We start from the raw sequence: 69,885 nt of genomic DNA, 5'->3' as shown, positions 1-69,885 counted from the left end.
AAATATAAACAAGGAAAACTTTCTTTTTCTGTCTGTGTGTATGTGCAACTCAATATCATAAAGAACTCTCTCAACTCAATTCTATGCATACTTGTATGGGTAAAAGAAATATTATGTGTTAAAAAAATTCTAAACTAAAAGGAAGCATTTTTAAGGAAAACTTATCTGTGAATACACATACACATAACTTACTTTATGCATAATTCCACTAAAAGCTAAAATAATTTAAAAAAAAACAAAAAAGAACAAAAAATTAATGAAAAAGTAAAATAATGCATATACCTATGTATGTATTGTCTAATGAAATAACGCAAATGTGTGTGTAGAGAATTGTTTGTTATTTATCTTGTATTTGTATTTGTATGTAGATATTTAATATAACAAAAATCATCAATAACAACAACAAAAACAAAATACATTTGGTTTATTTATAAAAATTATAAACTATACTGAAAAGTGTCTCTAAAATTATTTTATTAAAATCAAGGGAATTACATTAAACAAAAAAAAAAAAATAAAAAAAACGCTTGGCTGTCTTTCTTTTAAAGCAAAAGAGAGGATTTCTTAAGCATTCGTCGTTTAGCAAAATGCAAGTGCATTTTGGAAAGGTTAACAATAACTGACACTTAAGCGCGCTTGAGACGAGCCAACCGTTTGACTGAAAGGCTACGGGCAATTGGACCCCTTCTTTCTATATAAAATCTTACTTTGACTATGATAAGCGTTCTTTTGGGGCATTGGGTGATTCGAAAAGACGGTTCGAATTTTTGGCCAAAAGAAAACTCGATTTCTTTATAGTGCATTAATAACTTGTCAAGAACAGTGGATATCAATAGATTTAGACTCTCAGTGATTTCACTGGAGGCCTTTAGGCGACTTATTTCAACTAATACCTTCATTTCATCTTTATCAGCTCCTACTGACCTTTCAGAACGTGATGCAAAAGGGCCGAACATCTTACTTGAACATCATTTTTACTTTTTCGCTAGTAACGGAAGTAAAGTACGTCAAAAACGCTGCTTTCGACTTTCCATATCCTGTAAGTCATTAACAGAACACTTTTATGCCATCCAACATGAATCCAACAAAGGTGTTACGATATCGGCTATCAAACATATAAAGACAGTGCACCATATATGTGGATGAAAAATACAATTAAATCCCCCACTGGCACAAAATGAAATGATTTTTTATATAACACAATAGTTCTCAAAACGGAATAATTAAACGCCTTGCGAAAAAATTCGATTCAATGTTTACGTTGCGTGCAATCTTTTTGTGCTAGTAAGAGGCAGAATTATACGTAAGAATATCGCTGATAAAAACAATCGTTACTTCCGAGGAATTAACACTAGAACTACCGAGTACGTCATTTTTGTTCTTTTTAATATTAGGTCTTCAGATTTGCGTCTTACTTATACCGTCGGTAATGTTCCAAGTTTTCTGCTGACTTTTACTTATTATATCAGAAGACATCCAAATATCTATAATCATTTCTTGTGTACCTGATCTAGTTTTCGAGATATAAATGACATATGTCATGTTTTGCCAAAATCGATCGTTTCATTTCGATCCTATTTTTTTGTCGAATTGTCACAATCGTAAAAATTAGGGCAGAAAGCTGAAATTCGGCACAAGCATTCCTTGATCGATTAAGAATCTAATCTTAAAAATCTGGTTGCGATCTCCATACATGCACACCCATCATAATTTTAAAAAACAAATTACATCTATAACTTTCAACTCTGCGAGGATACTTCGGAAAACTTGCTAACCAAACGTCCATCCATCTGTGTATTTGATCCAAAAGTAATTTCGATCATTACGTCCACGGTTCATCATAAAATCTTAATTCAAATTCATTTCAAATTTATTTATAATTGGATGCGCCCGCTAATGTGCGTTAGAGATAAATTGGAAATAAATTTGAATTAAGCTTTTATCGTTCATTTTGGGGATATTAGTGAGCCAACTGGAACCATTTTTGGGCTAAATGTGTAGTTAGTCCTAAAGAACATGTGAATCGCAGATTTTTGGGAATCTATTCACGGTGTTGGTCGGTTTCAGTTTCTGTTACATGCACGCAGACAGATCACAACCCAAGGATGAGTGGTATATTTATTTTGTCACACCGCTTGCAACACCCGGGAGGAAACTTCAGATATATATATACTCTATCAGCATCAGATTGCGAATCGATTTAAACATGTCAGTCTGTCAGTCTGCATAATGTCTGTTGTAAACATTCTCCTGGCGGGAACAATAAAGCTATCGATTTCAAATTTGGATTTCAAGGATTGGAAGTCCTTGGCGTTAAAAATAGGCCAGATTGGTCGAAGGACACGCCTACAGTACAACGGAATGTGAGAACATCTCTGTTTTTCAAAAAGTATAAAAAATTGGTTTTTTGCTCACTACGCAGATAAATGTATAAAAATTTGAACGTATATTCTATGGACGATATTGTAGCACCAATGGAAAAGTAACAAAAATGGGAAAAATTAACCGTGCCCGCCCAATATTATAGCACATTAAATTTAAATTTTTTTCTCAATACCTTTATAACAAGCAAAAACGTACATAAAAATTCAAAAGTATATAAATTCTTGCTTCTTGATTCTTCACTATTGGATTCGCCATATTGCAAAAATGCTTCAAACCACTAAAATCACTAAAGCCTATAATGAAAGATGACATTTTTTCTCTCAAAATCCAATAATCAAGAGCTTTGTTGCTTGGTAGAGCAAAATTGATCAGGCGATCGAGCATGGCATGAAAAGCAATTATGTCAGGTTTTCTCTTTACCAAGCAATGGGAGACCAGTGATGTTATATAATAGGTTAACTATTTAGAATTTGAAATAAATTTCAATCATCTGACGCTTATCGCAAGTCATGTCAAGACGTCAACCCAACATGTTTGATAAACATAGTCATTGAAAAGCAGATTTAATAAAAAGCTCTCTTAATGAGAAACACTTACGTATATTTGTTGTAAAAAACTTTAACTCATTTGCGAATCGAAGGACTTCAATTTTTGATAAAAAAGATTAATGAGAGTGAAAGATACCGATGCTGAACTCCATCAAATAAATACTGCAAAGAAGTTTCATATCACTATCTGTGAATTTTGCACACATTTGTATGTTTTCTCTTTTTTTTTTTTTCATCCGCTATAGGGCAAAGGAGTTTTACTTTGTAATATTCACAAATACGCGTCAGATATATAGTGTATATGTTTTTGGTTAGAACAGGTTCCTGAATCGTCCCTTTCGGAAAGCTTACAATCGCACAAATTTAGATAGGGAAATGAAATGTAAAATATGCATCTTCAGTCGTTGGCAACCAATTAAGCTTTAAAATAGATGTGTTCCGACAGAAATAAAAGTAAGAGGCTTTAATGTGTGATCTATTATAGATGTAGATATAAAAAAGTGACAAATATTTTTAAGCCGCGCAGCAAGCTTTCAATAAATAAGAAACTGTAACTTGCAAGACCTTGATGTAAACCTATGCGTAAGTATTAGATCCTTACATGCATTTTGATTACTTTTTCACTTGAAAAAGGCATTTATGGAACAAAACTGGTACAATATATATTAATCGATATATTAGTTTGGGGAAAAAGAAATCCATTTTTTTATATGAACTTCAGGACTTTATTTAACATGCTTCGGATTGTTCGATTTGGGTCAAATATGCACCGTTTTGTTGTACGATTTCTTGCTATTTTAAGGGTAACTTCAAAATGTCTCTCTCATAGAAGTCCTGGTCTCTATTTGCAAAAAACTCTAGTAGTCGATTTTCAAAATCCTCCCTAGATTTCAATTTTCTATCATTAAAGAAATTTTGCAATGCAAGAAAAAGATGATAATCGCTTGGTGCCAAGTCCGGACTGTATGGCGGATGCATTAAAACTTCCCAACCAAGCTCCCGAAGTTTCTGGCGAGTCACTGTAGATGTGTGTGGCCTAGCGTTGTCCTGGTGGAACACGACACCTCTCCTGTTGGCCAATTCTGGCCGTTTCTGGTCAGTCGCTATCTTCAAACGGTCCAGTTGTTGACAGTAGAGATCAGAATTTAGCGTTTGGCCATATGGAAGCAACTCATAATAAATAATCCCCTTCCAGTCCCACCAAATGCATAGCAAAACCTTCCTGGCCGTTTGAGGTGCTTCACCGCTCTTTGACCACGATCGTTTTCGCACAGGGTTATCGTATGTGATGCATTTCTCATCTCCAGTCACCATCCGTTTAAGAAATGGATCTATCTCATTCCGTTTGGCCAAGGCTTCGCAGATGGAAATTCGATCCATCATGTTTTTTTCTGTTAATTGGTGTGGCACTCAAACATCGAGCTTCTTTTTGAATCCAGCTTTGTGTAAATGGTTTAAAACTGTTTTATGGTCGATTTTTAGCTCCTGGGCGATGTTACGACTGCTAACATGCCGGTCAACTTCGATCATTTCTCCGATTTTATCGACATTTTCGACGACCGGCCTACCTGTGCGAGGTGCATCTTTAACATCAAAAATTCCTGAACGGAATCTACGAAACCAAAATCGCACATAATTGGCTGTTACAGTATCGGAACCATAAACACCATTCACAATTTTAGCCGCCTGGCTTGCATTTTCGCCTTTGTCAAAGAAAAGCTCTAAAATTTACCGAATTTTCTCTTTGTTCACTTCCATTTTTAACACGCTGTAACTCACAACTGAATGCACCAAACAAAAAACAGCAAAAGAATTTTTTTACTGCGAAATGTCACCTTTCCAACGAGCATAAATATGAAATTGTTTGATCGATACTTTACGAGAAATCTATCAGTGCAGCCATCTACCGAAAAAATAATGGATTTCTTTTTCCCCAAACTAATATTTTCCATAATTATCTTCAACGTTTTCCCATCTTTTTGGAAACATGGCGATGACGTGTCGAAAGAGCGATATTGGTTTCGCAACGATCCGACTGTTGACCCATTTTCGCACTTCTTCATCATTTCGAAACGGCGTGCCAGCCAATCGTGCCATGTTGCATCGGTCTTAACAAGTGGTAACCAGAAGGTGCTACGTCAGATGAGTACGCTGAGCATGGCAGAACTTCCAACTCGAGCTGCAACAGGGTATGCTTGACGACTCTTGTAGCGTGGGGCCAAGCGTTGTCGTGCAAGAAGTGTATGTTGCGTCCACTATTGCTTGTCCCTTTTGCAACCTTACATCGTCCAATTCGTTCAATTGACGTCGATAGACGTCTGCAGTAACAGTTTCGTCGCCAGTCGCAATACGCCATAGCAAACTCTGCTCTTGTTGCTTAGAAAACTGTGAAATCGCGCTATTGGAGCGGTTCGAAACGGCATTTTCCATCAATGGGTGTGGTAGTCATTTTCTCTCCTCTTAGATATTTCCCATCATATGTAAATGACTAGAAGCAGTTGACTCATCAATTGCCAAACCATTCGAAAATTCTTTGAGAGTTTGAGCTTGATTTTCGTCCAATACGTCTTAAAATTCATTATCTTGGAACTTTTTTGGTCCTTCAGGCTGTTCTCCGTCATTGATATCAAAATCACTGCTTTTAAATCGTTCAAAACAAAACCGACAATTGGGATATGACAGTGCAGCATTATCAAAAGCTTCTAGAAATGTTTAATGGAGTTCGGCAGTAGATTTCTTCAAATCAAACAACAAAAGCAATGAATGTCAAAAATGAAATTTTGAGCGTTCCATGATCAGCGTCTGGATACACTAAATGGAAAACCGTTATTTTATGTAGAGAAACGTCAAAGTCGTCGAATTAAAGGATGTGTACATTGGCACTTGACAGTTCGCGTTACTTTATCATTTTCGCCAATAGATATTTCTGATCAAAATATATGCAACCGCCTATAATTTCACAGTTTGAACATGAATAGTTATGATCAGCTTGCCAGTACGCCCACAATTACCAAACCATTTTACAATTTTATGCATTGATTTTGGGTGATTCGTATTCACCGCCCGCGGTGAATATAGTTCTCCTACTTACTTGAAATTGTAATTATTTTCAGTTATTGTCAGCACAGATGCAAGCAGATAGTGACCAATTAAGTATATATTCGCAAAATTTTTGTCTTCTATCCCTTTTTCGCAACCCTTCAACAGTTCCTACAACCGACCAATACATTTGAATTAGATACCATGTTACTTAAAAATATGAACTGTTTACGAAAATTATGATGCCTATTCATTTGAAATACAGAAAAAGTAAAAAAACATTACGGTCGGTCAGCTATTATGCCCTGCAATAATACCCTGCACTAATGCAATTATTTTCTTTTATATCAATTTTAAAAATATAAAATGCCATAAATTATGCAGAAGTGTGATGTCATGTGACCGAAATTTAGCAAATTGAACTGTTTTCCTCAACGGTCCTCTTAATTTTCACCTTTCTCCTTCACAAACTAGTAGCTGAATTTAAAAAAAATAGACCTATGTGATTAAATTTCACTTTAATTAGCTTTTAAGCCTTCAATTACGTGATTATGAAAGAATTTTCGTCGTAAAAATAAAAAAATTAGAACGGGTTCAAAAGGTGGGTGGGTGGGCCTTTGGGCCAGAACAGGTCAGTGTACTAAAAATTGTGACCTAAAGGTTGAACGCAAAAGTACATTGGTCGCCATCATCAGACGTACAGATAAGATGAAATCGATTCAGGAACTGATTGTAAATGGATCGGTACAGTAAAAGCTGTACCGACCCTAATCCCTTCCGGATGTTATACATACATCCACGCAAATCTAATACATAATGTATATTATAACATTTCTATATAACAACTCTAGCGCTCTTAATAATTCGAACAGCAAATTGATGGAAGAATAGAGTTCACTATGTACATTGCGATATAAATACAAATAAACAAGTCAATTTTCCGAACATAATCGTAGAGCTGTGTTGCAAGCATTTTTAAAGCGCTAGACAAGTCAGCAAGCGTAGGCAGCGATTGGCGATGAAAAAAATTTTTAAGCACAATCCGATCATACACACAAAAGTGGTCGATGCCATGGAACCAAAATATGGCATGACGCAGCACAGAGGATTAGGAGTGAAGTTAATGTCCTAGTTTTCTTCGAAATTACAATTTTTGACCTTGTCGTACCGGTTTCTCATTTTTCATCCAATTTGCTCGTGATATTAGTTACAGCTTTAAAATAAGATTCCAGTTTTTTTTCGTTCACAAAAAAACTGAAATCATTTCTTAAATTCAATTTTTCCGAAAAAACTCCTTCGACGCTCGCTAAAATTTAACTCTCCAAGTGGTAAGTAAATTGTAACCCGTATCGGTACAAGCGATTGATTGAGCTGTCACGCCTTCATTTTGTTCTTAAAAATATTGGCATAAGTTGACAGATGAACAATTACTGTGGTATCTAAATAGCTGTTCTTACGATCGACAAAGATTTTTTTTTCTTTAACTACCTAATAATAAGATGTTGTAGCTGAAGATCCCCTCAAAGAAAAAAAGAAAATAGTAGCAAACATTAATGATCGGACGCTAAACTCTTTACTCATGTTTTATATTTTCATAATAAAAACGAGTTTATTTGTTTCGAGGCAATGTGTAGACCTTGGCTTATCACTTTGCAAATATAAAAATTGGAAAGAGCCAAATGACAGATGAAGTGTCACTGGCCCACCTCTAAATGATATAGAAACACTATATAAAAACGTATTGTTCTATGTATGTATGTATGTATGTATGTATGTACATCCTTAAATACAAATATTAACCATTTATGCAAATAATATATAGTTAAAAGTATTGAATTGATTCACAACGATTAACTCCCCTTTGATTTCTCCTCGCACGCAACAAATATCACTTCTGCAGTGATATCCATCGCAAACATACAAGAGCTTAGCAACCGACACGATGAACAACACCAACTAATTTTCAAATCATAATGAGATGTCAAGATTAAAAGTTAGTTTAACTACGACGTAGGCAAATTGCGCGTATTAAGCAAAGTTGCTTTGGTAGACTTTAAAGAATGCGATAGCAAGATTAGGTGATAGGTGTAAGAGTTCATAATTATATTTACCTATAAATGCAAATATTTTATAATGTATTTATTTATTTATTTATTTATTTTCTTCTTCTTTTTTTTTTCTCTTTCTCCCCCATTTATTCCCATTAGGACTGAGACAATGAATGTTCGTTAAAAGGCGGTCACTTAAGCTCACTTTAAAGCAACGTTCGCTACACTTTTCATACATTTTCTCATAAAAGATCCTAATGTTCTTGCAGTCCCCCCAGTGAAGCCCAGTGTGTTGCTTGCCTTTACTTTTTACGAGTTCGCATCAAATTTTTAAGGACATCTTCAGCTTATTTTTACTAAAAGCTCTGCTTTGCTCTGCAGGAAACGTATTGTTCTTATAAAGCCAAAAGTTGGATTTTCTCTCTCTTAAGACTGACCTAAGCCAATTCAGGCTTCGTGCTTACTATATTTGCAAAAAAAAAAACCGCGTATTACCGCCAGTAACAAATCGATTTAAGACGGGCGGAACTCCTGAGATCTGCTAATGCTCAGAAAAAACTGCCGAAGCCGAAAAGCATAAAGATGCCTCAGTAATATACAAACCTGAGCTATTTGGCCTTGCCAGTTTGGCCGTTCATCTGACCTTATGTCCACTTATTCGTACCCCTTGTAACGTTTCGGAAATTCAACCTATGCACGGATGTTATTGTTTATTTTTTCTCTTTTTTTTTGTTCGCATGTTTTCCGGCCTGGCTCGTCGGATGGGGTGGGTCCAAACAAAATGTATTCAGATACGTGATAGGTTCTTGCTTCGCTACAATATTTCATTATTTTAAATAAAACATGCTTACTAAAAATTTCGAAACTTTTGACTAATATAAATCTATGACCTAACCATACTACTTTTCCCTCGCCCCTCCGTCATCCTCAGGAAGTCTTACCAGTATTTTAACATTTAATAATAATACTTTTCTGTTTTTTTTTATTTTTCCAAAGAGAGTGTTAGTTATATTGAATTAATTCACTATTACAAAACAAAATTTTCAAAATTAACAATGGTTATTAATCAATTTTCCAAAAAAGAAAACTTATTAAAACTAACAACCACGTCGATGCCCATCGCCGTAGCGAAAACAATTATTAACAAATTTCGACACCAGCGTCGTACCGGATATAAAACATAACCGGTAAATAGTACCTTTTAAATAATTCACATATCTTCTCCTTGTAATGTATGATGTATTAATAGTTAACGCAACTTGCGTATGGGTTTGTTAATATTATATTTGACAATTTTGTACAATTTTTGGAAATTTTATTTTGCTGTCGATAACTCAATATTAAAAAGGAGAATAAACAAAGACTTACATTTTATTTAAAATTATATCCGCCTCAGTAGCTGAAGGCGAGGAATCTCGACTAGCAAGTCATTGGTCGTGGATTCGAATCTCAAGTGCGGTAGAGTTTTTAATAAAAGCCGATAGCCTTAGATGCTAGTGCTTTTAAGAGTTTAGTTTTAGAATTTATTTCCCTGGCGAAATTAATAATAATAATAATAATAAGATTAAGATAAACGATTGCATTAAAAAATTTTTATTTCGTATTATTTTGGTGTTTAAGTCGGTTTTTTTTTTTTGTAATAGATTTAAGCTTAGTTACAATTCGGCGGCAAACGGAAAAATCTGCTTCTTTTTGTTTAATAATACTCTAAACATACAAATTTCCGGATAAATTTATATGAAATCTTTTGAATCAAAGGAGATAACCGATTATTTTATTATTGAAGAGACAACAGAGTAGAGTCTGTAGAGTCTGAGTAACTTCTCTATGTAAACTTAACTGCAACATGAAGCCGGAGTAGGATCCGCACCGGAACGTTTGGTTATATTGAGACGAGTAAATTCTTCAGCGGTAGTAGGATGTATACCGACGGTATTCATTAAGATTTTCATGGTTAAACCACATCTAAAAACGTATACAACAATAACAATTAACAATTGATAAAAGAAACTGAAGCTGGTTTAAAAAGCACTCACTTGACGGCTGCAGCAAAGCCTTGTATAACCTCACCAGCTACGGGACCCAGATAGTGAAGGCCTAATACTCTCTGATCGCCACTACGCTCAGCTACGGCTTTTACGTAGCAGTACCTAACACTCTTTTGCGGTATAAAGAATTCCGTGGGCTTATAGAAGCCGTGAAATACCTCAATATTATCTTCGCCATACTCTTGCGCAGCATCTTCCTCCGACATGCCTACACAGGCGTATTCCAAAGGCGAAAAAACTGTGGTCGCTACATTGCAGTAGTCCATCAGTTGAGTAGAATTACCAAACAAGCGTCGTGCCAGCAAACGGCCAGCATGTATGGCTACCGGAGTCAATTCTGGCCGCCCGTATGTAATATCACCTACGGCGTATACATTGGAAACGTTAGTTTGTTCGGCATCATTTACTAGGATTTTATCGTTCTTCAATTCAATGCCAATAGAGGTAAGATTAAGGTCTTCAACCAGACCTTTACGACCAATGGCCCACATTACGGTATCGTATTCATCGCATCCCTCTTCTTCGGTTTCAATATTTATGTATTTTACCAAATAAGTGTTATGAAGTGTTTTCTCAACACTTTTGGGAATGGTCTTGTGGATAAATTTAACACCGTGCTCAACCATGGAATCAGCGACCATATTGGCCATTTGTTGATCGAAACCGCGCAATATAATCGAACGTACCATAACGGTGGCATCGTAACCCAAACCCCGCAAGAAGCCAGCGCATTCTAAGCCAATGTCTATAAAAAGTAGGAAAAACAAAATCAAATGAACGATGATATAAACTGAAAAACAAATTACTTACAGCCAGCACCAACAATTAGAGTTCTGCCCGGCGGCTTATCCAAACTGAATAGATCATCGCTGGTAATGCCTAACTCAGCGCCAGGTATATCGGGATAACGGGGACGACCACCTACAGCAATAACAATATTTCTGGCCGAAACAGTCCGTTCGGTATCATTTTTCATTTTTACTAGAATAGTGTGAGAATCCCTGAATGAACCCAAGCCGTTGAGGTATTCTATCTTCCTACAATCAGAACGCATTATCATGCGCTATTGCTAATTATAAAATAAGAGAAAACATACTTATCACGCAAATCTACTCGAGTTACCCAATTAATCGATTTAATGTGATTTTGTACTGACTGCACTAATTTGCCCCAATCGGGTTTAATGTTTTCAGCATCTGGAATTTCCCAGCCGTATGCTTGAGCATCCTTTCGATAAAGCATGAGAAATACTCTTAATAATATAAATTTTCTTTTTTCTTTTTTTATGCTCAAACTTACATAAAGAGCCTCACCCAAAAGTGAAGCTTGATGCATTAGTTTTTTTGGTACACAGCCTACATTGACGCATGTTCCGCCCAGACCCCATTTCGAACCATGCGGTGTTGGTTTTACAAAGTCTAAGCAAGCTACTTTAGCACCGTTTACAACTGCTTCCTTGGCACATGCTAAGCCGCCGGAGCCTCCGCCGATAACAATTAAATCATAACCATATTTAGCTGTGATAAATAAAATGCAGTTATGTGACTCAATAATAAAAAAAATGTTAAAATTTCCAATAAAAATTTTTATTTTGTCGTGAAATATAAGAAGTAACGAAAGTGATATTCGTCTTAGGCCGAACCTCTAATACCCACCATCTTAAATCGATATTAAAATTATAATTGGAAAATATCATAGTCAATATAGGCGTGTCAATCAGTCAATTTTGATATTTTTCATTTGTAGCAAAAAAAAAAAAAATATATATATATAAAAATATATATATATATATATATATATTTCTAACAAATTTTCGATCTAGATCTCTTATAAGTGTTTTAACTATTGTGGTCCTGGTTTGCACCGATCGACGAACGGGGTTTCAAATGCGATTTGTAACCTACCATCGACTAAGAATAATAACACATCACTCAGTAACTCTCCGGTCTGTTACATATTTGGCCGCACTGCTACCAGACCCATAGTTTCTAAGTAATACGTATCTTTAAGGGATACATATGAAAATTCCATGGCATACCGACAATTGGTTTACAAATTGCAAATGTTTCATTGCAATTTTTTAAGATCATAGTAAGTTTTTTGAAAAAATATCGTTCACAGGCAGCGTTGGCTTCGAAGATATTCTGATGACTCTTGTTTGTCGAAAAAATAGATAGAATAGGTGGTTCACTTATTTTAAACGCAGTCGTATGAACACCAATGATGATGAACGCTCTGATTGTCGTTCCGGAAAACACAATAAATATGTACAAAATAGTCTTGGAAGATCGAAAAACGCAGTTGGGTTAGATAGCTGACATCGCGATGTACATTTGTCAGTGAGAAAGCGCTGTTCGCGGTGGGTGCCGCGTTTACACTCACCTTTGACAAGCAAGATGTTAATAATTCAGAGCGCTGTTGGAAGTGACAATATCATCATGAATTCATTACTTCGCTTCAGTCCAGCCAAATGGAGAGCAGCCTGCGAAAGCAATCCAAACCGACTAGGAAAGTAATTTCGTTAAAAACACAGCAATTTGCAAACTAATCGTCAGAAAGTCATGAAAAATGTATCATATGAAGATTGATACTATCCAGGGCATGTTTAAATCCCACTATTAAATTATTGAACGATGTGATAAATCAACTTCAAGCAATAAACGTCCATGTATAAATGTGCGAAATGAAATGGACTCGGAACCAAACACTTCATGGTGCTTCGGGCATGTATGAATTTTTAAATGTTTCAAACGGCAGAAGAAGTCTAATATGTCAGTTACTCTATAGTTGCGAATTTAAAAGAAAAAAAAAAATGCTAATTCATATGATTCATGAAAGATTTAATTGTAGTAATTAACGTTTTTCTAAGGGTGAAAAGAGCGGGAAATACTATCCCGTTGCCATTTCGTGTGTAACGTCTAAAAATGCGCTTTGAAATGCTTACGCTCCCGCTATGTTTACTAACATTAGCAACAATTTATAATTTGTATCTGAACTTGGCATTCATATATTCTTAGTTTATTTGCATAGATTCATTTTGAAACTGGGTATGCGAATGCGCTCATAAACGAAAGTATAGACATATATGTGTAAATGTAACAGGCATCGATTTTAAATTGTTAGTCATACTAATTAGAATTATGTATGTATATAATGATGACGTGAATATAATTTCAATTGTACAATTGATACGCTCCTTACTTTGGAGTATTACACGAGGTCCTTTTCATATATTCCCTTCGTCTATACATTGCTTAATAGGCCACTTAAGTACGTAAAAGATAACGCAAATAGCGGGCAGATTTAACGGTGTCTGTCCGTCTGTCCATAAAGACCGCAATTGTAACATTCAAACGTTCTCTAAAACCGATAATGAGTTTGGACTGAAGTTTTTCTCGTCATTCAAATCAATGAAATCGATTCGAAGGTGTTCTCAACAATAATTAGGAAAGCCTGAAAGGTGGAAATTCTTCTTCATAGAACTATTTAATTTATTATACTATATTATATGCAGGTTCTATTAAGTATGCAGGTGCACGTTATGCTTGTATATTACATTATAACAACGACGGGACCAACGCATTTTATTCGGTTGAGAATCAAAGTTAAGGAAGAATATGTTTTCGTTTACATAACTAAAGAGATTTACGCATATTTTTGTAAAATATGTTTTATGCTTAATAAAAAACCCTAGAGGTGGCATATATCATGACGTGATCGGTCGTCTTATCCCATTATATTCGTGAGATCGCTAAAATCGCAAAAATTAAAAAAGAAAGATGAATTTGGATACAAACATTCCTTGACCAATTACGAGCACAAGCTTACAAAGTGGTTATGATTTAACAACATACACGCCTTCAACAGATTACAAGCTGAGAAAACCTCGAAAAGACGCCGACATTTTTTTCATATTATTATATCCTGTAAAGATATATTCGAAAATTTGATACCTAAATGTTGGTCCGAAACGCTTTTGATCAGTTTAGTAATACATCAATAATTAACGATAAAGTTTTAATTGCAATTCATTTCTAGTTTATTTACAATTGTGTAGAAAAAATGCTAATGCATGTTAATGACGGTGGATTTACCATTTATGGTAAATATATTGCAATTAAAATTTTACCGTCAATTGTAGCCGAATTAATAAACCGATCCCGACCATTTTTAGACTGATTGATGAAAAATGATTCTGGCGAACATCTGCATCTCAGGTTTTCGGAAATATCTTTATGGGATCAGCAGTTATAAAAAAATCGATGAATGTTTCAGTTTCTTTCGGATTGCGGGTCCATCACACCCACTGTTTAGTCTCACGTTCTTAATCGATCAAGAAGTATCATACCTTGTGGCTGTAGCGATAATGGTAATAATAGGTATATATCATCGGTATATCGAAAGCTGGCTCACGAAGACGAGCACTGATTATGGGTATTTAAAGGTCGTTTCGTTTAAACAGAAAAGCATCAAAATATGTTGTAATTTTATTTGCTTTATAACCATTTTTCTTTTAAGGTCAAAAATTCGAAAAGGTCATGCACACACACACACAGGCTGTAAATCTAGCATTAAAGAAAGAATAGGTAGAGATTATTGATGAGTGATTGGAATGCCAGGGTTGCGCGGCCCATTCTTCCTACCTATTCTGCCTACACTGCCAACAATAATAAAGTAGAGGTTAGTTGACAAGACGACAGAATTATCAACTCATTCAGAATTCAAATGTGTTATGTTGAAGAAAAAAACTAAATCTGAATATATATGTGCGCACATTATAAAATTCAATATACATCCGATATATAGATATAAGAATACTATTTCTGAAACTTGCGGCCTTAACGTCAATCTTCTTGTCAACGTGGCGAAGGCATCGAACTGAGAAACTCTGCTTTTCGCCTTTACATCAATCATAAAAAAAATGCTGCAATTTATTCAATACTGAAAATCATAAGATGCTTAATAAATGGATAACAGTTCGGGGGTGTCTTAAAAATCAATATTAGTGTATTCTTAATTCTCCATAAAGTAGAAAATCCTAAAAGATATAATTTGGCGCTCATACATTCTTACAGCGTACCGAGTAACGGACTGATGTGACGGAGATGAGAGAGCAGTTCCAACGTTCACTTTAATGGAAAGATTAAAAGCATTAAATTGGAACGAACTTTCTGTCAGAACTTCTATGTTCAACAGATAAAAACGTTGAAGCAGTGAAGAAAATTGTTATGGAGGATCGTCAAATCACGGTTAGAGGAGCGGTTGCCGGCATATCGGTTGTCTCACGCAATGCAATTCTTTCGGATGTTTTGGGCATTATACGTATGGCAGCGAAATTTTTTCTGCAATTGCAAAATTTTAACCAAAAGAACCCGAATATCGCGCACCAGCTGTTGTATAACGTAAACGACGATCTATATTTGCTCGAAAGCGTCAATAACTGGTAAAGACGCTGAAAAGGCCCATGAAAGGACGGATTTTCCCACCATTAAGGAAATAAAGAACGCATCGCTGACATAGCTCAAGGCCATAGCAAAAAAACGCATATCAAAAATGGTTCGGGAATTAGTAAAAACATTGGCAAAAGTGTATTATATCTAAGGGGGATTACTTTGAAGGGGACAAAACATTGATGAATAAATATTTTTGGCGCACACCTCGTATATATATGTATATATATATATACATATATTGACAGATGTAGATAAATTACCCATTGTCGATATAAACAATAAATACAGAGAATGATGCAACGATAAGTTATAACTAGCAGCGAGAATATTATATTACGAATTCTTCTTTCTTTCAAATGACTTGCAAAAGGAATGTGTACTAATTAAGCGGCGACGTCAAATGTCGAAGCACATAACAGCGATTCTATAAAAAAAAAAAAAATTTTTATTGTCACGAATACGGCTAATGACTACTCCCCCTAGACAACAAAACAAAAGTTGACAGAAAAAAAATATTTTGGATCAAATTTAAATACCGCGCACTCCAAGGTCATACAGGTCTTTCAGTCTTGTAGACTGAACGACAAGTGCGTGTGCGTTTTATTTTCCCGATTTTTTTTTTTTTTTTTTATGTAAAAATCTTGATAACTAGAAGCTGAAAAGTGGATTTCCAATTTTTGATTGGTGGGAGAATTCGAAATTTCATCGATAGTTAACACATTCCCCAATAAATCATTCTAATCGAATGCAACTCCGGGGCGCATTCACTTCGCCCACCATACATTTTGCTTCAACGTTTGCTCAGTGGCGAGAAAAACATTATGTGGATGAAATTCTTCTAGCGGGAGCAGCTGCAAACGCTATATGTTTGAATTGCTAAATATTTCTACTCGATTGCAGATTTCCTGTTTTTAGATACTGTGGAGAGATAACCTATTTGTACGTGAATGGATTATGTTTCCGATCTGTCTTTTGGTCGTCATTTGGGGTCATATACATTAAGTTCCAACTTTATACCTTTGTTATATTTTGAGCTTTAAAATAACCGCCTGCAATGTGACGGGGATGACCAAATAGACTTTTAGACAGGAAAAACAATTACTGTATTCCTCCCATACACTCTGATGGTGGGCATAAGAACTCATAAGAAAGCGAATATGTATATTTTAATAAATAAATATAAATGCGAGAAAATGTATATTATTAAATTATTTTAATTAATAATAATTAAAAATATATTTTTCTTATTTAAATAAATTAAGAAAACCCGAAAAGCAATAATAATAAAATAAGACGCTGGTGCAAACGTAATTGGCTTTATAAACGTAAGCTCTTTTCACTATGTGATTAATTTATTTTCGCTTATACACCCAGATGAAGGTCCGTTCTTTTTCATATCTAATACATAATATCTTTAAATATATATATATATATATATATATGTATATATATATATATATATAATTCATATCATATATAATATCTACAGATCAAACAATGTGAACTAACATATAAATTAGTTTCTTGGATATTATTATTATGTGTGTACATATCACGTGATCGCTTGAGAGGCTTGTTAATGAAATGTAAAGCTTAGAGACCTAAAGGCCGGACTAATGTGCACAAATTTCTAGCGAAAATGGACTATGCATGAAGATGGCTAAAGCAAGAGAAGGTTGAATGAAAAAGACTCAAGACAAATCTATTAAGACTTTTCCAAAATCTCCCCGCCTAAGTAACTCTTGACGATCAAAAAATATGAAGGGTGCGTGTCGAAGGTATGATTTAGTACGAAGGCGATTCGATTGATCGTATCTACGAAGCTTCTACTTTTGTCGCGTATGAAGAAGAAGACGAAGAAACAAGGCTCGCGCTTTGACGTAATGCATCTGAATATTTGAGGCCACAATGAACGTCATAGAAGCCACAATCGATCTTGATAATTAGATCACTTATCTGTGATGAACATATTTCGACTATTTTTGAAGATAATCTAATAAAGTAAAAAGGAAAGAATTTAAGATTAGATACACTATCTTAAAAAAAAAAAAATGTTCAGCCTCATAAACCAATAAGAAATCCAATACAACGGTGATCGGTTTTAGATCCAATTTGATTCTATTGTTCATCTTCAGCGCAGTTATAATTCTATGTCTTGAAAACGTGTAATGAACTGAACTAACTGTATCACGCGGTAAGCATAATAACGGCACAATTAATTATTTAAGTATTATTCTCTTACTGTGCTCATCCTCTTCCCCGTCGTCTATCAATAAATAATTCAAATTGATGTTGCTTTCGTTTTCTTCGCTCATTATTTCTTGTTTTACGCGTATGTCAAGATAATTTGATTGATAAACTGAACGACGTGTATCTTTAATGTTTTTTGCTTCCGAAGCAGACAAAAATACAAAATAATTCATATAATTGTATAACGCTTATCAAGATAGCAATTAAAGAAGGCAATGCTATCAATATATTTCTTGTTATTTGTTAAAATACAATTTGAGAACTATCACGTTTCCTTTGCCTACACATTTCTTAACAATATATATATATATATATATTGATTTTCTGCTCCTCTCTTGGTCGTATCAACCACAATGAGAAGGATTATTCATCTTAACGTAATCGTGATTTATACGAAACTGAAAGTCACGTAAGGGTTAAAATTTCCCTAAGTTTTTTTCTATTTTAACTATAATTCTACAACATTCATATATGTTGCAAATTCAGTTACATGGACGCAATAGTAAAACTTATTACATATTATTCATTTATAATCACTCCATTCATTTACTATTAATATGCGGCAATAAAGTTAAAAATTATTAACTGTTTAGATTAATGCGGTGTACAGTTGCTTAAAAAACGTTAAAACAGCACCTAAACGACACAACAGATAATTTAAACACTTGCTAATATATTCACACACACTATCGATTTTGATAAACCAATTTCTAGTTTGGGCTATAGATTATGTCATGGTAACGTTTATAAAGAAAACAAAAACGATCGTAAAATACCATGACATTAGTCCACTATTTACTTGCACTGTTGTGTTGGTAGCATGTCACTATACAAACATTATTTCGAATTTCACGCCTTTCAGTATCCTCGATTAAAACTCTGTGTAGTCAGCTGAAAGAAAATTGTACAGTTTGTACCTAAAACAGGCGGCTAGTGTATGGCACGTGCGACCCAACAACATAGCAATAAATTTTTCTGAGTATAAGGCAATTCCTCCTGTGCCCTCTGTCAGAGGTAGCGACTTAAAAATGAAATTCATCTTGTAACACGACACAAATTGGTTTGACCGTAACGCCAGGTTCGAAGAACGATTTAATAAGGGCTCAGGTTGAAATCGGAAGCGAATATCATGCCGTAACCGCGAAGAAAATAAATGAAAATTACGCAACATCGTGGAGAACATCTTGAAGGGGACTTAACAGGTTTTCTAAACTTATCTTTGATGTTTGAAAAGGCATTTTCAAAAATCGTCACAAAAAAAATTATGATTGAAGCGCACTTCAGTGAAAAATTGCTTTTACTTTACAATAGGGAAACCTATTGCTTCAATACTTCATTAACATAAAAATCACTTTTATTAAAAATGTTGGTTGAAATCACTTCCACAATACGAAAAGTAGCTCCAGCAGAGATATGCTTTAAACTGCATTTTTCTATTCATTTTGATAAGTATGCTTATTGAATTTTTTATAATTCTAGGCCAGCGAGAAAATTTGCAAATAACTTGGACTTAAATGCAAGTTTAAAATTGATCATTTTACAATATAAGATTTTGGACGAACAATGCGGCATTATATGGGATTTCGCTTTCAAGAGATATTCTCTTCTAAAATTTGTCACAAGCTTTCAGTGAAAGCGAAATAGTTTACGAATAAACAGCTGAGAACGTTGCGAACGAAGCACAAAATCAGAGAAAAACAAAAAATAAAACAAAAAACGATCAAAAAAAAAAAAAGAAAAGAAAAAAAGCCCGGTAAGTAGTAGTGATGTTGCTACATCATGACAACACAATTTCAAAATTTTCTACCATTTCAGTAAATTATATAACTTCAAGGAAGCAAATATGAGATGGTTTATATAAACATAATTAATAAAATAAAAAAACAATAGTCGTTCAATAATATGTTCATTACATACATTCATTCTGGCATACTCCTGCAACTGTTGGCGTAGAAACCCATCGTTGTTGGGCTACTGTTGCTACTATTGACGATTTTTTTTGTGTGAAACGCAACAAAGTAACAACAACTTTTGCACTTCGAATGGTAAACAGTGTCATAATGAATTGATTGTTTTTTTTTCCTTTTTTTTTTCCTTCTTTGGTATTTTCAATTTATTTCTTAAGGAATATAATAAGACAAAATATGAAACAGCTTCACTTTACACTGAAACGGTTAGTTTTTGACAAGTCATGTATTGACAATTCTATCGGAACTTATTTCACACGAGACAAAAAATAAAAAGAAAGAATTAACAGATTCCAATGTAAAGCGAAAATATAAAAGAGAATGAGAAAACGAGAGAAAGGCTATGACTTCGAAAAAATAGAAAAAGAGAAAAGGTTGATGGAACCAGGAATCATGTAAAAGACCGACATTTTTACATGTCTTCGTTTTCTCCATAAATTTCTCATAAATATTTATATATTTTATTTATATATATATATACATATTTACACGTAGACAGATTTCTTTAAAAGCTTATCTTGTTTGGTTTTTCCTTCGTATCTGTCCAAATAAATTTTTAATTAAAACCCAATTAACCGCATATCAAATTGTTAAAACCAGCATTTTTAAACATATCTCTATATATATGCATATATATGCGCACAAATAATCACTTTTCACGGAAGTTTGACTTATTTTTATACACATTTCAAGATTACATTTCGCGAGGAACGTTTGTGCTTGTTGCGCGAAAGTTATTTATTTGTTTTCCTTTTTTTTTTGCAGTGAGTTTCAGTCAATAATTAGCATTTTGAATAAAATGAATTCCATATTAATAACCGGTTGTAATCGAGGTTTGGGTTTAGGTATTGTTAAAGCTTTAACGAGATTGCCTAAACCGCCGCAATATTTGTTTGCTACATGTCGCAATAAGGATCAGGCCAAGGTAAGCGTATCCGAAATGAATAAACTTTTATATATATATGTCTACTTACTTGCTGGTGCTGCTGCTTGCGTCTGGGTCATCATAACGTCCTTTTCTAACTCCGTAATGTCTCGTATAAAAATTACCACAAATAAGAAATGATAGTTTGAAAATATGTTGCTTGTTATGATAAATATATCAAAGGTGAAGGGAACAAAAAAGAACCTTGTATCCACTGTTGGAAATGTAAAAACGAAATAAATATTATGACAGACTTACAATTACTTTTTACCTCTTAAGTTGGCCTTTTTTTAGCTTTTTTATGTTCTTTCGCTTTTTACCTCCCAATCTCTTTACATACCTTGCTCTCACTAGTACAGAAATAATTATTCTCTCATTTCTAATGTCTAACTGTCATTTTTATCAATAGGGACATGGTTGCATTTCTGATCGTCATCTCGTTTTATGAAGAAATTTTCAACAACGCTTAGATGTGTTTATTTACGCTACAACGGTAGAAAAAAAATGTTTTTTTTAATTTTCATTACAAAGTGGCTTAAGATTCCAAGATTACTTAGGAAAAAGGTAATTTTTATATTCGCTCATAAGACTTCTCGCGACTAGCATTGTATAGCAAACTAAATCCCTCTGTACAACTTGAAAATTTCAAACAAATTTCCGCATCTTATCGTAGTCGGCGATAAAGTTATTTTCAAAATTCGATTAAACTAATTTACGCATTCGCCGGCAATAAGAAAAACAAGGAGAAATTTTAGATTGAAATTTTAAAATATTCCCTAAAATTGTAAAATTAATCTGAAATTTTTCTTACTCTTGATGTCTGAGCAAATTTGAAATTTAGTTAATTTGCCGTAATATTCCTATGGAGAGTTTTACTTAAATTATTAAGTGTGAACTAGTGTCACACGTAATGCATATATTAATAGATGCCGAAATTAGAACTATTTGATGACTTTTCGCAATTATCGTTTTTTTTGCTTGGTTTATAGAGATTTAAAATATTCATTTCTAATTGCATCGCTGTCCATCAGAACTATTCAGGCAAATTTTGTATTTTAATACATTCAATAGAAGTGATTCGTTGAGATTGCTAAATAATAGTACATATCGTAGATATATATGAAAACTATATGGACTTTATGCGTATACTATTTGTAAACTTTTCTTGTCTAAATTATTTTTCACTTTACAGGAACTGCAAGACTTGGCTGCTCAAAACTCGAATATCCACATTTTGGAAATTGGTAAAATATAATAATAAATCTATCCAAATCTTTGGAGCAATATATAGAAGTACATAACTAAGATATTTTGATTTTGAAAGATTTGTTAAACTTAATTAAGACAATTCAATTCGTTAAAGATGCGGAAAAATATTAAAGTAAATGAATCTTCACCTTTAAATCATCATCTTCTTAAAGTTCTTACATCTTTCGACTCAATATGCCAATTTTTACTCTATTTTTACATCATTTTCAATAGATTTACGCAATTATGATGCTTACGAAAATTTGATTAAACAAATCGAAGAGATTACTGAGAACAATGGATTAAATGTGCTTTTTAATAATGCGGGCATAGCGCCAAAATCGACTAAAATTACTGCTACTAAAAAGGATGATTTAATGAACACTTTAGAGACTAATACAGTGGTCCCGATAATGCTGGCTAAGGTTGTAAAACAACATGATACGTTGTGATGTAAAAAAATTCCTTCTAATTTCATTAATATTTAAAGGCTTGTTTACCCCTGTTGAAAAAAGCTGCTACTGTTCAATCAAATTTTGATTTTGGTGTTCAACGTGCTGCCATATTAAATATGAGTTCCATATTGGGATCGATTGAAGCGAATGCGGACGGTGGTTTATACGCTTATCGGACTTCAAAAGCGGCTCTGAACGCCGCGACGAAATCCTTGAGCATCGATTTGCTTGCTGATAAGATTCTATGCGTAGCTTTACACCCGGGCTGGGTACGTACCGATTTAGGTGGCTCCAGAGCTCCTCTGGAGGTGGACGAAACTATGACAAAGCTAGTTGATACTGTTTTGCAATTAAATGCTACGCATAATGGCGGTTTCTATCAATATGATGGCGAAAAGTTGCCGTGGTAAACGGTGACGATCATATGAAATTTCCAATTAATTCAAGAAATATTTTACATTTGATGTGAATTAACGACAAAATCACATTTAATTAAAAATTACGTATCCTTCTTGAATTTACCTTTAGTGTTGCTTATTATTATTAAACTCGCTTGCAAATTCTTTTTTCCGTTTTGTCTTTTTGAATGTTAAAATTTTTATTTTCTTTTAAACTTTGCTTGTTATACAATAAACAAAAGAGTAATTCATTATTAGCGTCATTAAAATTTATATATACTTGAAAAATTGTTATTTCAAATTATATCGTCTGATTACGCCGGAATTTAGAGACATCTAATGGTCATAAATGAAGATTTAAATAAATTATTAACATAAATACAGAAGAGATTAACATACGTTCATATATAAAGCTGAGGAGTGAGAGAAGACTACCCATTTAGGACTAAAGAAATTAAGCGACATATAATATACCGAACAGTCGATTCACGAAATGCTCTTGGTTATTATCGATAGTAATGCCAAAAAAAAAAAAAAATAAAAAATATATATAATAGCGTTGATCGTAGAAAAGAACGACGGTAAGCTTTATAATTTTTAATATTATATTGAGCTCGTTTTTTCTTCAATGTTATCAAAATCGTGGAAGCATTAAAAGCTTTTGCTTTAGGGTATATTCAGGAGGCAACCAAAATGCTTAACAATACTTGTATTTCTGGAAATATGTATATGTGTGTATGTGTGATTAATTAGTAGATTTGTATACTGTTTTCACTTCTTTCTTAATAAACGATGTACTGCGTAATGGTGGTATCAGGACCGGGGCCAGCATTTTTATCATTGTCGCACCCTGTGGGTGGCAGCAGTTGATGCGTCACTACTCTGGGAATTGTTAGTACGTGGCATGGCGGGTACAAGCATTGTGGGCACATTTGGAGCATTCGATAAAATATTGCTGTCACTGACAACGTTCTCGTGTTCCACAGTAAGAATAATATGTCGTAATGTTATAGCCCACGAGGCACACTCATTGGCATGATTTGCCACCAAAGTTGTGTATATTTCCATAGCCTCAGTATATTGTTTACGGGCGACCGCCCGACTGAGATCATAGATTTTTTGTTTCACTTCTACACAGAGATTACCCGTTTGCCATAATCGTTCTATAATGGATAGACGCCGTTCGATATCTTCGCGTCTTACACTTATTGATTCCTGCACTGAACCAATTTGATCTCTTAGCGTACGAAAAATTGCAGTCGTGGCATTACCCGGTAAATTTAGAGTTTCCTGCTCGCCAGCTGTATTTAAGCTGGTTAGATTGGCATGAGGCATAGGATGTACTACGGCTATCGGATGTGATGCTGACACGCTGCTCATTGGAGGTGGCGGTGGCGGTGGGAAGCCGCAATTCGCTTGAGGGGTTACTATGGCTGTGGGCTTTCCACCGCTTAATTCACCACTCCCAATGCCCTGTAGTGGAAAAGCCGCCCTTTTATGTAAATTCAATCTCGTACGTTGGTTACCTGGCCTCGCCGACACCGGATTAAACTCCAGCGTAGGTGGATCATTCCAGCCCGGTGTTCGTGAACCTTAAATCAAAAGTCAATGCGTGTTAAAAAGGAGAAAATGACATTGAATTTCGATCCAGTCTTATTTTGTTTTCTTTCTCCCACATTCGTAGGGCAGGTTTTTTCATACTTTAGACTTTTTCTTTTACCTGGAAATGGTTCACTGGCTGATGGCATAGCACTCGGAAGTTTATCGGCCATAATTACAATTGTTTATTAAATTAGAGTAAAATCACTGAATTTTTAAGGAAATTTATTGGTTTATTTTCATGAAAACTTCACATAAAATATAAAATCAATTTCTTTCTTTGCACATTAATATCGTTTTCTCTCTTTCTTTCTTTCTCTCTCTCGCTCTCATTGCGACACATACACATTTTCGCTCACAATTTTTTGACACAATAAGAGATGGCATCATCTGAAATTGATTGTGTCAACTGCAAACAGTATTGCCACATGAAATGTATATTGAGTTTATGAAATTTTGGACACGAACCAAATAAATCAACAGAAATCTAAGACATTTCATTAGAAAATTATAACAGTTATGCCATCTATCATATTAATTAGTTCTCTGCTGTCATGCTCCTTACTTGGATTAAAGAGCAGTCCGGTTATTGCGTAAGAAATGCACAATAAAGTGAATTTTATTCTGAGAATCTTAGTCCAAAAAAGAATATTTTAGTAAAGAACTTTTTACGTAAAAGAAGGCACACAAGAAAGATTTCTCTTGATTTGCTTTAATAAATGCCGGGCGCAAGCATTGTGTACTTTAAATACTTTAATTGTCGTTTTAGTGTCATATGTTAGCTAGTAATTTATTCATTCTTTCATCGTGCATTAGAACAGGACGAAAATAGTTTCTAAGAATATTATAACTTTATACTGCCGATGAGTATTTCATATAAAATTATTGAAAGAAACGAAGACTCAATAAACGTTTTATTTTGCTTACTAGAAAACGTACAATAAGGAAAAATTATATAGTATTCGATTTATTTATTATTACATGCGTAAAGTCAAATTATAAGTACAATTAACTTTTCGAAATTATTGATAAAAGATTCATATCCTCGAAGAAATTTAAAATAAAACATTACGCCTCAGAGTATCTATAGCCAAGGAAGTCTCTGAAAGAAAATCGCCAAAATTTTAAGTAACTCAATGCCGAAAGGAAATAGCTAACGATGCTAGTCAAGAGACTATAATAAGAATAAGAATTCCAATGAGACGAATGAAATGATGATGGTGAATGTTAGGGGGATTTAGCATCCGTTGACTTTTCTTTCCATAAAAGTTGATTTTTCTTTTCTTTTCATTTCTTCTTTTTTTTTCTCTGCTGTTTCTTTTATAATAACACATATATTTTGTTTACTATGGGCATGCTTATTTGTATTGCACTTGTTTTAGAAAGTTGGCTTCATTTACATTGAAGTACTTATACTACGAATTCTACATAGACCGCGAAAAAACCATCACCACAAGAAACAAGTAGAGTAATTGTAGTCGAACAAGGCTGCTATTAAATACCCTGCACCGTAGCACCTGCTTTAAGGTGAAATTGGGAATAAGGGAGCGTTAAAGCGTTTGCGAACTTTGTAAACGATAGATCTGTTTGTTGATTTTTCTAATATGTTTATTAAAACATAAACGACATGATACAAATACCTAGTAATTTAAAAGAATTTTATTTGGTTGTAAATATATAAATTATTTAGATAAAATCCGGGTGAGTGGTCAAAAGTAAAGAATCTCGACTAGCAACTCAATAGTCGGAGATCCGAATCTCAAATGTTGTAGAGTTTTTAATAAAGTCGATAGTCTTAGATACTAATACTTTTAGACTTTAGTCTTAGAATTTATTTCCCTGGTTAAATTGGTAATAATAATAACATTTAGACTAGTTCCTGGTAGTATAAAAATGTTTTCATGGATCGTAGTTGGAGCAAATAGCTTGACGCCAGGAGAGTGTTTTCAACAGGCATTGCACAGACGGACAGATGAACAGGCGAATATGCTTAAATCGATTCGTACTGATCAAGAATATATATATACTTTCTCTCAAGCTTTCTTGTGGGCGTTGCGAACGTTTTGATAAAACGAATGTACCCTTCAACCTTTGGCGATGGGTGTAAAACGAAAAAATCAATATATTTAGGTCTCCGATCTTGGTGTTGTCACCAAGCTTTTAAGTGGTGTTTCATACGACGAAAACTCTTTGCTAATGTTTTCTCATTCATTTCAATTACCTTTGCAAGGTGGCAGCTATTGACTCGTCAATTCTGAATGTTTCTAATCTTTTCAATCTTTATCATTGTACCCTGCGTCACTTGGGGTACAAGGGTATGTTAAGTTTTTGCGGATGCATGCAATAACTTGCATGACTTGAGATAGATCAATCTTTTATTATATCGATCGATAAGTTTGTGTGTGTCCGTATGTGCGTTCGCTTGGGTATCTGTTTTATTTTTTTTTGTATTCAACCTACAGATCGCAATTTTTGGATATATTTTGATGGAATTTGGTATACCGAACTGTTTTGACCCAACCGCGAACGCTATTGGAAATATTTCAGATTGGAACACTTCTCCGACCGTCCCTTACTCACAACATTCTTTTATATTTGAAAATTCCCTTATATGAATAACTGTATTAAACAAAGTAATGTAGGACATTTAATGGTGGGCCGTGTCCCACTACAGTCTCTTCATTTGTTTTCTTTAAGCTTTAGGTAGCTTTGGAAATCATGGTCCATTTATTACTGAGGCTTACTTTATCATTTTATGAAATTTTACTATTTGTTAGCGTGGATACGGTAAAAAAGTGAAATTGAACAAAAACTGAAAAAGAAAGAATTCGTTTAAGTGATTGATAACAAAAATTTCTCGTTCACGCTTGCATGGCTTTTACTATTTACGGTATGGCATATATATGTATACATAGCAGTGCTAAATTAATGCCAACTACAACACTTAATTTTTTTGCCGTTTACCTTTCCAGCCGTAGAGTAAATAATATTTGAATAGTATAGTATTTTGAGTTTGACTATAAATCAAATATTTTAATGCGAAAATTTTTCTCTGCATAAATTCTGTACGCGTACGCGCGCGTTTGTGGTTTTTTTTTTTTTGTTTTTTTTTTGTTTATATTTGATACAAGAATAATATAATATAATAAAATGCATTTGTTGTTCTCTCGTTATCAGAATGCTAGCGCGCGGCTGTCTCTGCTTCTCTTTATCTCTTTTGCATACTTTTGCTCTCTTCTGTAGATTATTCGCTTTATTGTATGAAGGGTTTTATTTAGTTTTTAAAAAGTTTAACAAGTGGAAGCATGAGAAGAATTAAAAGAGTAGAATATTGGTTTTATAAATTTTACATAAAATATATTATATTAAAGAATCGAAAAAGAATTATAGTTCTTTTAAATCTATAGTTTACATAAATAAATAAATGTGATAAGCAATGCAATGCAATTAGTCGTGACTTTTTTTCTTTTTAAGGAAATATAAAATAAAATTAAATAAAATTTGAAATAATTCATGAATCATCAGTAAAATCTTTATTATTGTTATTATTACTGTTACTATTATTATTATTATTATTATTACCACTATTATTATTATTATTATTATTATTACTGTTGTTATTATTAAGATCAATAATGTCTACAGAATTCAAATATGATGCCAGTTACTTAAAATCAATTTCCGGTATTCTAAAAATCTCTTGTTTGGTATGTAAAAATAACGCAAACAAAAATTATAAAAGTATGTAATCATTATTTTATGTTGGTCGTTAGCATGGTTGTAGGTCACATGTGATAAGCTGTTAGATAAACTGAAATGTGTTACTGTTGCCAATTGTCGAGTTAAAACAAAAGAAAAATTCCGAATTATCCGAAAGAAAATCGCTAAAAATTGATAAAACTATTTTGAAGATGAAGAGCCAAGCGCAAAAGAAAAATTTGAAACGATATATAAAATGATGAGCTAATCCTCTCGGCTCGTAGTCTATGCATTGTCGAAATAAAGGAGAATTTCGTCCGTTTTCAAAAGGGTTTCAAAGGTTTAAAGGTTAAGCTTTTTTTTTTTAGCGGTACATTTGATAGGAAAACGCGCAAAATTGCAACTATGTACCATGCGCATATGTAAGCGTTTAAATTACCTAAAATATTTATATTTGTTGACTTGAATTGTTTATGTTTATCTTTATGTTTTTTGCTTGTTAAGCCTCTCTTTTAATTCGATTCAGCTTCACGTATAAAAACAAACTTTCAATATAACAAGCAAGAATTTTACAGCCGGGCAACGCCGACCTTTTGATATTGCACATCACTTCGCCTAGTACAGTTATTCATTTGTTTTGGCAATAATACACCAAAAAATTAAACATTTTCATGTATAATAGAAAAACTATATTCAGCTGTAGCGGAATTTTCTATGTTTACCACTTTTATCCCAAAAAAGGCTACAAAAGTAACAAAAAATGTGGAATATATTTTCAAGAGTCAGTCTACATTATTAGGCGAGCGTCGCTGATTATTTTTATTTTTATGGAATATGTGAAAAAATGTTTATCGTGTGTAGGGACTAAAAAATCCCAAAAGGCTAAGAACTTCTCAGATTATGTCGCATTTTAGTTGTATCCCTTTACCAAATCAGGCGTTTTTCGATCCCAACCTCCACTTTTTCGACGACTCACCATAGAAAAATTGCCACTTTAAAGTTTTTCCGACAAAACCCCCTGAATAGTAATAGTTTGACATGCTAAATTGCTATGAAAAATTTGATTCGACTGACGTATTTTTTTGAACTCACTCTTATGTAACCATTCCCACGAAAACTGAATCTTTATATGATAAAAATAATGATGATTCTCAATGTTGTATAGTGCAAATTAGTTCATATTAGTAATTTGTTATAAAAATTAAGTAGACTAAATTTAAAACATATGGGTCTGTTTCGTGGATCTCATTCCATATAAAGTTTCTCATGCATAGCATAGGCCTTTCAAATGAAGGTTTAGTTTTTACTACTTTATGATAAAAGTTTAGCAAAAAAATTAACAATGGGGAGCTTTGATCATTGAGCTCTATTTTTTGGACCCTAGCATGTATAGAGATTATCATGAAAAGCAAGCCGTTGTATAGGAAGAAAGTCTGATTTCCAGTTTTTTATAACGGAAATTGGAAAATAATAAAATTTTTTGAAAGTAAATTTTAATTTTCCTAAATCTGGATTACATAACCCGATGATTTGACCATGCTCCAATGTTCCATGCGGGCTTTCATGGAGAGTATGCCTTTTTTAATTATATCAAATTCAAATAAGTAAAAATGCTATAGTGGTCCACGGCCTACCATTAAATATATTACTATACTATATCACGTCGCTTAATATAATTATTTATAAAACGACTTTTCGAAATAAGGGATTATATGGGAAGTGGTCGAAAAGGTGATCCAATCGAAACCATTTGCAGTGGCATTCGACTTTTGCCCGAAACATATCTGTGTACTAAATTTCATATCAAATATCTAAAAAATGACGGCCAGTAGGTTGTACAAAAATAAGGGAACGGGCAGACAAGCTCAGATCAATTCAGAACCACTTTCTATAATAAAGGTTGTGGGTCTGTCTCAAGTCCTTTTGTTTATTGTATACATTGTATTGTATATGTGTCTGTTCAGTCTAAGTTTTTACGGACGGATATGTAATAAAATTTTTAGAAAATCAATTATGTTTGCTAAATTTGCGATTTTTACCATTTTATTTAAAAGCAATTTAGCAAAAAATTTCCTATAGGGAACTTGGATCACATAGGCCCTGTTTTGTAGACCCTGGCATGCTCAGAGAATATCAGGAAAAGCAAATCCTTATATGGAGAGGAAGTCAAATTTCCAGTCTTTTATGACGGAAACGGAAAAGTAATAAAATTTTTTGAAAGTAAATTAAGTTTACTAAATTTGGATTACACCATGCGATGCTGTAAGGATCTTTCAATATGCGGGCTTTCGTGTGAAGTGTGATTTTGCTTCAAAGTAATGTGGTATTGTTAGTGCACTGAAGTGAATTCACTTACGAGTGAAGTACTGTACTAGACGAAGCGATGTAAGGTATTTAATGGTCGGCATTGCCCGACTATAATGTTCTTATATGTTTTTTGTAACGTTTAAACTAGTTCAGCTCCTAATAGTGAAAAGTGTATTCATTTCCTTAAATATTTATCAATCGCGGCTTACTTGTCTCATGATGAGAGCGATTTGAAGCTAGACACCTACATCCACACTTAACGTAGGCATTAAAACTTCGCTTAGAAAAACTAATCGCATTCATTTATACGTTACGTTTGCGTCCTCTTCTTTTTTTAATTTCTTTATTCCGCATGCCTGTCTTTTATTCCATTGGTCATAATATAAAAGCTGTCGGAGAATGAGAGAACTAAAGTGAAAAATGAATAGGCATACCAGCGGCAGGTAGGAATTTTCATGCGTACCAATAATTAGTCTCAGATAGTTGAATAGAGATAATGTCCTTTTGCAATACGAAAGAAAAAAAAAATGAATTTTATCTTGATCGCTTTCTTAACACTGGATTACCGGAAGGGGTTCGCTTGACTCACTTACGATTTTATTGCTACATATTTGGAAAAATAAAAGTTTTTTTTTTTTAAAAACAAGTATTTCCGCTTTATCACAAAATTATGAAATGAAAATGTGAGCAAATACGAATCTTAAATGAAAGATCGCGCGCTGATCGATGAGTCAATATAAGCATTTTTCGTACGGTTTGTACGAAAGTGTCGCAATTTGAATAACATTTATAGTCGTTCAGAGCGAGGCAATATTTCAATCATTCAGGCTCCTCTCCCTCAAATGCTTTGTACCAAACACACGAATGTGTGTGTTGTTGGTAAGAAATTAATGCGTCAGCTCTTTTCCGCTATTATTAGCAATTTGCAAAGCGAATTTCATTGGAAAGGAAACGCAGAATTTTGAGATCAAATTCTTTGTGCATTTTATACGGAAATAAGCTTAAGTAGTAATTTTTGAAAACGATTTCGTATCAGTTCATAACTGTTTAATTCGATGAATGGATGTTTTTACGTTTTGACAATTCCTTGTACTTTCTTCTTTCGATGAACAGTTAATGAAGCGTCTCCAGCGTTCTTATTTGTGGACGTTAATAACGTCTGACAGATTTAGTACACTCCCAATCTGAATGTGAGAAATTTGAAACTAAAACAAATAAGAACATTATGGTCGGGCAATGTCGACTTTTGCGTACCCAACCCCCCATTTTTGTCTAGCATAGTTATTCACTCGCTTTCACTCGTGGTAATAATACAGCAAAATGTACATATTATGTTCGTGATGGAAGCCCGCATATTAGAAGGTTAGACTTGCTGCACCTGTATACGTTAGGGTTCAAAAAGTAGACCTATATCATTCAAATTCCCTATCCTTAAATTTTTTTTGCTCAAACGTTACATTATGAATTATTTTTCATCATAAAATATTAAAAATGAAGCCTTATTCCGAATGGCTTACTATTCATGGGATTACTACTCTTATATGCAGCAGTGGCAAGATATATATCCATGCAGTTCAAATTAAGTCCACTTAATTGTTTTTATTTAATTACTATCATGAACAAAGTTTCATCACAAAAATATTAACAACTAAGCTTTCTAGGCATCTAAGGGCTTAGGTTTCCTGCGAGTCCCCATATGTGAACCTACGTTGTGCCAATTCGGTAACGTTGGTTTTTTTATCAATTTACTATTATGAGCCAGTTTTATCGTGAAGAGTTGAAAATTCGACCGTTATACCATATACAGATTCATTTTCTATAGGAACGGCTATATGCGGAGGGAAGTGTTCACACCAATTTAGTATGCCGAAATACTACTGCTTAGCCACTTTTGCACAGAAATTTGGCAAATTGCAATTTTAGGGCGTTGTGCGGTAAGTGGTCGAAAAAGTGGAGCAATCCGGATCATTTTCGATATCGCGTACCAAATTTCATCAAAAAATTTAAAAAATTGCGACCTATGGGTCTATCTGAAGCCCTCTGCTTGTTACCTACGTCCGCACTAACTTAATATACCCTGTACAGTAAGTTTAGTATAAAACGGTATACAAAGATTACATAGGTAAGCAAGCTAGAAAATATTGAGCCCGTAGGAATTCAAACTTAATATCATATATCCATTGAATTGCGTTTGAAACGAATTAATCGTAGTTCTGTATCTGCACATATACATGCACATGTGCATGTACATAAGTTAAGTGCTGTTTCGATTGTATAATGGCCAATAATTAATTAAATTTTTCAAAAGTGTTTTGTCAAATTCGGTTAGATCCTCAAGTCGTACTATGTCTGTTAAATTATGTTGATTTCGTATAATTAACGCTTAAATCCGTTAACACTCATACATGCATACATTTACAGACGTGTTGTTTCTTCGGCTTCATATGCATTTTATGCAGTTCCGTACATTTGCACAATTTTCGCGCTTGTTTCTACAATACCGTCGTACTGTTCGCATTTGTGTGCACATCGTTAGTGCTGGGAGCACGTCTGTTTCAACTGTGGCCGCACAAATTTTACATTTTCAATGCCATTAAATGTGAATATTACCTGCACGTATTTTTGGCGGTTGCCTGTTTTATTGCTGCCTCCACAACGATATCCTTGGATGTAACAGCGTATACAATAGCAACGGTATGTACGTATTTTCCCCCAAACATTACAACTTTTTGTTTATTTATTTATTTATTTTTCTTTATTTATTTATTTTTTTTTTTTTGATTTGACATTGAACTGAATTGTATCGAATACTTAGCCATACAGTTTAAAAAAATATATATTGCGAATGGGCGTCAAGGTGTGAAATCATTTTCACTTGTAATATGTCTTCAATTTATACAACGATGATTGAATTAATTCCTTTCATTTTATATTTCATATTATTTCTTACGTCAAATTTTCATTTCTCTTGCATTTCGAATGAATTTCAATAGAGGCTACAGCAGAAGCAGAACGGGTCCACATTGTACATTTTATTATTGCATTATAAATGGATTATAATAACTCTGATAACTAACATATAAAAGCAATTATAGATTGGTAAGACCGTTTTTCGTGATAAACTATGGAAAACTCTACTTTGTTTCGACTTAAAAGTATAGATTTTATGGGACCTCCTTATACCGGAGAGGGCGATAACTGACAAATTCAATCTATTTGCCAAAAATTTTAGTTCTACTCGTCTTAAAGCAGTAAAAGTTAAGCGTTGTTGCCATACAAAAATTTGCGCTCCACTTAAACGGAATGCAGTCCGTAAAATAGGTCTAGGCAGCCTAAATTTGATATGTTAATATTTCTATGTCAATTTATAGAAAAACCCTTTACTTACTTAATTTTCGTCGGATGTCTTACAAGGAGTGCGGTACCAAAAATAATCCTACCATGACAAAATTTCGTTGAGTTTTATGTCAAAACACTATTACGGATCAACTTTCATTGAAATGTTAAAAATTATACCGTTTTTCCATATAAAGGCTTACCTTTTTTAATCACATATAAAACGGTTATGTAGGTGGTTCAAAATATTAGCCTATCCGATCCATGTTCTTCACATCGAGTTAGTAGCGACTTTTTTAAGATAAGTTATTATATGGCTAATGAGGTCGTAAACATTGTCCGATGCAGTCTATTTTCAATCGAACTGTTCATCTGCGAGCAAAACACATCAGTGTAACAAATTACTTCAAAATATCTCCAAAAGTGCGAGCCGACCATTACACAAATATCAGACGGACAGATGGACAGATATTCTTGAATCGATTCTTAATTCGAATCGAAAATCATTCTGAATCGATCGGTTTAATAAAATGCTCATCTATTTTGACCTTCTTTAGCTGTTACATACAAACGTGCAAGCTTGATATACCTTGTATCACAAGTGGTGGTGTGTATAAAAATTAATAAACATATTGCACTTAATATTGATTGTCGACGACGATTGTTTGCCATTTCATTGTTGTCAGTGTCGTTCACTGTCATTTGTCCCTGTAGCCAAAGTAAACGTGAAGCTCCGCTTAAACGGAAGATTTTCTGGGATCAAATGTCTCAAGTGTCGATATGTCTTGATTTCAACTATCAATGCTTGGGTAGAAATTCTCCTTAGCTAGAAAAAAACTTGAGCTCATCGAATTGCATGCATTAAGGTGATCATTTCATTCATAAATGACAATTTTGTTTGATTTTTTCCATTTTATATACGCGAACGGAGGATTAAAAGAACTTAAATTGTTATAATCGGGCAAGGTAGACTTTTATATGGGGATGTCGGGTAAAAGAATTGATAACGAAAACTAAAAACTAATTAAAATATATTTATTTTGCAAGGCAGGCTATTACTATTACCCTACATTACTTCGCTTAGCAGAAGCTTCCTCCAATCTTTGGCATAAAGAGCCAAAAATCATAAGTGATTCGTAAGTAAAAATTTACTTTGCATTTTTAAATCTTTAAATGGAAGTGAATTCAAAACAATGCTTCCAAACAAGTAACGATGAGTAGGCACCAGGCCAGCCAAGCACTAGACAAGTAGATGCCTTAGTTGATTAATAAGACGATTCTGTACGACTGGCCTAATAATAATTTGATCTGTCTATATATAGTGTACATTCGCACTAACTTAAGATATTTTTACCACAAGTGGCGTACAGTATAATTAGGCTTAAGAATTTTACGCTTACGTTTGCATACGTAATTTATTCAGCTCATTATATAAATTCTTTTGATATTTATTTTTCCAGAATTATTTAGGGCACTCGCAATGCTACATGAACACATTTTCTGAATTCCGCTTTATAATACATATTATTATCATATAGTGTTAGCGCTAGTGCATATGACTCAATTATATACAAAGCGCTAAATGTAATATTTTGTTGAATGGGTCAGGGAAGTAATAGAATAGCAATTGATAAGTACGCTCTCTTTGCAAATCTAAACTAAGTACACTACAATACAATAATAGTATATATAGTAAATATATATGTATATAAAAAATGCTTGCATACATTTTGTAAAACAACGGGAAGTATCCCTGCATACAAAATAAATAAATTCGATAATTTTCACTTTTCTCTACATAAAGTAATCATTTTTCGTTTAATATTATTAAGTTATTCAGTGTACACAGACGCTAATCATGGAACGCTTAAAATCGCATTTCCGGCATTCATTACGTTTGTTGTTCGATTTGAAAAAAACTCTATTAGATAATTTTTAAAAGATTTTGATGAGGCTTCTCCATCATATTCCCATTGTCGGTTTTTGTTTCAACGGCCTAAAAGTGGTGATTTTGACGTCAATGACAGAGACAGCGGCCTTGAGGATCTAAAAAGTTCGAAGACAATGCATTGTAAGACTTATTGGAGGAAAAGTCACGTGAAACTCCCAAAAAGCTTTCAAACAACCTTCAACTGTTTTTAGATGTTTACATGTGATGGGAAGGATCCGAAAGGAGGGAAAATGGCAAACATAGGAATTGACTGAAAATTTCGCTTACCAGGCAAAAAAAAGAATTTTCTATGGCGTATTGTGACTGGCGATGAAAAGTGAATCTATTACAGGTACCCCAAGCGCAAAAAATCATCGGTTAATCCGGGAGAGCTAACTCCTTCGACGTAAAAGCGGAATATTCATTGCCATAAAACTTTCCTGTGCATATGGTGGAATCAGCAAAGTGTAGCATATTACGAGCCGATAAAATCCAATGAAACCGCTCCTGCAGATGTCTGCCGACCTCAATTGAACAAATCGAATCGAGCAAAAAAGACCAGCAGTAGCAATTAACGGACGCAAAGTCATCCTCTTGCAGGGCAACCTTCGGCCACAAGATTCGTAAGGTTTGTCATAGATACACTGTTGCAACTCACTAGCCATAGAGCCTTCGAAATATTGAAGAAGTCCAAAAATGGGTCGATAGTTGGATCGCTCCCAACCCAATATCGTTCTTTCAACACGGTATCGCTATGCTGGCAGAAAGAAGGGAAAAGTTGTAGAGAATGCCGCAAAATACTTTCATTAATATGTGTTGTCCTAATTCTTTTCAATGAACGCCTTTTTAAGTGAAAAAGTTATCAAAATACATGCAAGCATGAAGATATACACAGCATGATAGTATGATAGCGTTGTTGATCCATTGATAAACGATATAATGGTTGTCAGCATATATAGGTAACTATGTAAACTGAAGATCACATTAGCATGATATCTTCTACACATATACTTAAATATATATACATACAGAAAGGAAAGGCTTTTTTTTTTGTTTTCCCGAAAAATATTTAATTATCAATATCTGTTTTGTGCCCTTCAAAGTAATCCCCATTAGATAGAAACGAATTTGTGTCAGCGCTTTTCTCAATTCTCGAAGCACTTCCACATATGTCTTGAACAACTTCCAGCGAAGCGGTCTTAACCTTCTTAATTCGCTTTTCATGGGTCTTTTCAATTTCGTCACCATCTATGATCCTTTCGCGTAAATGTAGATCGTCGTTTACATCATTGAACAGCTAGTGAGCGATATATCAGATTCTTTTGGCTAAAATTTTGCAATTTCCGAAAAAACTTCGCCGTGATTCGAAGATCCTCCATAACAATTTTTTTCACTGCTTTAACGTTTTCGTGCTGGGTCGTCCAAGGCGTGAATCGTTTTGTAACATCTTCTTCAGCTTTCAGTGAAGATCTTCTTTTCTTTTTTTTTTTTTTTGCTCAAGGATGTCTCGTTAACTGCCACAGTCAATATTTTTGATGAATTGGAGCACTTCATTACATTTTTCATCGTTTTTTTTTTTGAACACACCTCATATTTATATATATACCTTCGTATACAGCCTCCTGAGGCTGGCAGAATTTTTAACTTGGTTCACCTCACATTACGAATTGATAACGTTGTTGAACTTTTAAAGAAAATTGAAAATTTTACAGACGTAATTTAGAAAAAATTGAAAGTCGATCGGTAATTGTAGGCGGATCAATGGGCAAAATTGCGAAAAAATTTACTGTTAAGGTTAATCGAAAAAAAAGTTTAAATCAACTTTCTTTTCCTATAGACAATGATACGATTATAATCTCGATTTCTAAGAGACAGACGGACGGACACATTAATTGAAAATATATTGCAATACGCGCGATTTGTGTTTCTAAGCTTTACAAACGCTCCTTATAAGTTTTTTATATTTTCGATGGAGCGTCGATCCGATGGTTGGCATCACTTTCCTGCCGCCTTACTCAGTAACCATATTTCCCATTTTTTGGTTTGCTGATGAACAAAATTTGATAGAACATGCTCTTACACATTGTAATAAAAACGAGGATATTAATTCACTCACCTGGTGTAAACAGATAGCAAAATGTAATATAATAGTAAATAATAATATAATAATAAAAAATTTCTGTACATTTGTGTGTTGATGTTGATTTTTTCCTCTTTCGTTTCTTTGCAGTTTTTCGCTTTGCTCGCTTTTAGCTTTTATGCATTGGATGCCTATTTAGGTTATCGTTTAAGCCGCCAACGTGATGTTCAGACCCAAACAGAACAGCAAACTGTATGAGTCAGTTATGTGTGGCCGTTTTTTAAATAAATAAATAAATAAACAAAAAAAAAAAAAAAAAACAAGAAATAATTTATTTTTACAACCTATGTATTCACATTTGAGTGTCTTGTGTGATAACTCAAATTTTTCAAATCAATTGCAATTTTTCTGTTAATTTTAATTTTAAATTTAGTCTTTTTTTTTTATTGGTTTTTCCCTTTTTGTATAAAAATAATATAAAATAAATAGCAAGAAAAAAAAAAATTTGGGAAAATGTAATTGCAAAGCCAACTTGACGAATGTGAATGTGTATGAAAGCGCGTGTGCGTGTGGCCATTACGTTCTTTGAGAAAATGCTTTTTGAAAACGAACCATTAAAAAGAATAAGAAAATTGCAGTTCCTTTACTAATCTAAAAAACCGCTTCAATTTAATTTTTTTTTTTTCGCTTCACTTTATCTTTCCATTAGATGCATAAACAAAAAACAAACAAAAAAAAAAAAAAAAAAAAGAAGGAAATGTTAATATATATATAATACCAACAAATCTTCCTATAGATACATGCGGGAAGAAAAAATCCGCAGTGTCCCGTATTATTAATGCACAAAATCACTGATGTATTAGAACCTTTGATGTACACTTAATTTCCTTTTTCCTTTTCATTCTACGTATTTCACCAATGAAATCCGGTTTGTTAATTTAATAGGCGAGAGCGGGGAATGCTCGTCCGTTTGAGAGTTTGAAAATGTTTACATTTCCTTTACTCTATCATACGTAGATAATGTTTCTTTTCATTTTCCTCGCTAGCTGGCAATGTACAGTGTGCGTACAAAAATTTTGTGCAGCAGGATGACGAGTAAGAAGCCTTGAGAAAATTTGATATTCCATAAAGTATAGTGGATGAATGAAAGCCGCTATTATCCGGCTATTATTAGGCTAAAAAGGTTTTTGCAAGTGCATGAAATATATCCCAGAACAATCAATTCAATGTCGGTGTAAAAGTTTTGAAAGTTTTTTCACTTTTATACCCTCCAACACTCCCAGAAGTACTTGAGATGGACCCATCTTTTTTTTAATGTACCTATCGATTCCGAATCACTTTCTGAATTGATTTAAGCTCGGATCGGATCACTTTTTCGATAACTTCCCATATATTTATTATTTTGAGAATTTGTTATATGAATAATTGTAGGATGGTGTAAGGTATTTAATATTGGGCCGCAGTCCACGATGGTGTTTTTTTTTTGCTTCTCTTCTCTTTTTTTTTTTTTTTTTTTTGGAAATTATTTTATGTTTACTGTTTATAGGTCTGCTGGGAGCTGACTCTAACTTCTAAATAGATGTTGCGTAGTTCATTCCTGGGTTCGCGTATTAAGTATTTCTGATTTTCAACATTCGAACAGCATGTGAGAAGTTCTTTTTCACGATCGGTAACATTGTCTTTTATGACAAATGTTATCATTCAGTTTCTAAGAATTCACTAGCAAACCAGGAGATAGAATAGTTTCAATTTTCTACAATCCAAACTCCCGCGCTAATGAGTTTGAGAAGACTAATAGCAGATGGGCAGATGGAATAGCCTAAGCGTGGTAATGAGCGAGATGCCTTGTTTTTATGGAATATAACACTTATGTCCGAAGGCATTCGGAAATATTCTTCAATTTAATGCAGTTCAAGGTTGATTTCCTAAAATTTTCCTCCAAATATTTTGACTTTCTAACTTACTCTTTAAAAAGTAAAAACGGCACAGTAGGAGACTTCGTTTATTCATATAACAATTTTTCCAAATAACATGTCGGTGTACAGCGTCGATTCGTCAAATATCCCAAAAATTGCGGCCTGTCGCTTGAGCATGAGAAAACAAGATGGTGTGATAGGCACACGAAAGACTAAAGTATAATGTAAGATAAGTTTTTTAATAAAAATTTGTGCATTTTTGCTCGTTAGTCAGAAATTATAACAGTGAGAAAGCTAAAATTTTCCGTTTTTACTTTACGAAACAGTGTATTTTTTACGTGCAAAAAAGGGAAAAAATCAGCCATGTCCACACAACGCTACAAATGACTAAATTTTATTTTTTATATTATTATTTATCCTAAGGCAAACAAGGCAGAATATTTAAAACTATTCTGTGAATACTTCAAACTAAAATATAACGGATGTAGTAGACACCGCGAACTCTTGAATCAATTTTTTTTTTCAATAATGCCAGCAGTATGGATATCCAATAAACGAACTTGGAAAGTAGAATCCGCGAAGAGAATTGTGTTAGTTCTAAATTAAATATCTCCGTCATGACGACATGGTGCAGTAATTTTTTCGTAACAATACCGTTGATATGGTTATCACATAAAAGCATATGGAGATTAGGAATCGAGAAATTAAGTGTTGTTACGAAAACCCCAAATCCAGTTTATTTCAACTAATTGATATTCCCACAAAATAAATTTCCGAGAGAAGGAAGAAGCAAGTACAAATTCGTGGCGTGTCATTCAGCTGTCGACGAACGTGACAGATAAGGGGAAAAGTGAATTAACGGATAGAAAATGAATCCATTAACTTGGGTAATAGTGATATGCTTGTAAAAATGTATATAAACAGAATATTTGTGGAGGGCCTAGTCAGGCGGGAAAAAGCATTTGAGTCGAAAAGAAACCGTAAGTTAAGAATGCTGTCAAACTAAGTAAACTGTAAACAGTCTTGCACTTAAACAAATTAATTGTAAATAAAACCACGATCTTGTTATATAAACCGTATCAAAAGAAGCGAATTTCGTAACGGTATATTAATTCTAAATTAATTGTGGTGGGCGTTTAAAAAAACACCGCTTTCTTAGACATTAAAATCTTAGATGGACCAAGCATTGACGTAATGGATAGGCGAGATTCGGCCCACGCCGAATTTAAATTTCATACTTGCTACCTTGATATATTATATAATCTCCATAGTATATGTCACGGTTCCCACATACTTTTAAAATATTTGCTAGTAATCCTATATTTTCACTTTTTGTCGTTGTCGGAGATTTCTTTCTTAATTCCATAATCATTTATTCATTTTCATACTTTATGACACAAACAGATAAAAGCACCGAAATTAATTACTCGATTTTCTCAGTAGTTATGTTGCTTTCCACTTAAGATTTAAGATTTAAGTTTTCTCATTCGATATCGAGCAAACACAAATATACTATCGAGTATTATTAACCGAATTCTTGTTAACGAGTGCTCGTTACCGAGAACCATCAATTCCAAACGCAAATTCGATATTAATTTTACTCGATAAAGAGAACCGTCTACCGAACTCAGTTTGATAACGGTTTATGCAAATACAATTCAATGGTAGTGTTAAGTTTTCAACTAGTGGTAAGCGAAAGTATTATACACTCAACTCTTATTTTACACGGTAGATATACTTATTAGAAAAGTGTGTAAAAAAAAAAATAAAAAAAATATAAAACTTATGTAAGATTGAAAAATACTTAAATACCGTACAAAACAAGTAATAATTGAATCCATATCAGATATTTAAAAAAAAAAAAAAACACCTAATTTTTATTGGAAAAAAAATTAAAATTAGAAAATAGTAAAAATTTAGTTGATAAATTTAACATCTTAGCCAATCGGCCCGATTGGCCGAGTAAGCAAAAAGTCCCGATTAGCAATTCAATGGTTGTAGGTTGAAATCTCAAGTGCGATGAAGTTTTCAATAAAGTCGATAGCCTTAGATGCCTGTGTTTTAAGACTTTAATCTTACAATTTATTCTCTGGCTAAATTAATAAAAATAATAATAGTAATTGTAAAAAGTAAAATTGAAATTAGGAATAAAAATCAATATCTCAGTCAATTAATTATTAGCAATGCAAACCATACGCGAAATTCCGCAATCGAATGAAAATTTAATTTGAGCACCAACTTTTCGAACTTTATTGAAATTATTTATTGCATTCTACGAGCTGAACACGCCAACACAAAATAAACGTTGATTAACGAAATGCCGTATTCAAGTTGAAGTATAAAGTGCTGTCAAAATCTAAACAAAAAAAAAAATAAAATAACAGCTGGTTCTTCTCCGCGATAAATAAGCAAACGAACCAACTAACAATGAAGTAGTAATTCGCTACACATTTGTGCAAGATGTATATGCTAGGCAGCGCACTATAAACATATGTGTACCATAATGGAACAGATTCACTTAAATGCGCTTGGATGCATTAATGTTATGGAAGAAACACTTGTTTGCGCTTGTGCGTGCGTTTGCTTGAGGATTTACATATGCATATATATTTTTTTCTTATCATAACCAATAACTCAGTCGATATCCAACATTCGTATACTACGGGGATCGTCAGAAAGTAGAGTGGAATAGGAAAGAAATTGGGAGGTAGCGGCCGAAGTCTAATGTGTTCGTGCCCGATTAATGTACCGGCTAAGCACATACTATAGCTACGAACAAAGAAATCTCTACCGCAGTCGAGGTTTGACGCGACGCACACCCATGTGGCATTCGCAGTTCTTACCTACTCCAGCTACTTAGGGGAATGACGGATATGTATGAGCAATGGAATCTTCATATATTTTATATATATATATTATATATATATACATATATAATTAGCATTGGGCAACTATTTGCTATTTTCCATAGAGCAGCTTGAGTTATTCCACCAAGTGCGTTAGCAGTTAATAAAACAATGAAATTTTCTGCAAATTTCCAACTAAATAAAATTGTTAAGTCGAGGGACTTGGCAGACCAGATGTCAGGTGACATTTTTTCCGTGAAAATTTTCATATATGGACATATACACGTTGAAAGCTGTACGTTGAACAGAAGCAAGCGGTTTCTATTGCTGTCGCTGTTTATAAAGAGAGGGTTCGCTGGGGAAAGGAGAGTGAAATCGTGGCCTTCGTTGTGAAATGCTCAATGTGGCAAAGAAAGTTCAAAATTAACATAGGAAGTTTAAACTTTCAGCTATGCATTATTTGATTCGACTTAAAATCCCGAGTTAAAGCTTAATTGTGATAAGCCTATAAACACGCTCATAAGCGACAAAAATCCAAGTAACTTCGAAAGAAAAAGAAATGAACGATTGAACTTACTGTCGATTCACTAGCAAAAATTTCTGTCTAAAAGTGGTCCGACTCGTTTACTTACCTGCCCTAAATTAAAAAAGAGAATGCGAAAATATCTTCCTTCAGTAGAAATTAATCGACCGTGAAAATTATCAACCGTTCTTAATAATCAGTATGACAGACATTATTGTGTACGAATGGAGGCGAGAGGATTTGCACGTTAAAAAATTTTTTGGGAAACACCTTCGTATCCTATCGAAAAACATTGGTTTGCAAATGCGTGGCCCGACTATAAATGCATACAGTAGACAAGTTACTGCAGTTTATACACCGAGTAATGTAGAAAACTTCATTGAATGAACTTGAAGAGGGCCCGTCCTCAACGCTAGCGCGTAGAATCGCAATATCAAAGTTTGCTTAGGTACCCCTTAAGTCGCATACAATATTATCCGTCACATTTGCGAGCTTTTACATCGCTATGGGGATAAAATAATTAATTACACATATCATACGTATATAGCAAGCAAAAGGAACGAGCTGCCGGCACTGAATTTTAATTTTGTGATTATTGTGAATTTTCATATCCTAGACATGAGGAATAATAACGTTGTCGTCCTCTCTGCGATACTCACATATATATGCTTAAGGCATCCCATGAATTAATTACACGTACTCTCTCTCCTATACTATGTTTAAAAAAAAAAAAAAAAAAAAATAAAAATATTATATTTGATTGTGACCGAATCTATTATAGCTATCACTGTTATCCTAGGAAAGACAAAAAAAAGTACAAAAATCCAATTTTCGTGCTCTAGAATGAGGAGTGGACATGGTTGATTTTTTTCATTTTCAAAATAAAAGTTTTTGTCGCATAGGCGTGTGGGCGTTATATGCGAATCCTTTGAGAATTTTTTTTCCTTATCCAAATTCTTTCGCAAACTCCTAGCCGATACTATGCGAATTAGAAACTGACTTCTGTGCGTTATATAAATGTTTTGAAAAGAAAACAAATTATGGCACACTATAAAATTAAGTGGGCGTGGACGATTTTTTCCACTTTTGTGCAGGTACTGTGGTATCCACGTTCAAATTTTTCTAGATCTTTTGAAAAAGAGAGGTGTTATCACTTTACGTGGTACTCTAGGCGTGTCCTTCTGATGATTTACTTAATTTTCAATACCATGCTGCGTGCAAGAACTTCAATGTGTCTGCCAAATTTGTAGTCGATTCCGTTGGTTTTTGCGGCCAAGAGAAGGTGAACAATAGACATTACATAGCCGGACAGATGGACGGAAAATTTTATGCTGATGAAGAATATATATACTTTGTTGAATCTCTGCTTGCAAACGTTTGATAGGATGATGAATATATCTCTGCTTGATAGGTGACGAGTGTAAGCAGAATAGTAGCGGTAGAATGAATCAGTTACTTAAACAAAAATAAAAATAGAAGTCATATGTTTATAACATCGAATTGCTTAAATATGATCATGTGTGTTCCATTTTTGCACACTAACTGTAATAATCTCATAAAAGGCAATCGCAAAAAAGGGGCACAAAAGCTCAGCGTCGGAACACAAACAGAATTGAGAAGCTTGGCCGCGGTCACGTGGAAACAGATATTAACAGTAATAATAAACTCAGAAATTGATTGACCCGCGAACCGATGGATCAAGAAATTGAGAGATTTGTCAGATCCAAAAACCAACCGTTCGGCTAACCAATAAATCAATGCATCAATAGACCGATGATCTGACAGTTTGTCAGATCAACTTTTGAAACTGTACCTAGTGGGAAATTTTTAAGTCATCATTTCGTCACTTGAAATTCAAATAGGAGAATAGCAGACGTACGCATCGAAACTCTGAAAATGTAAATTTTCTTATCTTCTTACCCGCCTTGCGTTTCTGAGCTAGGTGTATTTATCAATATTTCTCTCTCTTTTTCTCTTCGAAGGCAATAATAATACTAAGATTACGCCCCAAACACACAACGATTATTAATACCACGGAATCCGAATACTTATACATTAAGTTATGATGTACAAATGTATGCGTGCAATTAAGTCTCATCCCACTGTCTATTAGAATAATGTTTGTAATCTGAAAGCATTCGCCATTTGTAATTCATTTAACCGTTAATGAACGAGCCCATTCTCTTAAATGCTTTATTATTATATTATTCATCATTGTCCATAATATTGTTTAAGAAGTAAGTCACTATCAGAACTATCGCAATTACCACTTTCATCTTCGTCTATTAATTGTTGCATGTATAATTAAGGCCGAATGTAACAGATTTCCTAACATATTACGACATGTCGCCGGTATGCCGGGATATTTTCGTTAAGGGTTAAAATAGTGTTTACATCGCGTATGATTAATGTTAAACTAAAGGTAAAATTTCTGCACTTAAAGTCGAAATAAACAATCGAATTAAGCGTTTATGCGGCGTATGATTAATAACTTTAGAGTAAATGTACGTAATCTTACTAAGTGAAAACCACAACCGAAACACTCACACATTTATATCTGCGAATAACTGCGGATGCATATTATTGCTCTAAGCATTTGCTCTTACCTATATTGCTAGTCTGCAGTTTTACGTCCGTAACATTTAATAAATAAATAAATAAAATATCCGTAGTTCTTTCATCATCACATACCATAACGTCAACTTTTTTTTTTATGCCTGTCACCGAAGGATGAGGGCTATATTCATTTCGTCGGAACGTCGCAACGCCCAGATGGAAGCATCAGAGACTCCATAATGCATATCAATTCTTGGCCAGTTGCAAATTTGGGATACACCCAAAGCATGTCCGTCTGTTCGTCTATCCACCTGTCTGTCTACGTAACTGCGTAATATTTGCGGTAAACTCCATATGCCGCGCCCACTCCATATGATAGAGCGTAAAAATTCAATTTTTTTACTTTTTTCGTCTTTTTTAAGATAACGGTGATGGGTATAAAAGATTCGATACGGTCCCGACCGAATATAATTTGCTTACATGCTACAGTTGGACTCGGGTTGTAAGCAGAGCTGAACTTGTTTGTGCTAAAATAAATAAAATAAATATAATTTATCATAAATGTGGTCATTCATAAGTCTGTAAAGTATTTTAATCTCCCAAGGAGTAAAGCTCGTTCCCGATGAGGGCTCAAAAAGTTGAAAATGGGACTCATTTTTTTTGTAGAAATCGTGATTACTTCTGTCATGTACATATTGTATACAAATATGTAATAAAAGCCCACAAAATTTTTTTAAGCTTTGAATGTTCACTTTACTAACAATATGTCATCATGAAAGCATAGAAGAAATTTAAATTTTTGTTGATAACAAAATCTTATGCTATATATATGATACTTATATACAAAAAGCAAAGTTTTTTGTTTCTATTTAAATGAAAGGGCTGGTACAAATAATTTAGGGTATCATTAAGACTTGATTTCTCTTATAGGGGTTTAGGGGTATAAAGATACAAATTTTCATATTGTTTTTATTTTATAAAAATCTATTTTTATTTGAAATTGTTTAAATTGATCAGAGAAACAAATGCAAATTAATTACAAACGGTTTATAGAGATAAGAATAAATGGTTCTAAATAAACACGAATACGGGTAATTATACGCATAAAAATCCTGTTCGGTTCATTATAATGCACTGCCTTAGACATTTTGATTCTTTTTAATAAATTTCTTTTGCATTGTCTTTGTTCCGTTTATGGCTGTCTTAAATAAAGGAACACCATTTAGTTTTCCCACGGTCTGCGCTAACAAAGATTGATTTTTTTTCAGAGTGTTTTCTTGTTATGATATTATTTGCAGTACTATTGTGAAGGCGGCGCTTCCTATTTGTCGTTATCATAAATTCACTGTGTCTTTAAATAAAAAAACTTTATAAATAATTATTTTCTTATCGACTTTCAGTAACAAACCTTTTTTTTCCCCAAGTATTACCCATAATAACGTTGTATCTATCGGATGGATACATGATGAAATCCTTCTCGCCAAGGGCATTTTTAGCAATTTTCTTATTCAATTTATTAAATTAAATCTTAATTACAGTACGTTGCTCTCTCAATTGTATGATCGATTTTTCGATCTTTTGCAATTGAATTAGCCATTGTTTTATTCCCTCCATTTTGTTACCATCAAAATTAAGAAACAATTTCATAACAATTATACATTCGATGCTGCACAATAAAGAGAAATTTATGATTGATTTACTCGTTAGGTTCACCTTAATGCGTCGCATTACGTTATACGTAAAGTTTGAATACAATTCTCATGGAAAACATGACCGCATCTTATACTGCATACTGAATCGACATATTTAAAATTGTGCATGCACATCACACAGAAAGAATATGAAGCTAATGATGACATGTTCGATATTTATCTAAATATCGAAAACTTATTTCCTCTCACTTGCATACAGCAATATTTACGACTTGTAATTGAATTGCAGCTACACGAAGGTTGGAAAACACGCAGGTTGATCGTGAAAATCGCCTGAATCGTTTAAGGGACACATTTACAATTACAGTCCAGTTTGCACTAAACTCTGAATTTTTGTGCATAAGCACATGTGTCATGATAAGCATGTGAGTGTTTTTCAATTCAGAAGCGAAAATTTTGCTCATCTACAATAATCATTATTTACGATTGTTTTGTGTAGTAAAGGATCTGTTTCAAGCTCCTTTAAAGCCAAATTCAGTGAACTGAATTTTATAGGCCTTGAAATATAAATTCTGATCAAGATTAGTGTTGTTTTCAGCGGGTTGGTTTGACAGTTTGACTCTAAAAACGAGAACATTTTATATTTTTACGATAATACCAAAAATTATTCAAATTTTGTTGAATAATATAAAAAAAAAAAAAAAAAAAAAAAAATTTACAATCTTAAGGGAAATAGAAAGCCTACTGAACATTCAGAAAAACGTTATGTAGGCAGATATAATAACAAAAGAAAACTTGAGCTCATAATAGTTTATAACGTATACGGTTAACGACGCGGCAAATGATGGTGCTGCTTTTATTATGGCAATTAAGTTACAGGTTCACCATGTACTTGGGGCAATAAAAAAGTTTGACTAGGCGTAAGTTAAATTTGCTTTGCATTTAACGTTAATGTTGTCTTGACGCAAGTCTCGCTTAATTTTTTCATTGCCCTGCGGAATATATATAGCGTCTGCATTATCTTTGTTATTTCAAAGCCCACGGACTAGATCAAGTGAATTGTTTTGAAACATACGTTCAAAGTTTTCTTTTACTCTTTTTTGTTATGCCTTTACATTTATTGGCAACACATTATTATCTATTAATTTGTTTGCCAAGAAATATTAAAATAATCGATTATTTCTCTCAAAGGCGGGAAGCATTTTCTTATGCGAATGTTAGCAACAAAATTTATTTCAAATGGATTTCGTTTGTTTTTCATTTTTACAATTATTCGTCCGTACTGAAGATATTCATTTGATTTTTAAATGATCGTATAACATATATATATATATATATATATATATCTCATTTCTTGATGTTCCATCTGATTAGGCTTTTGTTGCCTTGTAAGTGCAGTTAAGTCACCATTTCTGTTGTAATTAGCCATAGTGTACATACTCGTTTTGCGTATATATAGTTTTTCAATATGAAATATGTTTACATACAGTACCTTAGTAGAAGGTATTCTCTACTTAAACTAAACTACATTTATAGGTTTTCTCAACGATTGATTCCTTAACAATTTTCCTCAAAAGTAGTAGTTTTTCGGATTTTTTTTTTTTTCTTTTTTTCACATAAATTAATTTGTTTGGAATCTTTCACTTTTTCTTTTTCTCTTGATTCAGTTCAAAAGCCATTTGTTTTTCTAACACCTTTATCTTTCTCGTTTGCATAAGTGCTTTAGCAAATCGTAATAATAACCCAAAAAAAAAACTACTATCACTATAAATTTGCGATAATTTTTCAAAGGATCTTCGGTGAGCAGAACAAAGAACTCTTTTCTTTTTTGTCGTCTCTCCTCCATGTCCCCTCCCGAACAAGCCGCGAAGCAAAAGCCCTCCAAAAAAATGGCACCAAAAAACATCTCCCGCTATCAAACTCTTTACTTAACTTAACTGAACTTAACAATCTCGGCAATGCATGGTTACATTATCTGCACAACAGAAATTGTTTCATCAAAGCCACACGTTACAGATTTGAGAGAGAGCCAGCAGGGTATCGCACTTAAGAACTATGTACGTAATACTAATTTGATTGTCGGTTATTTTCTGAATCGACTTGAGCATGATTGTCGTCCAGTCCGTTTTCGCGATATTTTGGCAACGCTGCACCGGTGAACGCTATTCAAAATGGATTGGAAGGGACCATTTGTACTGCCAATGAGTAAGAAAATTTCTATTTTCGTAAAACCATTATATGAAAAAAATTTGTCAACTTTAAACATCTTTCGAAAAAATTGGGTGCAAAACATCAGGAACACTGTTCGCCTTCCACGTAAGCGTTATCATGAAAAATAACCCTTTCTACGGCAACATACTCACATATCTAGTATCTTATTATAAAAATGGTTTGACAAATAAATTTACTACGATAAATTTGAACTGTTATTGTGTATTGGTCTAAAGCACGGGAACTGTTCCCGTATAGATCTTTTCTTGAAAATTAGGCCTTCATGAGCTGAGAAGATGTTTTTTTTTTTTGCTCTTTTACATTGAAGGACAAGGATAGGTGAACAATTGCGTACGTCGTCAACGCGACCGAAAGGCGGATTTTCTATGTTTTACGTACAGGCCGCGAAATGAACTGCGCTCCTATTCTCAGCTACGCAACATAATCACCAACGCTACAGAGTAGTCGCGTGTTAAGTATTTTGGAAATCACAGCAAACGCACTCATACCAATCTCAATCAAGTTGCAATTTTCATTTCCCAAACTCCGCATATATCCCAAATTGCCCTTCGCTCCATTCACGATAACGCGGATATATGCATTAAGGGGCAGTTCTCGATCAGACAGGATTCCGCGACTAGATTACTTAAATGTTTTGTAAATTATTAATGTTGTATATAAATTATATCATAACTGAGAGCATCTGATTAGCACGTAAAGACCCATTACTTTGGCAACATTTGATATAGTATCTCTATAGTTTGATGGTGTATGGCCGCAACCAAGAAGATTCGAATGCAGTTTATTGAGCGATTCACAGTTTTCAACTCTCTAAGCGCAAAACATTAATTTGATGAGGAATGATGAGAATATCCGGTAAGAATTTTTTGGCAAGCGGCTTGTACACGTTTATCACAGTATGTTCGGTATTTATGTGCATTACTGTGTATGCTCTTGTGACGTGTTGTCTTTAGGTAACGATTGACATGCAATACCTTTCTGGCTGACTGCGTTAAAGTATTTGGGATGGGTGTAAATGGCTTGCGATTATGGGCGAACGTAAGAAATCGCATATATAAAGCATTTAGAGGAGACTAATAAAATAGGAAAAAGAAATAGCTCAAGAGAAGAAATCATAAGCAAAGTATTGCGTAAAAAGGTTACCGTTACAATAAAACATCATCAAATTATATCTGGTAATGAAAGGAAATTTGAAAAGTTCTTAACTTAATAAAAACACAGAGAGATGAAAAAGAAAAGAAAAATAACAAGAAAATTGTGAAACTTTGTTTGCGGTGAATTTTTTCATTTAAGTTCTTTTTCAAAAGCAACAGAAGTATTTCTCTTATTAAAGAAAATATTTATTTATTGCCAAGCAACGGTTTGATGCGGCCATGATGCGAGCAGGTAACTGCTCAAACAATTTTACGAAAAACTGTTGTCTTAAATACTAGCGTACGCCAGTTATTGTTGTGTTGAATTATGTCATCTAAACAATACAAAAAAAAAAAAAACAAAAACAAAAAGTAAAGATAGCGAAAGAGTGCTTCGGGTGAAGTAAAAGAGTGCCATTATTAATGGCGGATTGGTTTGTTAGTTTTTGTATTCTACACTTTAAGGTTTTATGTGCGAATATGTTGTCATTTTAAATAAATTAAAAATCAACATATAATCACTTGAAAGTCTTATGAAGTACGGAATATTTTCAGAAGATGCCGTACGCTGCTGAAAATATATAAGTATTCTTGCAATTCTTCTTCTTGTGGGCGATATCTTCAATTTCGCTAATGGGGGAAAGTTTACCACAAAGACAACACAATTGCGCAGACAGGCAGCTGAACAGACGAACAGACGGACATGTTTAGCTGCGTTTCAAATTTGAAATTGGCTAAGAATTTATATACTTTATGAGGTCTTTGAAGGTTGTTTCTGCGCGTTATAAAGGTACTGAAAAGAAAGAAAATTGAAATAAATTTTGATACACCATAATATTGTGCGGGCGTGGTCCATCTTTTCCATTTTTATAAAGATACTATAGTATCGCCCAGAGAATTTGCGGTCAAACTTGTATACATTTATCTGCTACAGTTTATGAGTAATTGTCAAAAACCAATTTTTTAATGCTTTTCATTCGCCTTTGTGCAGTACTGCAGACGTGTCTTTTAAGCGATTTGGTTCATTTCCATTGTTTCTGCCAAATTTGAAATCGAAAGCTTCATTTTTGCGGTCAAGAGAATGTTTACATCAGACATTACATAGACGGCAAACACGGATAGACAGATATCCTTAAATCGAGTTAGAATTTGATACTGACCAATTATTCGCTGCGCACACACTCTAACCATGAAACGCTCAAAATTGCATTTTCGGCATCTATTACTTTTATTGTTTGATTTAAAGAAATCCACTGCCGAAGCCTACGACACACCTCCGGTTAGAAGTTTATGGTGATGCTTCCTTATCATATCCTAGTTATCAGTTTTGATTTCAATAATTTAAAAATGGTGATTTTGATGTTTATGACAAACGAACGGGCTGGAGGACCTATAAAGTTCGACACAATGAATTGTAAGACGTATTGGACGAAAACCCAGCTCAAACTCTCAAAGATCCTTCGAACTTAGCTTAGCACTTGATGTATCAACAATCCATTCCAGACGTTCACATACGATGGGAAAGATCCAGAAGGAGGGAAAATGGCTGCTATACGAATTGACTGAAAATGCCATTTCGAACCGTTTCAACATCACTGTTTCACAGCTTACCAGGCAAGAAAAGAAGAGTTTTCGACGGCGAAAAGTGAATCTACTACACTGACTCCAAGTGCCAAAAGTCATGCGTTAGTCCAGCAGAGCCATCCACATCGACACAGAAGCGGAATATTCGTGGTCGTAAAATTTTACTGTGCTTATGGTCGAATCAGCAAGGTATAGTGTACTTCGCGTTCCTAAAACCGAATGCAACTCTTACTTCAGATGTCTACCGATTACAAATGAGCAAAGAGACCAGCAGTAGCGGTTAGCAGACGTAAAGTCTTCCTCTTACATGACCACGTTCGGCCCTAACTTACAAGGGTTATCGAAGAGGAGCTGTTGCAGTTCGAATGGGAAGATCTGCCGCATCCAGCGTATGCACTAGCCATAGCACCTTCTGGTTACAATTTGTTCAGGTGGATGCCGCACAGCTTGGCTGGCAAGCGGTTTCGAAATCAATAAAAAGTGCGAAAATGTCGATCATTCGATAGCTGCTAAACGAATATCGTTCTTTCGGCACGTAGTAGAAAATTGTGGAAAATATTAATCGAAATGTATATCGTAGCAATTTTTCTAAATAAATGCCTTTTTCAAGGGAACAATTGATCAAAACACATGCAAGCATCTAATATATAATCTGCGGGGTGACTGATGCTTCGTTCTGGGCGTTGCAAATGCTTCGACAAGATGAGTACACCCCTCGTTTCTTGATGATAGATATCATAATTCGTGCCATTTTAAATGATATTTGGGAAGTTTTTAATACTAGACAATCTGCTATACATCTTATTTTGAAACATCACCAATCTGATAACGATACAAGAAGGTCCTTCCGGCTTTTCAGTTTATGCGTTGACGTTTATCGTCACTTTAATGCAAGAAACGATGTTCGTTACATCGAACTAACTCATTTTATCAGAAAAGTAAATTTGTCTTCTTAATTACTCTCTATCCTTATTCTTCTTTAAGTTTATCTCCAAAACAATCTTATTTCAACCAAAGTTTGTAACTTTAATCTTACACCGCTATTTATAGCTTCACAATCTCCCACTGTACTTAACATATAGCCCTCAACATAGAAAAGCCTTAGTTTTCTTTTTATACTCATCACGGAAAGATGAGGGGTATATTCATCTTGCCACAACGTTTGCAACGCCTAGAAGGAAGCATCATAGACATCACAGGATAAATATATTCTTGGTCAGCATCAAATTCTAAATCGATTTAGGCATAACTGTGTGTCTGTCCGTCTTTCCTTTTGTACAATGTCTGTTTCTCCTGGCGCAAAAGTAATGTTATCGACTTCAAATTTGGAAGCAACATTGGAAGTTTTTGCACGCATGTTGATATTGCAAATGCGCCAAATCGGTGGAAAGATACGCCCACAGAAAAGGTAAACCGAGAAGACCTTGGCTTTTCAAAGGAATAAAAAGTCGGTCGTTACTCATAAACCACTGCAGGTAAATGTAAAAAATCTGAACGCATTTTTTGTGGTTGATAAAATGGCCCACGCCCACTCAAATTGATAGTGTTACATAATTTCATTTTCTTTCCAATAAAAAGAAGCAAGCTTCAAAAACCTCATTAACTATATAAGTTTTCGGCCAGTTTCAAATTCGGAATGCACCTAAACATGTCTGTCTGTGCAGTACCTGTGGTAAACATCCGCCCGTTGGCAAAAAGGAAAATTCCGCTTAAAAATTTACAACAGAATTTGGAAGCGGCCCAAACAGGGCGAAGAACACACTTACAAAGCCCACACTTGTGTACAACCAGTACTGAGAACACTTTTGCTTTCTCTCTCTCTCTCTCTCTTCCTCTCTCTCACACTTGTTGCTCATAAACTGCAACGACTTCACGATATAAACATTCGGACACAATTGAATATAGTTTTCTTATTTGTTTCCTTATAAAGTCGTACTTTTCATGAGGCTCTCGGCATTGGAGAAACTGCTCAAAATAGCCCAAGAAGGATACTCTCCATGCTTTTTTTTTGGAAATTAGAAATTTTTGTTAGATGAAGTCTTATTTTTTATAGGAATGTTTACAATACAAGCTGAGCTTGACAACTTGGTCCTATCTTGTCCAAAAGCCGATAGCCTATGTTACTAGTGCTCAACGTTTTCTTTTTAGTCTAAGTATTTATTTCATTAGTCTAAAAAATTATAATAATAACATCTCGCCTATATGTGGAGGAAATATGTCGGATATAACGCCATCGTTATGTATATAATACAAGAAGTAAAAGGATAGTGATCGTAAAAATAATTCGATCGACTGAATCATTTTTTGAATTAAAGTGCATGAATGTATTTGATTTTATCGAAATATTTGAAAAAAATTGCTTAAATCGAATTAGAAACTGATTAGGGATCGATTAGTATAAAAAGAGGAATAGGTAGTTGGTGTTGCATACCTTCGCATGAACTTAGCATACGCTTACCACAAGTGGCGAGTCTTAGAAAAAGAGAGATAAAACGTTACTTTCATTGAATGTCTGTTTGAGTTAATACCACGTGTTGTTATTTTGATTTGATGCAATGACTTTGAAAGAGACTTTAAAGCTTAAAAGCTCTATCAGATTAACATTTAGATTTTATTCGGCTATTATGAACGAGAATGTGAATACAAATTTCTACACATATCCAGAAACGAGAAAAGCGAGAAGATTCAAATAAAGAACTTGCGCTTAGCGTGTACCGATTAACTTTTCGATTATACGCTATTGATATTAGATCATTCCATAAATACTTCGGGATTGATATTAATGTTCTCTCTTTAATTATTCCCGTTTTATTTAATCGAAAATTAAATTTAAACAAAAATTAAAATTGTTCAATTAAATTATATTGATGTTAGTTGTTTAATTATGTATTCTACACTACTAAGAGTATACGATGTACTGCAACCAACTAGTGCGGGTGTATGCTAAATCTAGAAAAACTTGAGCTTTAAACCAGTTCATATTACATTGATCGATTCAATATTATCTTCCGACTGAATTTAATCATATCTGTTTCTTTGATATCCATTCATACTTTTTTGAGTTCAAGCTATAGATCACTATCATGGAAATATGGAAACGCTGTCTTGACTGATTTGGCCCAAAAACTGAATTTGATTGGACGAGTTTTACTATCATTTCGCATATGACACCCACTTTTGAAAAGCTTATTAAAGCAAAAAAAGATTTGTGATTTATATTATATTTCGATATAAATCTATGCAGGAATGTCATGGAGTCTATTTTTATCCCGTCTGCTGGACCCTTATAACACAACAATTTCTAATTTTTGATGATGAAGATAGTTAAAGAATGATATTAAGCGGAGTGGTGTGGACAATTTATTAGTCGGCCTTGTCCGAACAGAATTGCTTTTGATGTAAAATAAATTCTTCCGATCCTTTTGCTTCGTTTCATCTCGTATATATGATTTCTAAATTATGTTCCATATGCACGTTTTCATTTCGTTTGGCTTTTTGAGGTTATGTCATGAGGTACATTCTAGTTTTTTTAATGTTTAAACTTGTCAAAGTCGGTTCATTTAATCAGTACACACTTTAAGTGGAGGTTTCCAAACCATCTACATTTTATTACAATCTTCGTCTTCAATCTTCACTTCTTCCGATAGGTTGAAGGTTTTATTACAAAATATTCGCATATTCGTACACACCTCGAACTGTTAGATAGAAGTGCGAAGATGCAAGATAACATTATTGTTTAATACCGGAGGTTTATTAATGAGCCGAATTTATTGGCCCTATCTAAAATCAAAGAATTGAGCTTGCTTATGGACGTGAAGCCAGGCGATCACCATGTTTGATGTCGTTTGATACACACACACAACAATCCTACGAAGAACATGTTTTCATCGCAAAATTACTGACTTAATGATTTTGCAAGAATGCGAAACTGCCGTGATTGATCAAACCAGCAACTGGGAGAATAAGAGCAAAACATGATCAAGTGGAGACACGGCTACTGTAGCATACCAGGTCGAGTGTTTAATTTTATAGTAAACGATTATCATCTCAAGCATAAATACACGTCTCTGACGGTTCTAACAAGACAAAAAGTATAAAGCATAACACATTTTCGCCATCGACGCTAAGTTATTGTGGGAAAATTTCATCGTTGAGTGCCGCCAATGAAGAATTGTTTACTTTTCCGCCAAAATGATTAAGCAAAATGTGCACGAAATGAAATGTAACGCACATAATTTACTTCTAAGCTTAACTAAGGACACTCGAGTTACTAGCAAGATAACCGAAGACCTGTATTGCCATGATGAGATGTTCCACCTTTCATGCTTCGCGTTAAATGAACAAAAGATTCTTTTTGGGACGCCAAAATCGCTCCACATAGACGTAATGATTCGCCACAAAATTATTCAGTCAATTTGTTAGCTTTGATAACGTAGCGCAGATGTCCGTAAATTTTTGAAGAACTAAGTTCGAAATTTCTTTGCTAGTGTTTCAACAGGTTTGATATAATTCGTGTCACTAAGGTTTACTAAGTGTTGTACTTGCGGACGGAATTTGTTTTCCCCAACAAAATTTGGGAATTTTGAGAGCAACCCACTTCCTTTTAATGTCCTATTATGCCTGATACTTTTTGTCGAGTTGTTGCTTTACAGGTTTTAAAGCGGAACGATTTTTTGGAAAGTCAACTACAATAAGCTTAAACGTATAGTTTATATTTTCGCTTTTCTACTTTTTGTTTTTTGACGCACTTTGGTAACCCGCACTATTTGTAGAATGACTTAATATTTCTTAGTTATATTTTTTTTTGTTTTGTTTTCTGGTAAAAACATTTGGCAATAAATTTTGTTGCTGTCAATTTTAATGCTCCTCAATATACTGTCACGCAACGACTATATATTAGGGCGTGTAAAAGAAACGCACATCATCTATGAAACGCTCCACCATTACCAAATAAAACAAGCAGTTTTAGTCTCTTCAGTAAGTGTACGGTCTTTGGTAAACGAATTAATTATATTTTTCTTCTGTCAATCAGTTTTGCTGTTGGTAATAAAACGGAATAAAAGATGAACTCATCAAAGTCGAGTGGAAACAGTAAATAAATTTGAAAATTTAAATATTAACAAAAGAAAGCCGTGACAATGTCAGAATGTATATAATTTCTATTAGATTAACATAAGTGTGTTTAGAAAAAGCGAATAGATTTCTTACTCATGTCTTCAGTTTTCTTCTTCATTTCCCTAAAGAAAGAAACAAAAGCCATCTGAAAGCATCGCTTTCAAAACATTCGTCAATTATGTGTACATATATATGTGCATGTATTTAATTCGTTTTAATTTGTATTTAATTTTTTTAGTTAACTTATCCTGGACAAATCCGAAGAAGGTTTATTAATCTTACTAGATTTATTGTAGTCAGCAAAGAACTCTTATTCAATTTTAAGGTACGTTTTCTTGGCCATATATTAAGAGCACGGTACTTTCGATTCGCTGTAGGATTTGACGTTACATAGTCGCTTATGCTTTTGTTTCTCTCGACTTTTCAGCTTTTCAGCTTTTCTAAGTGTACCGTTACACTTTAAAATTTTCTATCAAAATTGAATTACGGCCGTGACAATATCTCTTACCGTAACCTTACAGTCGTCGTATGGTAATTATCATAGTGCAATTTCTAGTGTACATAAGCTGCGGGGTCGCGAGAAGTAAATCGAATACTGTCACTGGGCCCACTCAATCCGATATGGCACCGGAGTGTAACGAGCGCTAATTTTTAAAATTCATTTTAATAAAAAAATTGGAAAATAATTGAAGGAATTTGTCATACATGGCTTTGTTATATAAAAACATTTGTGGTAGACTTCGCAGTCAAAAACAAGAGAATCATTGATGATGACGTCCGTGGATTCTGAAGTAATTTAATTGCATATGTAATGGGTTTTGTATCGCCGCAAGGACGGATGCGCTTTATTTATTAAGCGAGTGTCAACGAAGGAATTTCAGAATTGAAAATTCATTCAATGCTGCAGCTCTATATAGATATGGCGACGCGTACGAATACTCGATTCTCCATACAGGTTTTTATGATGATTCCATTCGTTTGCCTTTCTAACTTCCAGTGGCGATATTTAAATTTATTTAATTTATGATATACAGCAGCTTTTACGAAATAAACTAATTTCCGCTCTTTTGTTGAACGATAATCCATTTTAAAAAGTGTAAGCACTTTCGGAACAGAGTGTTCCTGAGCTAACTTATTGAAAACGAAACAAAATGCAGCCACGCATAAAAGGTAATGAAACGTGTGAAAAGATTTTTTGAAAAATGCTCAAACCGCAACACGACCCTGAAGCTCTTAATCTTATGCAAATTGAAAAACTGCATACATACACATTCAACGCAGTCTTATCTTACTAGTCATGTACTAATCGCAACCATGACGAAAAAGAAAGAAGAGAAATTTGTCATCGCATATTTTTATGTGTAATTACATTGAGAAGTTTTGTGGGTACTGCGTCTCCTTTTCTATTCTTGTTAGTCATGATTGCTTTTATGATGATCTTGTAGGTCTATGTCTTTAACGAAGTATTTTGCTTTCCTTACAGGCGTGTGCAGTATTTAAGGTTTTATCAAAATTCAAATCTATTGAGTAATGTTCACTTACCTTGACAGCACAGTACTTCATGTGTGGGAAAGGAAATTAATATTTTTCTTGCTTCTAACAGTTGCCAAATTCTTCTCATCGAATCACTTTTGATCTGATTTCCGTTTTATTAAGGAAACTAACGATATTTCAAAGGCAGAAGTCAAAAAAGAAGTCTTACGCGAGGAGAATGCGATCTGAGCTTGGAATTCTTCTCTAAGATTTTCTATATATAGAATAACGCATTTGTCTATATTAAAAAGTACGAACTGATTTCCACTCAGTGAATTACTTAATAATTTTGCAAAGAACGCAAACCGCGGGGGAGGTCTTTTAAATAAATAAATAAAAATAAATAGATAAGAAAATTATATTCGGGTGCGATCGATATTTTTATACCCATAACAGACAAATTATCGTATTTTATAATGTTGCGTGGATTTGGCTGATTTTCGCTATCTTCGTAAAACAAAATTGAAAATTTGTATCGTTTATCTCTAGCAATTTTTGCGATAAAGATTATGTTTATCACACAGAAATTAAGAGACAAATGAACGGACGGACTAATAAATGTGTCTGGAATGATTCACATTTGATACTAATCAGTCATATGTAAACAGGACCCTTGAAGTTTTGACAAAAAAATGAAATTTTATTATTCTATGATATCGAGTCGATTTTTTCTATTTTTGTACAGGTGCTGCACAACCAGCCATAGAATACAAATGCAAATTTTTATCGTTGTGTCTGTGTTGGCTTATACGTGACGAGTGAAAAAAAATAATTTTTTTATTTTGGTTTGAGCTTATGTTAAACTGTGGATGTTACCTTTCATCGATTTGATCTAATTCCAATACAAAGCTGCGTGCAGGAACTTCTAATGTGTCTTTGCCAAATTTGGGACCGATAGCTGCCTTTTTGCGATCAAGAAAATTTTTACCACAAACATCCCACAAGCGGACTAGCGATTAATTTCGATTTTGATGCTGATCGTGGATATATGTACTTTGCGTGGTCTCTGAAGCCTCTTTCTGGGCGTTGGAAACATTTTGATGAAATAAACGTGCGTTAAACGGTATAACTAAACGGCTAACCAAAATTTTGTTTCAAAACTTATTAAGAAGAAAAAAAAAAAGAATCTGTGTAAAATTCTAGCACTTTTTAAGAAATATCAAAATAACGAATATCTGATTATAAATTTTTTTCCTTTTAATTTGCATTAAATATAAGGAAAAAGTGGAACAGAAGAAAAGCTTAATTGCTGTGGGAAAACTAAAACGCAAACGCAAGCCGCCCAAGAATTAATCATAAGTGAGGTTTATTACGTAAATTAAATAAATGGTTATGTTTTATATCGATTACACAAAAAGCAATGCTTGCGGTTTACTTTATTGACTGTTTCTTATGTTCATGCTTGCAAAGCGAAAGACTTATACTAGGTTTGTCTTTGCGCTTGTAACGAAGTCGAAAAGATATATTGATGATTGAATGGATTAAAGCTTCCGTGTATCCGTTTACTCATTTACTCGAACTCTCAAGAGTTGTTAAAAGTTAAAAGTAAAGCAGGACCGTTATGCTTAAATATTCTAGAACCGGCTCCAAAGGACACATTTGAAAATGGGCGTTAGTTGCCCAGCAACGCTGCTAGAATTACTGAAGAAAAATGAAACAATCCGAAATAATCTCAAAATATAACCTTATTTATATTTAAAAATAATATCGATCTGGAGTTTAACAAAAATACGTCTCAAGATCAGGCAACAATTTGTTTGCATAATGGGCTTTAAAGATTTTACGATTCCCGTATGTTCGTTCAACTTAAGTACTGGGTTTGGCTCAACACTTATAAGAACTATTTTACAAATGCTGCCAGTTTTTGCTCAATGCTTACTCATTGTAAGCTTTTTCTGATGTAGAAATAGCTTTACGTGCAATAAAAAATTTTAATTCAATAATAAACTTCATAGTATGTATCCCCGTGCCAGTAAGAGACACGAACACAACGAGTGAAACAAAAATTACAATTTGTGAAGACTTCACAATTCATTAAATACGAGAGGCTTTTAGAAACTCCGCATCTCTGCGAACAATGTGTAACGTATCAACGAATCGGTAGCGCAACGCCGACAAAAGTTTCGAATTATTAAAAATGAAACTGCCTGAGGAGATGGGTAGCCAGGTTTTATTATTGTACCACTTCTAATACAAGGGTATGTTATGTTTATATGGATGTGTACAACACCCAGAATGACTTGAGACAGATGCTTCTTTTATTATCAGAATCAGGTCGCAATATTTCAGATATTTCGACGAGTTTGGTACACTAACGTGTTCTAGCCTAAGGATGAACGCTATTGAAAATGGTTCGCATCAGACCACTTTTTCGACCACTCGCCATATAACGCCTTATTTTGAAAAATCGATATATGACTAACTCATCAAGTGAAGTGGTGTAGAGTATTTAACTGTGGATCGTTGTCCATTGTTACGTTTTCATTGGCTTACTATTAAATATCCCTGTCGATACTAATCAAACAAGTAAAGACGCTCTAGTCAGGCAACTTGGCTTAATTATATTATTTTCGTGTAAATGCGTAATTTTCGTGAAAGCTCTTATGTCGGCGATTATCTTCCGTCGGAACGTAAACGTGGTCTAATTTAGCAAACTTATTTCAAAGATTTTATTTTTTTCAATTGCTTCCGTCTTAGCAATCCACAAATTAGGCTTTGTCGCTATAGAAGGAAGAGCTCTTATATATACGGTGCGGTCTAAAAAATAGATCCACGTGATCCATACTCCCTATAGATGATTTACTAAGAGCAGATATTCATCATAGATTAGTAAAAGTCAGAGATTTTCGGCATATAAACCGTTATTTTTCATTAGAACTCTTATATGGGCTGGGATCCAAAAAAGATACTTACTTATGTGCCCCAAAATGCATAAGGTTAATTTGTTAGGCCCATTTACTATTATGAACAAACTTTTAACGCGAGATATTGATAATTGGAATTTCTTCTCTCATGTGAAGGTGCCATCTTCGTAGGAATGGTTATACGAGACGGGGTTAAAAACATTGCCCCACCCAGTCCAAAGTTTCCACATCATTTACGCCACTTACGCTACGGAACGATAGTCGATATAATTTTAAAATTTACGAATTTTCTACTCACACAAAGGACGTGCAATGTAGACTAGTTTAATACGTATAAGTCGCGTAATGTTTAAATTGTCTCTTCTTATCTATTGGAAGCATAGTTTTGTACTCAATTTGCCGCACTTTTAGTAGAGCGAGGCTTATGTATCTGCCATATTCTGTAAAGCTCTGAAAAGCGGCATAACTTAAAGAGTACGAAATCCTTAGCTGATCAATGGCTTATGTATGTTCCTGAGATTTTGTAATGTGTACCGTGCACGTGAATGTTTTATTCGAAGCAACAAAGCTAATTTACTTTTATCCCCTTGCAGGGATATAAGATATAAGAATTAATACAGCATACAGTTATGTGTTTCTTTGCGTGAGTGTAAGTATGTGAAACGTTATTAATAACTGGACAAATGTACCGCACATGTTTTCCTCAATGTGTTTAAACTTACGTTTCATTGGCAAAGCGTAATATTGTATGGTTTGCGTGTGTGTATATATGAATTTGTGTACATGTAGGTGTTTAAATGTTTCTTACATCATAAGTAGGTGTTAAACTGTAATAAACGATTTATGCATTGTTGTATAGAGAGGCATTACATAGTTCAAGGATAATTAAGAGACAAGAAACGAATATTGAACGCACTTACATTTGCGATCTTATATCACGCCACTCAATCAGTTTCTAGTCTGATATATATGCGGCAGGCCTATACAATTTCTGGATAGTATAGGCTTTCAAACGATACGTGTCCAAATTTTTTGTTTAAAATTAACGAACTGCCACAAATTTATATTCTGAAGAGAGAAGAGTCTTTCACAGCAATAGTGAACACATTTTTATTCATCAAAAAGCATTGATTTTTTTAATCGACACAGGAAGTTCATATCTTCCCATTATCTTAAAAATTACGAAGGTACGAGCTACCAACCAATTTAAACCAATTGCCATCACGTCATGAAATTTGGCACGTATCGTTTCGAGGTTGATGCCAACAGGCTGCCATATATGCGCCACACACGAGATTTATTGAGTGATGTGTAACTTATGGGAAGAACTTAACCCTAACGTGATGTGTCGTTTAACGACAGCTGTGAAATGCATCTGCACATCATATACAATTTGAATTGAGTTTCGATTTTTTTCTTTAAAAACCATTTTCTTCCTTATTGTCATAACGAACATACTATAATTGTTGTACTAACCGCTAAAGAACTATTCTTAATGTGCGCCTTCCCATAACCACATCCGCATCGACTTACAGCCCTAACGAGTTTTCATTACTCGCACGTTGTGAAACTAGATAAAAAATAGAATTTTCGTTTAGACAATGTTTGCTACGGGGGGGTAAACTAAAGAAAACACCCATAAAGTTTCCTAATCTCTATTGCGGAAAGTTTAAAGTTTATGTTTAGTTTTTGCTTGATTTGAGTTTGAAAATTATTTGTTTGATCAATTTTAAACAGTAGTTGTTTAGATGTTAGGTACTAGAGAACGTTATTGAAAGTTTTAAATATCATGTGGTCTTATTAGCTCAAACGGGAACGAATATGGATTACCGAAGATTAGGTTGGAGGCCACAATTGAAAGCTAATTAGTGTGAATTGGGAAGTCTACTCGATGGAATTAATATTTGCCCGATTTCTATTAAAACATAACCGGCTCGAGAACTTCTGCTTCAGCAGTGGTAAGAGAAAGTGGCAAACAAAAAATGACCAAACCTATAACAACTGTCCGCCGAAAGAGTCGTGATTGGAGCGAGAACAATCTGCTCAGTGTATCGGGCAAAGTCCATTTTGATGCCTAACAAGAGTTTTGAAGAAAAGAAAAATTATCGTTTATTACAAGTTACAGTTACTAGATAGAGCGGAATCCGCCTGAGTGGCCGAGTAGGCAAGAGTCTCGACTAGCAACTCAATAGTCGTGTGTTCAAACCTCAAGTGCGGTAGAGTTTTTAATAAAAAGCCGATAGTCCTAGATGCTAGTGCTTTAAGACTTTAGTCTTAGAATTTATTCTCTGGCTAAATTTATAATAATAATAATAATAATAATAATAGATAGAGCGAAAGAATCGATCGTGTGTTGACCTCAGTTGTGGGCAGTTTATCGAGCACTTAAAAAGACAGGAGATGGAATTTGTCAACAAGGGATATGTGGTATACTCCTTACTAGTTTTGAGGCATCTATGCATTATCAGGTTATTGCTGCAGACCTCGTTAGCAGGCCAATTAATCTAAGAAGACGTGTAGCAATAACAAACTCTTTTATAAATTTCTAACTTAGGAACGAGGCAGGAATATAGGGGTCGGTCTCTGGTATGGAATAGATGAGAAAAAGTTATAAGAAAAAAACATATGGTTTTGTGAAATTATTTCTGAAGAAGAAGAAGAATTTCATAAACTGCGGTTTCCATTCACGCATCTCGTTTTCTTCTTCTTCGAAAACGTTAATCGTTTGCAAATAAGCATTTCTCGTAAGAGAATATCACTTTAATTTCGGTGTAATTGCGCTGAACATATGTTTACACTTTAATTGTGAAGAAAATTTGTAGAGTTTACGAGAAGTTAAATACTTTTAATTTTTTTTGTTTGGTTTTGTTTGGTTTTTTATTATCTGAAACTAAACATTTCTTGCAAATATTTCAATAATTAAGAAATCGACTGTGTTATTTGCTTTTACATATATGCGTTTATGTAAGACATACAAACATTTGATGTATTTTGAATGGGTCCTTATGGAATGCATTTTTACAATAATTTTTCACAGTTACGGTGTGGATTCAAGTTTAGGTTAAATGCCAGTAGCTTTTAGCAAATTTTCTATGTTTATGCTATCGTTTTATTGTTTTGTTATTGTTTTGTTATTTTTTTTCATTAGAATTTACTATAGTGAAAAGTTTCTATCCACCTTAGAACATTATATGTATATGTGGCTGCGTTGAAGGGAGATAAAAATAAAAAATGGTATACATTTATACACAAAGTTGTTATGTTTGGAAATAGCTGAGGAAAAAAATCAAATGTTATTTAGTAGTATTTCTTGGTAGATATTGTAGGAAAATAAAATTATTTCCGTTGGCAGTTTTCTCAACTGAGCAAACAAATGCGAATATTAAAATACAAATAAATAAACGTAAGATTCTTTGGCAATAAATGCTTATCCTCTTGCACTCAACGAAGCCAATTGACGTTGAAATGTGTTTTTAATTTGAATACTTAAAGTGTATATGTGCAATTGTGTGTGCGTGTATGTACGTGTATACGTAAGAATAAATTTAATGTATGCGTTACATATATACCTTTATATGCACATTTATAATTCTGCTTCTCTATTAGGTAACCTGAATAGCAATTGCCGTATGCGTATTTATATATTACTTCAGAATTTTAAAAGTTACTTATCCTGGTTTAGCCTGCCCGCCTGTCGACCAGTTCGGGTCTTTGCATGCAATACTAACCGAAACGTTGATAGTCGCAGAATTTGAATTAGAATTTTTCGTTTTGCTGTCTGCATATGTTCAGATAGATAGATAGATAGATAGATAGATAGATTGATAGATATAAGTGATCTATTGAGAAGTTAAAGAAATTATTCTTATCACAGATTATGCGCAATATCGGACATAAACTGAGCGATAAATATTGTTCCTGAACTCTTCTCTGAGGTGTTGATAATTAACAGACGACTTTGTTTGTCTCGATACTCAATACATCTTAGCTCCATTGTGTACATACGAAAAGTTATGAAAGTTTTAATTTTGTGGGACCGGGAACTCAGGAGTTCGGTCTACAGATCATCAAACTGCTAAAATGCCCTTGCATATATTTGCCCGCTCTTAGTATAGTATCTGCTACAGAATGTAAACAACGATTTTCGTGATAATGTTTATTCCGCACATTGTTCAAAACCATAATAATAACAATTAAACGTGCATAAGACGCAATTGTATCTAATGTGAACTTCTATTCTCTAACCTCTAACCTCTTCTTTCGTGAACATCAATACCGCTCTTCAAGAGCAGAGTGCTTACAAAGAAGTTAGCTTTCATATGGCAGTAAAGTCAGATTTTTGCTGCTTTGGAATGAAAATAAGTGAAGAATAATAAGATCAAGAATGATAAGAAAATGTAGTTTGCTAAATTTGGATCGTATCAGTTCATTTTTTGGATTCATTCCCGCATAAAAGCTGTCATAAAAAGCATGCGTTTCCATCAAAAAAAAATTCCTAGCGTTTCGTCACGAAAGTAAATTAAGTATTAGGCACGATGGCGTAAGGTATGCATGTGCAGGTCAGCCTTGCACGCCTATAATGTATAAGATCATATGGTGTTAAGATCGACTGGAAATACTTTATACAATTATATAATTACAATGGCTTCAATTTTGCTTTCTTTTCCCCTATTTGCAATGGCCAAATGACTTATTACATTAATAACATACAGCAGTGTTGCCTTATCGATCATTAATTTATTATAAAAATAGAGAGTAAGTTTTCTTTCCCTGTTCTTGTCTGATTATTGCTCGGACGTTATAAAAAATTTATATTTACTACTTGCATCTGTATGAGGAACATGCTAAGATGCGTTAGAACAAATTGGAAAGAAATTGCTTTCAAGTTTTCTCGTCAATTTCATTTCGGAATCGAAAGTTAGAGACGAAAAGATGTAAAAATTGTCGATGTCTTTTTTAGGTGTCTTAATCTATGATCTAATTTGGGCGTGCATGTAAATAGGGCGCAGTTATCTTTTGATCGTTGGTTCCCAATCGATTAGGGAAAATTTATGCCAAATTTCAGCTCTTTATCTGTACTGTTCGGAGTGGAGCGACTTACCAATAAAAAGACATTCAAAATGATCCTTCTTTAGTAGAAATAGGTATATGTTATCAGTATATCGAAAACTGGATTAGTTATAAAAAATTGATTATAGTTTAAGATCTAAGCTAAGGTCTTTTCATATAAGTAAAAGTCAAGATAATATTTTCGAACATTGTTTGCGGTATAATTATTTTTTGGAAGAAAGAAAATTAAAAAGGATCGAAATGATGTACTCGCCAGAAATAATATTATAAAATAAATTGAAAGCGAAACCATTTAAATCAACATAATAAAAAGCGTTTCCGATATAGAAAGCAAGGAAGATTTCGGGAAAATTGTGCATAACGCAAAATTCTAAAAGAAATATATTCTTTTCTATGTATTCATACAAAAATCGGGAAGAATATATTATTTTATCGTTATATGTTTTATGTTATATGTTATGCAACGAGTGGAAGTGAGAGTAGTTTCTGATATATTGGTAACGAATTTCCTGCAATATATGATTGAATTGCTTGAATTTTAAATACACATCGTAGTATCGAAAATTATGTCTTCCATGCATATCTCAAAATGGTTTTTTTCTTCTAGGTAATCAATGAGGTTTTATCATTCACTGAGTAGACATTTTGAAATAAATTGTCAGCAGAGAATACTTGCAAATGAGAGGTGTTCTTCCGAAACCAGAAACTAGAACACAAACCTTCGTTTATATACTAACTGCAATTTTTGATGCAGTCATTCGGATAGGTATGCAAACCACTACGTTTGACGATTGCAATTTGGAAAGGCAAACATGTCCATATTCCAATTAACACCCAATTACCCTACGTGCCAGTTATTGTACAAAGCATATTAAGTTTGTGCGGATGCAGCAACATGTCTGTCTGTCGATCTAACTGTCTTCACATATATATTCTTTTCAATCCATAGACAAGTGTAATGGTCTAATTTTTGAGGTATTTTAATGAAATTTGCGAATATTGTTGGGAAGTTTTCGTCAAGGGATGAATACAATATTAAAACTGGCTTTGATTGAATCATTTTTATGCTCGCCATACAACGCGGTATCTTAAAACAAACCGTTACGAATTAATTGTATGCAGCATAAGAAGTCAGTATTAATTATTTCTGCAGAGATATTTTTGTCAATGTCGTCCACGCAAAAGCATTACAGTTCTATTATATTGAATTTTGTATTGTTTCGCCAAAAAACATTTGGTCGCCACGAAAATGAAGAATTTTTTATCACTAGTACTACGCATAGACCAACAGATACGTTCAAATAAGTTCAGAAAATGATTCTAACAAATAATGGATTTGCCTTCAATGTTTTTGGATGTCGTACATATCCGCCCTGAGATATGATTTGATAAAACTTGGTGCACTGACATGTTTAGGACAATAAGTGAATGCTTTCTAAAAACACTGGCGATTACACTACTGCTATGTCTACCACAGATGCGGAGCCCTATTGTGAAAAGCCATTGTCTGAGAAATTTATCATCTTTAATGATTCTCGCTTAGCAATAGTATTTCATTGAGTGAATGTTGAGTGAATGTGGAAAATTTTGATGACACTGGCACTCAACTAAACATTACCATGAAAACTAGGGCTTTGTATCGGGACAAAGTGGAATTGTTAATATTTTATGATGTAAATTGGTTTAAAAATGTACAGTAGTAAGTGTAGACCTCATATCAGAGTCATCTTGAGAGATAAGCTTTATATGCCAACAGGGGATAATTTTTATTTATATTTTATAACGAAAATAACTTGAGTGAAGTGAAGTTTGTAGTGAGATAATTAACAGGCGGTCTTTTCCGATTATTACGTTTTAGTTTGCATGTTATTAACGGAGACATTAGATCTCTAAGCTATACTAAGACCGTCTACGAATATATTTCTTCGATAAGGGTTTAGTTTGTTTTCTTGTTATTTTATAGCTTTCTTTCTATAAATATGAATTTTGAATAAGGACGTCGTCACGTGGTCCCTGATTGCGAGGAACTGGAGATTTAAATTTCGGGAAAAAGTTTGAAAAAATTTCACTTAAGAGTGAATTTTGCAAGGAATTCAAGGGGAATCAAGAGTTCAAGGCCTGTCGCGCTCAACCATGCAACCCATTGGCGAATATGGCTCCTTATGACGTTCTCAACTTGTAAATGACTATTTAAGTCAGTTCATTCCAATTCTCTTAAAACTTATTATGCCCAAATATATGTTCAGCGAAAAACTCCAAAGGACCTTACAAAGTATATGTAACAGAGTTAAATTCTGAATCTTAACCATGCCTGGCTGTGTGTCTATCTGTACATCTAAGTAATCTTAAAAGAAAAACCATCGGCAAAATATTTGGCACGAACATTGGAAGCTCTAGCACGCAGGCTGGAAATATTATAGAGAATGATTTCTTCGATATGAAACAGTTACGTCTCTTATTGATTAACTTGCGAAGCTCGCAATCAGCGAAAAAAAAAAATACAAAAAAACCAAATCAAAGCTTTACACTGTGAGTACTTGTGCCGGTGATTCTCTAAAATATATTTTCTACATTATTGTCCCTCTAAGACTTTTTAAATATTGTTAGGAAAATCCCAAATTCAGTTAAATGTCAGCTAAGTAATTTTCGTAAGAATAAATTCCCTAAAGAAGGGAAAACCAAATGAGCATTCGCAGGCGCCTCATGCAGCTGCAGGCCGATGAAAACGATTAGTGGAAAAGCAAATGGGTAAAAGCTAAGTGCATATTCGCAGGCTCGTTATGCAGGTGCAGGCCGATGGAAACGATTAGAGGAAAAACCAGGCTGGGATTAGACCATAACCATAAATTTAGGTATAGTAACATTCTTGTAAAATTGTATATAAATCGAATATTTGTGAAAAGTAGAGTTAGTCTGGCAAGAACGTAGAAGTTGAGAGTACGGCCAAAATAGATTGTAAATAAATATTCCTACTGTTGCGAAAGACAAAGTAGTAAAATAAAAGAACTTTGAAGTGCATTTCTCTTGATCAAAATATGCACGATCCAGTGATACGGACTGTATCTTGTAAAAAGCGAATTTCATAACAATATAAAGAAAGTGCAGGCCAGAAAACATTTTACGTCCTGCAAAGTATTTGTCGCGCC

At 33.9% G+C, this 69,885-nt stretch overlaps 4 protein-coding genes across 5 annotated transcripts; 2 read left to right on the top strand and 2 right to left on the bottom strand.

The window, feature by feature from the left end:
• Positions 1–9,709: 9,709 nt before the first annotated feature.
• Positions 9,710–20,906, bottom strand: LOC119637302 (thioredoxin reductase 1, mitochondrial). 2 transcript variants are annotated; one of them, XM_038033242.1, is made up of 6 exons: positions 20,713–20,906; positions 11,368–11,585; positions 11,165–11,295; positions 10,879–11,105; positions 10,057–10,813; positions 9,710–9,985 (listed from the first exon to the last, which is right to left on the bottom strand). In XM_038033242.1, exons 1-6 carry the CDS (start codon positions 20,744–20,746, stop codon positions 9,856–9,858), a joined length of 1,497 nt encoding a protein of 498 aa, XP_037889170.1. In that variant the 5' UTR covers positions 20,747–20,906; the 3' UTR covers positions 9,710–9,855. The 2 variants fall into 2 exon arrangements, with proteins under 2 accessions (XP_037889170.1, XP_037889169.1); XM_038033241.1 differs by lacking the exon at positions 20,713–20,906 and adding an exon at positions 19,689–19,976.
• On the top strand, positions 20,228–22,926 carry LOC119637303 (C-factor). Its single transcript, XM_038033243.1, has 4 exons — positions 20,228–20,663; positions 21,856–21,907; positions 22,146–22,336; positions 22,402–22,926. The coding sequence occupies exons 1-4, from the start codon at positions 20,538–20,540 to the stop codon at positions 22,774–22,776; spliced, it is 744 nt and encodes a 247-aa protein (XP_037889171.1). The 5' UTR covers positions 20,228–20,537; the 3' UTR covers positions 22,777–22,926.
• A 212-nt stretch (positions 22,927–23,138) lies between these two features.
• On the bottom strand, positions 23,139–24,614 carry LOC119637356 (steroid receptor RNA activator 1). Its single transcript, XM_038033328.1, has 2 exons — positions 24,485–24,614; positions 23,139–24,356 (listed from the first exon to the last, which is right to left on the bottom strand). Exons 1-2 carry the CDS (start codon positions 24,534–24,536, stop codon positions 23,602–23,604), a joined length of 807 nt encoding a protein of 268 aa, XP_037889256.1. The 5' UTR covers positions 24,537–24,614; the 3' UTR covers positions 23,139–23,601.
• Positions 24,615–27,950: 3,336 nt separating this feature from the next.
• On the top strand, positions 27,951–38,000 carry LOC119637408. Its single transcript, XM_038033413.1, has 3 exons — positions 27,951–28,070; positions 32,791–33,063; positions 37,866–38,000. The coding sequence occupies exons 1-3, from the start codon at positions 27,999–28,001 to the stop codon at positions 37,971–37,973; spliced, it is 453 nt and encodes a 150-aa protein (XP_037889341.1). The 5' UTR covers positions 27,951–27,998; the 3' UTR covers positions 37,974–38,000.
• Positions 38,001–69,885: the final 31,885 nt, after the last annotated feature.

Source organism: Glossina fuscipes, unplaced genomic scaffold (genome assembly GCF_014805625.2).
Source record: "Glossina fuscipes isolate IAEA_lab_2018 unplaced genomic scaffold, Yale_Gfus_2 59, whole genome shotgun sequence".
NCBI classification, from domain to species: domain Eukaryota; kingdom Metazoa; phylum Arthropoda; class Insecta; order Diptera; family Glossinidae; genus Glossina; species Glossina fuscipes.
This window is presented reverse-complemented; position numbering and strand designations above follow the sequence as displayed.

Excerpts from the sequence above, each read along its gene's own strand:
- LOC119637302 (XM_038033241.1), bottom strand. The coding sequence starts at position 19,830 with ATGACACTGTTTACCATTCGAAGTGCAAAAGTTGTTGTTACTTTGTTG. Across the intron at positions 11,296-11,367 it reads TTTTGGGTGAGGCTCTTTAT|GATGCTCAAGCATACGGCTG; the intron begins GTAAGTTTGAGC and ends CTTTATCGAAAG. Across the intron at positions 9,986-10,056 it reads GGCTTTGCTGCAGCCGTCAA|ATGTGGTTTAACCATGAAAA; the intron begins GTGAGTGCTTTT and ends ATACGTTTTTAG.
- LOC119637356 (XM_038033328.1), bottom strand. The coding sequence starts at position 24,536 with ATGGCCGATAAACTTCCGAGTGCTATGCCATCAGCCAGTGAACCATTT. Across the intron at positions 24,357-24,484 it reads AGCCAGTGAACCATTTCCAG|GTTCACGAACACCGGGCTGG; the intron begins GTAAAAGAAAAA and ends TTTTGATTTAAG.
- LOC119637303 (XM_038033243.1), top strand. The coding sequence starts at position 20,538 with ATGAATTCCATATTAATAACCGGTTGTAATCGAGGTTTGGGTTTAGGT. Across the intron at positions 20,664-21,855 it reads GCAATAAGGATCAGGCCAAG|GAACTGCAAGACTTGGCTGC; the intron begins GTAAGCGTATCC and ends TTCACTTTACAG. Across the intron at positions 21,908-22,145 it reads TATCCACATTTTGGAAATTG|ATTTACGCAATTATGATGCT; the intron begins GTAAAATATAAT and ends CATTTTCAATAG.
- LOC119637408 (XM_038033413.1), top strand. The coding sequence starts at position 27,999 with ATGTCTACAGAATTCAAATATGATGCCAGTTACTTAAAATCAATTTCC. Across the intron at positions 28,071-32,790 it reads TTCTAAAAATCTCTTGTTTG|ACGTGTTGTTTCTTCGGCTT; the intron begins GTATGTAAAAAT and ends ATACATTTACAG. Across the intron at positions 33,064-37,865 it reads CAGCGTATACAATAGCAACG|TTTTTCGCTTTGCTCGCTTT; the intron begins GTATGTACGTAT and ends GTTTCTTTGCAG.